Raw genomic sequence first — 60,948 nt, forward strand, 5'->3', positions numbered from 1 at the left:
TGACCCGTAATCGCTCGTTTTTCCTTGAACTCTGAACAGCCGGCACATCGTTATAATTGGTCGCCTTTCGAAATTTCGGTAAAACTTCGGGACGATGTGCGACCATTATCGAAGTAAAGTTCTTCGTCGTTACTTGGGTCTCGCGACATATTCGTTTAACACGAGTTTTATCGCAATTTAGAATTTCACCTTCTGTTCCCTTCTATGCTTTAGAATTCTATTTTGTACTGTTCTTTATTAGCTACACTTCGTTTTCAAGACGATTATTCCATGTGTATGACTTTGCTTATAAGGTGGTTTAAACATTGTTCGAAGTGGTTTCAAAGTATATTGCAATCGTATGCGCCTACTTTTATTAATTACAAGTGTAAGTAACGATGAGTCATAGATACTCTCGTTATCCATTGTTATCGAAATGTAAATTATAATACAACTGATTATTAATACACATATAATACATATTAATTGCAATTGCGTAAGGAAACTTTCATCCTCCCCACATGCAAGTAGAGCATTGACGCACAGATACATGATAGATTCCGTTCAATCGTTGAATTTCACGAACGCCCGAGGAAACCGAAAAAACAGCACGCATGTCACAATCGAATTACCGGCTAACGAACGTTAACACACGTGTTAACGAGCGTCCAACCGGGAGGAGTTACCGAGCGACGCGAGCCTATTTCCGTGAAACAGTGCGATGGGTAAACTATCGGGGCCAATCGATCTCAATACACCGAAATCCGTCAACGGGCAAATTCGTCCGCGCGAACAATGAGTCGCAGCTCGACGGAGTAGCAGCCATCGCCACAATATCAGAACGATCCGCCATTGTCGGTGCCTTCGGCCGCGTTTACCTGTTTCCTCACAATGCGATGTCTGCCCCCTTTTCAAACCCCGATCCGTCTATAGCCTCTTTGACAGCTACGAACACGGAGGCCCCGTTTTTATCGATGTATCGAAAGAGGTTAAACGGTGGATCACGAAAGCAATCGCGGTGCCCCATCTGCGGACGTCTGCGATGAAAGTGTCGGCGGAACCCGCGCCGAACGATCCGTCCCGAGACAGCTTAATTCGTTTCGACAACATCGTTTAACCCTCCATTTTGCGACTAGTCGACCCCGTCTAGTCTGCGCGACTCGGTAATAGAATCAGTGCGTTGCGCACTTCGGCAGATGCTAGATCGCATTGATAAGAAACAGTTGCGCGATTTTCTGTGTTGGTTTATTTGAAAATTAAGAGTCCCTGTTAACCGTTTGTGCCCCGAGCAGCATGATCGCGCTTCTCCGTTACACTGCCTAAAAGTGCCAGGTTCGTAGAATCAGATTAAGCTTATTTATTTGTTTTCCTTGTAACTATTCCTGTTTCTTTCTGTTATTCCCCTCTTAAAAATGAGAAAATGGAATGATCGCACTATTTAAAATTTGTTATGTACAGATAGAAAAGCGTAATTCAGTTTCTGAATTGAAATGAAAGAAGCGCGATCACGTTGCTTGGTATTTTTCTTCGCGTTTTAAGCTGGTAGATTCTTACGTGGAATAAATTGTGGGTATAGTTTGCGTTACGGTTAATATTGTTTTCAGTTTCGCAGCGAGTTTTAATTGTTTCGACAGTTGTGCGGCGTGCGATTTTGAGTGTTGGTTTATTTGAAAATTAAAGGTCTTTATTAAGCTAGTACCTTGTTACGTGGAATAAATTACGAGTTTGCGTTATGGTTAATATTGTTTCCAGTGTCTTTTGTGATCACGAATAAAGTTTGTTTTCAGAATCAGTTGCTGTGGTGTAAAAATCACACGATACAATATTTCAATTTTTTGTTCTCCTTTAAGTTTTTTAAGGAGCAAGTCGGTTCAAATACGTTCGAAGCGGCCAAACATCAGCCGAGCATCAGTTCCGTTCGCCACTTAACGTACTTGGAGGGTGTCGCTTCTTTTTACTTTGTTCGCGAGCATGTCGAGCGCAGATGGGACTCCTGAAAGACTCGTAGAAACTTTCAATCCTTCCGCAGCAAGTTTAACCTGCCAATTTCAAGGGCTTAACCAGCCGATGGTAGAAGATTACGCGGGAATACCACGAATTGAATGAAATTTTCAGGATTCTGTCGTCTAATTCTATTAACCCAATCGCGTTTTGGGAATTGCTCGGGTAAATGTATGATCGAGGACTTTAATTAGCTCGCAGCAGTGGATTTAACTTACGTCCCTTAAGCATTGAAGGTTCGATTAACTATGCGGCTCGCGAGGAGCAGAACCGAACTAGTCGAATCAATATTACGAAAACACGAAAGGTTTTCAGCAAGTTTAACAAAGTTCGAACGAGCAGTCTCTAAAATCTCGACAGAGATTTCTTTTATGCAAAGGAATTGGTACCAAAATGAATCGTTGTTAACTCTAAAAATAGATTTGATCAATGAAAAAGATGAAACGCAATAGATCCCACATCAGTAAATGATACTTAATAATCGTATTGCAATTAAACGAATCGATTATTGGAACGAGAAATCACGATTTGATTATATGTGAGTAACAATGAACAATGAGTTAAAAGTGCGAACCAGTGGCAACACCGTCGCTCGAAACGTGTAGCCGTTGTTCATGGGCCAAACGAGACACTTGATAGAGGGCCTTAATGGTCCATTAAGTGACCCGTAATAGAAAAACTTTCTATAGAATCCAGCTTTATCTAGCGCCCCGTACACGAAGTTGCACCGGTTGTTGCGCCACGTCCAATATGGCGGTAACGCGACACCGGGCTGCATTACCTCTTTAATCATACGCTGTAACGTATGTAATCTCCACGCTGAAGAGGATATTAACTTCTAGCGATAAGATCACCCCGTACATTCTCCACTGCTCTGCTCGGAGACCATTCGATACTGATTATACCCTTGCGACTACAACTTTTCATGTGCAACCTTACTTGCGATTATTCAGTTTTGATCGCAGACAGGCGTGCTTTCACTGCTCCGACCCTACACGATCGATGTATTTTTACAGGCATAAGGCGAAGTTCGGTAAGTCGCGTAGTGTTTTAGCTTGAAATTCAATTATTTGAGATTCTGATCATTCATAATTGACAGTCGATTCTTGTAGGAACATTTATTTTAGAAAAAATAGATTCCTTTCAAACTAGAGCGTATTAACTATGAAACTGTTACGCGACAATGTGTCTTTGGTCTTGTAAGTATTACGATGTTGCTGTATTATTTAACTATTTATAATACTCTATTTTGATTTAGGTGAGTCAACTTATAAATCTCCTTTATGATAAAATCTGCATTACTTGTGAAACATAGGTAAAATTATGTACGTAATTTCATCTATATTGCTCCGATAAGTATCAGGGTAAACTATTCTAACGAAGTTCAGTATATCATGGTTCTATACTAGCCGATATATTATGTTTGGTAGAATGAGGAGTAATTTCCGTACTGAAGTACCGAAATTTCCCTATCCCGTAATTTACACTTAAACCGTCCTGCTCGCAGTTCGCTCCCAACTTTCGCGGTTCAAATCTCTTGCCTTTCTATAAGATCGCCGTGTGACGTCTGCAATCTAAAACTTGTTCGACCCTGTAATTGCCTGTAACGCGTCCCGTGCATCGCATAAATGTTCATGGACCAGCCTGAAACTCCTTGATTGTTGGAGATCCACGGTAGTTTCGACGACGTTCTGATAGATATTAACGTTGACGTTGACGCATCCATTTTTTCAATATCGATTTTTAAAAATGAAATGAAAATGTACTGCTACTAGGAAGCATTCAATATGATTTTTGCTAGTTCGTTTAAGAAAACAGTATAACGGTTATAGTCCTCATATTTCAATATATAAACAAAAATTCGGGTCGAAATTCAATATTATTTTGAGTATCCATTGTTTATCATTTCTTTAATTGTTTTCTGTCATTTAAATCTCTCCATGCTTAGTTTTCTTACAAAATTGATAAGAGAATTTGAAATATAAATAATAATAGATAATAAATAGATAAATACATAATATTTACTAAAGTTAGCTAATGATATAATAATTATCTATATTAATTATACATTAATTATTTAATGACTTTTTTCTACGTGATTTCATCTTTTTACTCGTCAACTTTTCCATTTCCCTGTTGTGATGAAACGTACCGAACTAACATTTTTTAAAAGAACGTTCAGCAACTGGTAACTGGATGCCGTGATAACGGAAACTTTGTTTTGCGAGGTCGCCATTTGGCGACGCGTCAACGTTTGCGCTGCACGGTCTCGTACCGACGATGATCCGGGCGATTAAGCGTGCAAGCGATTCTGCGAGTGAATCGTTTACAACGGTGCTCGACTTTCCCTGACCTTGACCCGGTCAGAAATATCATCGAATAATAAATAAATTTCCATAATCTATTTCGCTGAGTTCACAGCATCCATAGGATATTATAAACCTCGCCGTTTCGTTCAATTAATCTGCGCCCCAACGCATCAACGGCTTTGTAAAAGCAATCGCGCTGATAATCGAGCAACAGAGAACCTAATGATCTTCACAAGAGACTCTATCAGCGAGGTTTCAATATTCGAATTTGAAGAAAATCTCACATGATTAACGCAGCTTTTAATTTTTCGATAGTTGATGCGTTTACTATATGAGAGAAAATATTCATTAGCAATCAGCTTGTCATCGACGAAATCATTTACCTTCGAGACAATGTCCAAGACTAAAGATGTTGATTTCGTACACCGTCTACAACAGAAGCTAAGTCGTATCTACTCTAATAGAAACTTGAAACATTTAATTGCTTGAAAATCGAAGTTAAATTGTACACCATTCGTTTCTCTCTAACTGCTGCGACGTAACCTTCACCCTTTGAGTGCCAGGGGAAATTTTCATACGTTTTCGAGAAATGTCAGACAATTTTAAACACATATTTGGTTTCTGTAAATTTTAAGGGAATAAATAATATTCTTTTCGGTAATTAAAAAATTTACTCGTTTCTTCGTTTCTTCTAGATCAGAAAGCTCTTCTTTTTATAGCTTCTAAATACGTTTAAAAATTATTGGAATCTGTATAATCATTTCAGAAGCCGTTACATTAATTTTCTCAATTCTTGTTTTCTGGACTTAACCGCATTGGCTTCTGAGCAACTCATATATGTATATGAATGTCTGCATACATTGATAGATGTTTCATTTAATTTATCGTTTTACAGTTTTATAATTGATATAATGATATCTATAAAACGTAATAATAATATTCGAAGAAAGCTTGTTTTCAGAAAAAAACTGAGGATTACGCGTCGCACGGTTAAGTGGCTGGAACACTCGCGTCTCTGAGGATTGGCACAACGATGTCCTATCTTGTCCGGTGATTTCCGTAACGGCCGGGCCGCAGGACGGCCGGCAATTACGCATCGAAATTACTTGGCATCGATTCGAGCTGATCCCCGCAATTTTAATTGATCGGCCGCAATAACGTACAGACGTACCGATTAAACGGTCGCCGCGCACAGGCACGCGTGGCTCACCTCGATCGACGACAATTAGCGCCGCCTCTTTTCAGGCATCCGGCCGGCCGTTTCTCCTTTGTGCCCGAGCTCCGTTTTTCTTTTTATCCCTTTCTCTATTTTTTTTTCTTCTTTATTTCCCCCGTCAGGTCATGTGTCACAGGACGAGAGTAGAATTGCCAGCGGCTCCAATGAAATCGTCGGCCTCGTCAAATGTCAACCCCAAAGCGCGGCGGCCACTCGAGTTACTCGAAAGGGAAATACGAGTCTCACACGGAGCGAACTAGCTGCCGTCGTAAACTTCCTTTGCCACTCGTTCCGTATCGCTCGCGACAGATAAAAATTCGTGTTCCCCAGAGCAACGCGAAACAGTAGCGAAATATATGGATAAACGATGGGGACTGTTAACAACGGCTTATCTACTTGTTTCGATCAATTTCGAAACTTTTCGATAACAGCGGAAGATCGACAAGTGATTTTTTACTTTCTGATCGTAATTATTTTTAAAATATGCATAAACATGTCGTATATTGGTACTGTGTAAAGAAATAAATAAGATTTGTAGGTTTCTATGCTACAGGAAATAGTGTTAAATTTCAAGAATTTTAATTGCAATTACTAGAATCTATGAGTCAAGCGGGGACAGCTAATTTTTCCAAGATCTTTTACTAGATATAAAAGTCTCCAATTAAGCTCACGGCGGAGTTCTCTCAGAGATATTTTAGATAAGCTTGATTGAAGTTGGTCGCAGGAATGTCACTTCCAATTTGCAAGAATGCATTTTCAAGAAAATGGGAAAGGCAAAGAAGAGCGGTTCCATTGAAATTGAAAATTAAATGTGAATTGAAATTTTCTAATTCAAACCCTAACATGGTTGAAGCTCGTGTATTTATCTATAAACCTTCCTTCCAATTCTCATGATTATTGTTTTAAAACATACTTTCACAGTCCATCAGAACAGAACTAAAAATTTGATTTTCCACGTTTCGTTACATAAACGGCACTCTATGTGTCACAGACCAGATTCAATTTCAAATACCGTTGAAACTTCCACGAAGTAATCAATATACAGATTTCTATCAAACAGGATTGTCTTCGAAGAGAAGTTTCCGATTCCAGAAGTCCGTCGGCGGTCGATGCCTGGACGCGATGGCGATTCGGCGCTGCTCCCTGGAGAAAAGAAGTTGGGAAACAGTGGTAGTTTCAGGGGTTTTCGCTACAAGCGGAAGGAATAAAAATTCAAATTACATAGAAGTAATAGGAGAATGTTCCCGGATAGACCGGAGAAGAAACGGGTAGGTGAAACGCGCGACGAGGGAGGAATACGTTTCGCGAGAATGCGCTGACCTTGAGATCCGAAGCCACGCTTGGCTCCATCGGGGTAGTTTTTCTTCGAATAATGGACCTACAATTCCGCGATAGTTTTAGAACGATGGAATAAAATTTATCTGGCAAATAGGGGATGAACCAGCGATTTAGGAAAATATGCGCACGCAGAGGTGTTTAAAAAGGTCCACGAATGAAAGCTTCAAGAGTTAAACTGATATAAAAATTAGCATTAAGAATCGAAAATCAATGTGAACTACGTTAATCTCGTAAACGTAGCACGTCGAAATTTTTCTGCTTCCACTTTTAGTTCTCGTTTTCTATTTTCAAGGTGTCCATTGATACAGGAATGAAAAGCCATAAAATGGACTTAACAAAAAATCATTTTGACAGGAAATTCATTTTTCTCGTTGTCCAAAAGGGTGTTACACGTTTGAACTTTCACGTTGAAAGTTTTACGAGTGCAGCGATAAGCGACAGGTTTTTAACCGTGATAACGATGCGTAGCTCGCAACCCGCTTTTGCGCGTATTTTCCGGCAACTATTGGCATCCGAGTTGGTAATCCGCTTACTCGACTCGGTAAAATACCGCGAAAGGAATTTAAGCGTCTTACGATGGGTTTGAAAGAATTCGCAAGTCGTCGGGGAGGAAGTTTCACGGAAGCATCGAAGCCTGTTCGACGCCCACGTGGAATTATTTTGCTTGCGGCGCACGGCACTCTGTCGAATTGTTTAGTGAGGCTGTGCAACAACAAAATATTCGACTGTTTATGAAGCACATTGCACAACTGAGTATCTGTTTATTTCTTTCTACCGTATGTTTTTTCTAGATACTGTAGTTAATGTTACTGTGCAGTTAGATACGTACGTCTAATGGTGTCACCTTGAACTGACCGTGAACTGAAACGTGAACCGACATTGAGCTCACCATGAGCTTTAAAATATCAAGATACACGTAGAACTAATTCTCATCAATTTAGAAGCACGAGTAAATACGTTTACTGGTGTTATAGTAAATTATAATAAATCAAATTTGTAAAAGAATTCTTAGTCCAATTTCTTTGCTCCTTGGAACGATTAAGATGATTATTTCACTTATTAAATTATCATTTTCGGGAAATAAAAAGATGAATAATTAGTTGGTAATTGATCTGAAAATATTGCTGAATGCACGTCTATCATATGAAGAGCCCTTTGAGCGATCAATTCATATTTTCATATTTTCATTCATTATTGGACTGCTTTCATACGATGAGATATTTTCGTTTACTTTGAATGACCATTTCTATACGAATCCGCTATTTTCTTCCGTTTATCATATTTTCGCGGCAACAATTCAGTGTTTCCCTCGATGGCTATGTTTCTATCGCCGGTTCGTTGAATATTTTTCAACAGTATCGCAGAAAGTTCACGAAAACGCGCGAGACGAAGGGCCCAACGAACTTTTCCTTCATCTCGGCTCGCTTCCTTCCGTTTTCTAGTTTTTTTTCCGCGTGAGTGCTTCCGGCAATATGTCCCAGCGCGTATTTACATTTAGATTGAATTCCGTATTTGCCAGGACAACTACGTAACAGCCCCTCGAATAACCTGATCCACGGTTCGACGGAAATCAGGTACTTTCTCCGTTTCGGCGGACTCTCTATCTTTCGGGGATGGACTCGGGGAGACTTATAAAATTTGAATGTGGATCGCGTGATTTGTGCTGCACCCGTTATCTCGTTTGCATAAGCCGAGGAAATAGGAAGAGATTTATTTTTATTTGAGACTCTGCGTTATTACACAATATATCTATCGTTGTAATTTCATGTAAGTGGGTGGAATAAGATTATCGCACCGGTTCTAAAGATATTTATTGATTATAAAATTGAATAGGCAGGAAAGCACTGTTCTTCCTGAAATATCGTGCAATTTTTGATAGTACCTTTGTAACATTTTTTATAGATGACTGTACGGTTAGGAATACTTTTTCTTTTATCCTTTGCATGGACAGTTGAAACGTTCGTGATTGTTGAAGTGTCAGCGTTGAAGTGATAGTAGTGGGCAAATTACTTGTCCAAATTTTAGTCTTTTGACCAGTGCGTCTGATTGCTCGTTCAAATCTACGGCGGCAAATCCGACAAATCAGCTTTTCCGTTTAATGGTGGCTCGGTTCATTAGGAGGATACGACGCTCCTCGAAAATTCAATGCGAATTCGACGAGACCGTGTGCCCGCCAAAGCGAACGTTCCCAGCTGCACCGTATTCCCAGTCGCAATTAAAAACCGTATCATTTACACACCGTTCCATGCTTCTATTTCTGTGTTTCATTCAATTTCGAGCTTCAAAGTAGAGAATTTTCCAGAAAAAAGGAAAACAGAAAAAAATACCTACCTTTGACGGTCTCCCAGTGCTTCAGTGGTATACAAGACGTTGTCCAAATAAGCGACGAGCACCAGAAATAGTCTTCGTATTCAAAGATTCCAATAAAAATGTTTCATTTGATTAAACAGTACCATGTTAGACTCAAGTACCATTTATATGGAAAACGAAATTATATCGAGATGTACAAAAAATCATTGTACGGAAAGGATTTATATATCTTAATTATTCAAAAACTTAAAGGGGCAACTTTAAAACTTGTTAAAATATTCAAATATGCAAGAAATAAATTCCACTGTTCCGACCCGTTACACGAGGCGGCGTTCTTAATTAAACCAACTAACATTCTCTACCGTTTACATTTATTACAAGCACTCATTTCCGTGTAAATCGGCTTAATCCGACGGCATTGGAATTTCAAAGTAATTTATTGCTGTTTTTAAATGGCTAGGTAAAAACAAGCAACGTTTTCTCAGATTACTCGTGCACGATAACCGTTACAATGTAAATTTAACCCCGTTAAAAAAATGCGCGCATCTTGATGAGGTGTTCCTGCCTCCGCGGGACTTTTCAACTTTCGAGTCTTTGAGTAATAACAGTCTGCTCATTAAATACTCGGAATTGCTCGTGCAACGGGTTGACCGCGGCGGGGTCGAAGAGCGGAAACCGGGAAATGGACGACGATTTGGCAAAGGGCGGGTTTCTCCTCTGCGAAAGCTGGTTGAGGTTTTGGGGATGAAAAAGTCGCACGCTCGACGTACACCATGTAGACACTTTTTATTTCCAGTACTCGGTGGTTACATTACAAATGGATTACAATATGAGTCCACCATGCCTGCTTACAATCGTTTCTCATCCGACTCTCGCACTCAACCGTAATGCGCACAATTCATAAATCTCTCGCGCTATAAATCGCTCGTTTAATTCTACAATTGTGTGGACGCCAGGCGCTCGCACGGGAAACGACCCGTAAACGATCCGACGAGCTCGTCAACGTTCAAAAGTATTTGAAGAAATGACTCTCTCGATACGGAAATCTGTTGGTCACTTGTAAACGTACAGAAAACGTAAACGTTGGAACAATTGACGAGGATGTCATCATTCATGCTGCAACATGCTTAATGGAACGCTTTTATTTTAACTTAATCAACCTTTTAGATTAACGATCTGTATTAACCTGTGAAATAAAATTCAAATTTGAAATATATATTTAAATTTAAAAATTAAATATCAAATTAAAGTTAAAATTTTAGTTTCAGTTTAAATTTAAGAATGATTTTTAACTGATTAAACGAGAACGATGAATCAGTGTACGCAATCATATGATTTTATCAATTATCGGCATATTCCATAAGTTACGGAGAAATAATATTTATGAAATTTAAAATTCGTCAAATCGAAATGTAAACGGTGTTAATAAGAAGAGTAGAAAGTGATCGTATAAGGTAGTGGTTTGTTCGAGTATGTTAAAGAAGTTAATTATTAGAGTCTATTGACTGTACTCAATGCGAGAATTACTCCGAGACATCTAGTGCCTTTATAGGACACATACTGAAGCTTCAAGCATTGTTCCATCTGTATTCGGAACGCACAGACAACAGACAATTATGGATTGTCAAGCACAGTCGACAAGCACGATTGATCCTCTATGGGTCTCTTAACGATGCGTGCATCGGCGCTGCTCGATTAGTTCCACGTATCTTTTTCGTCGGTGCCCGTACGAGATACAAAACATGCCCCGACATTCTTCTCGATTCTCTCCCGCTTCTCCTCGTCTCCTTTTCTCGCTTCTGTTCACATTTAATGGATGGCCGTGTGCATACGAATGTCGCGTCTCGCGTGTGATGCTTCTCAATGAATCGCGTTGTTGCTCGATTCAACGATCGCGCTGAAATGACGTATCGTTTTATAATTATTGTACACGTCGTTACCGAAATTTCAATTATTCTACCATTATTTCGAACTATTGAATTATTTATCAAAACTTGAAATTTGAGAAACACGTTACTAAAATTACCAATGTTTAAAGATACCAATAATTAACTAACAATTTTTCACTGTGAACTGGTAAGAACAGTAAAACGTGAAGCAGCAGTTCGAAGCTTTTAGACGATAGTGTACTACTTCTGAGGTGAACAGGAACTAAATTGGCCGTACAAATGAAATCATATTTGATCCATTAATGTTGCCGCTTCTAGGACACTCGATCAGCTCTGGTAACTACACGATTAATTGAGAGACATTATGAATGGAATGCGCCCAAAGGATCCTATCGCGTTCCCCTTTGATTAGCAGCCAGAATAGACGGCGGCGCTATATAGGTCCCGTTAGTGAGGTATACAGAATAGTTCGAAGGCAATTGAATTGAACAAAACATGTCGCGCGATAAACTCCCGCTGTTGCCGTTGTACCTGGCGACTTGCCGAGCCCCGCTGCCTGTTACGTGCAGATAATACGCTGGGATTCACCGGTGAATTTATTCCAAACGACGAGCAATCGCGGCACTTCCGACTACTTTGAAACAGTCACCGGTTGTGACCAATGCTCGACTTCCGTTCCAACTAGGTAAACTTGTTCGGTTGATACCGTGACATTGACATTGATAATTACAATATATGCCGGTAAAGCTGCATTACCACACGCAATTGAAATCCAAATTTATCAAAGTGTAAGATATTTCGAAATATAAAAAACAGAATTAATGGAGAATAAAATTTGCAAGCAGTATATACTTGTTCATTACATCGAAAATGTTCGTACTTTAAAATAGTGAAATTTCTATGGTGACCTGAATTTTCTTCTAGAAGGCTAAACAATCTAATAAACCAAATACTATAAATATTTCCTAGTAAAAAAGGTGTCGAAAAATAACCAAAGAGTAAACTGCTAACAGTAGATAAAACAAAATAAGAAATCTCTCGAATTATGTCACAACGTTGTTCCACGAAGAATGAACGCTGAAGAAAATTCGCCGTAGATCTCGGTCACAGAAACGGGCTAACATCCAGTGTCAATTATCTGGTAGGAGTTCCCCTTATCAACCCCGTGGAATCAATCAGGTTCCCAGGTGCTCCCCTTTTCATCACGCGACGTTCTTAATAATGTCATCAAAATAAACCGCTAGAAAGTTTGCAGCGTGGTGCTGTTTTTATGAGAAACCGAGAGAAAAAGGAAGAAAAACCGGCCTCGTTCCTGGCACGAAAGCCAGGTTCGCGGGGTCGAACTCGATCGGGACTGACGTAATCGGTGGTCAAGGGGTGCACGATCCTGTGTCACGTATGTAATGGTAGAACGGAACAATGGGTCGCGACCGGTCCGTCAATTCCCGATGGGACGCGAGAGGATATTGCGCGCATCCCTTGCACGTGTCACGTGGCTTCGGCGGAACTTCCGGAACACGCGAGAGAGCCGTTTCGAGAAAATTTCCTCACGTTCGGCCAGTCGCGTTCTTTTCGCTGCCGTCGCGACGCAGCACGCGCGGAAACTGCGATCGATACACATTTACCGTCAAAGTTCGGTGTAGGTGGCTGGAAAAGTTGCGAGCGTATTTCCCGAGAATTCTCGCGCTTTCACCGCATACGCCGGCTATCACGTGACACGACTTCCCCATCTGGGGTCGGGGTTCGTCCTGCATCGGAACGAATTCGCACTCGTCGATGCTTCACGGGGTTTATAGAAAATAAAACACGTATTTTCTCTGGTTCGATGATGCACGTCGAACCCACCATAAGTCGGTAGTCGGCGTGTGCAACGGCGCGACTGTTCGATCGTGCATAGTGTTCGATTTGTAGTAAGTGTTTCAAGGAGTGATTCTGCGAATCGAGATAAGACGAAAATGAATTTGAGACAAGGTAGAATATTGTTTTAGATTCAGATCGAATAAGATTAAAACAAGAGTCCCAGCAGTGTGATAGTCGAGTTGTTATCTGTCTATTACTCGGTACACTTGACGCGTGAATTTACATCATACGCGGTATATTGGTGAACGGAATTTGAAGAAATTTTGAATAATTTGAAAAGAAATTAATATAATGTAGTCATTTGTTATCTTCGTCCTACTTCGGTTCATCGAATCAACCGATCTCGAAATATTTACTATGGGTACACCTTGTATAACGACCGAGCTTATCGTCACTCCGAACGCGAGATTCCAAAGTACAATTTCTAATCAGCTATTTTACGGTGACGCCTTCTCGCCCGACACGGCACCGAGTCTTTATTAAATTACGTAACACGTTCTTTCGTTTATTATTAAAACTTTATCGCCTGCAGGATTACAATATAGTTGCTACACGTATAAATTTCCTTTTAGCCGCGCACATGCGTTAGTAGTTCCCTTAAATGTTATTTTAACGTTTGTACAGTGTCCTGCGACGCGTGTCGGGCTCAAAGGTTTGATCACGCGCGGAGAAGTTCCTACGTGCTATGAGGACAACGCTTTGTGGCTTCTAGAAAAATAATTCGCGGTGTGAATGTCCTGGACGTTTTACCAGTCGTTGCAACGTTACGAAATCTCGCGTGTCTCGAGCGAGGATGACGCGCGGCCGACGCTCGTTGATTAAAGCTGCGGTTACGCTGGATGCTTATTCAGGTGAATCGTCGTTCTAACGAACTTAATATGTTTACTACTAACATTTATTTCAGTAGCAATTCTCACAGTTGCAATATTCCATGAAATGAAACGCATCGTCTTTGTGAAAATATAAATATATATATATATGTATATAAAAGAACTTGAAATTAATCATTTCTCGAAATAAATTACAATTTTGAATAAAAATATGAACGAATGTATTTTACATTTCCTCAAGCAAAATGCAGAATGTTGGACTTTATAAATACGTGACGTTGTTATATAGCAAACGTGTCAATGCGTCAAAGCGTTCAAACATGCATACAAATGCCTGAGAGTATGTACACTGCCATTTTCACATGTTCATTCTTCAGAATGTCAGTTCGAACGAATACGCATCCGGTGCAAGAGCAGCCAAATTCAGTCCGTGCGGGACCGATGCGATGCGATGATTTCGAAGATGCGCGATCATGTTCTGAGCTGTACGTCACGGGGAAGCGGTGTGTTGTGTTCCGAACGCGAGAAGAAGAATGTGCGGCCGGTGATGCGATCGATGCGCCAATAGTGAATCGTAAGCTATGATTGGACCCTCGGAAATGTCGTCATAGACCAGTGCTGGGTAAAATGTTATTTCAAATGGTAAATAGCTTATTTCATGTTAATATTCATGTATAACCTTTAAAATGAAGTATCTTATTCGCTGGAATCGGTTTTTAAAGTATTACAGTGTTCCCACCGTAACATCGCGCTGCATTGAACCCGTTAGCGTCACATTTGTAACTTGATACTTCGAGAAAGAGGAATATCGACAAATGTCGGCCACTAACGACGAAGATGAAATAGTTTCTACTACTCTCTAGCGTCTCGCCGAACCTTTACCGCTTCGTGAAGTTACGGAGGGAATATTGTGTTGTTTGAAGGATAATGAGAACATTTTTGCTTTAATTTTAAGTATACTTGTTGTTTCGCTGGATTGATCCTTTGTTCACGAAGTGTTTGAATTAAAAATAAATTTGTTTCGTCGGGTATTATGATTTTACACGTCATAGTACCGTTTATAAACTCAGTGTACTTTTAATACAAGATTTTATCTGTCTTCACCGACGCGGGTGACGTCGAGATTAGTATTTGGCTCGATTCGTCGCGTGTATGGGTCGTCTCGGGCAGCTCGGAAAAATGGAAACTCACCGTTGGACATTATTATTTCTTTGTGAACGAATATCGTCGAATAGACGACAGGAAGTTACGCTGATTTGCAAAGGTAGAATGCTTTGGCAGAAAGTCTGCTTCCGGTAGATAGTTTTCAAATACAAGCAATCAACGAGGTTTTCATTGGATGAAACCGTTAATCGAAATAAAAATTGCCCAACACTGCCGCTAGGTTGATAGCTACAACGCGATGCAGCCCGCGATTCTATGTTTTCCGTCTGATAGGACTTATTTAATCACATTACCTCATTGCGCAGTGGTGTAGATCAATGGATTTAATAATACTTCCGTATAAACTTTCAACCATAAAACAAATTGGCATGAAGTTTCCATTGCAAACATTTAAAAACAATCAGTGTATTCCGAAGGGAAAAATGTTTGTTTTTTAGCGAAACATGTTATCTTCGGAAAGAACTATTTGCTAAATTGTATCAATTATATTAATCAATTCGGTAGACGTCGAATCGGGAAGTTAAATTTTGTAGCGAAATGTCACTGAACTCTTCGGTCCAGACCACCGTGCGTCTTTTGGAACGAGTTAATCCCAAGAGACGAGAAATCGTATTAGGGGACGTCAGTTTCTTCTACGAATTGAGTGGATCAGGAAATTTCGCTAATAAACGGGAACATATCGAACGGCGATATTAACGAGAAACTGAATGTATACACGTGTGACTTGATTCCACTTGAATGGTCTCACGAGCAATGCCGAGTCGAAGCTCATGCTCGAAAAGTTATCTGATTAACGCGTCGATAAACCGTAACAACAGAAAGTTTGGAAGCAGCACCCCGTATAAAACGTTTTCTTTGGATTTTGCCGTTTCTTGGGACGTTTATTCAATATCGAAAACGCTATTACGAGAGATTACTTAAAAGCATTTTCCATGTTTAATTTTAGATAGATTAATGTAACCGGTGATCGATTTTAGCTGAGGGATTTAAGCTAGTACCTAGACATGTTAGGCGAACGACCCAGTTATTGGATATATAAAATCGTGATCGCTTAGAAACCCATACTTTTGTCTATCACCTACAGCTACTTGTTAGATTCTATAATTTCTATTTTCTTCTTCTAGTTTAATGATTAAATGTGTCGGAAAATATGCAGCTTCACTTGTCACTTTCGGTGTAACAAAATAAACGCTGAAGTTCATACGAGTTCACGTTTTCACCGAAAAATTTCAAGAAACCGTCGTTTATTGAGTATAATTCAACATCCACTGTGATTAAATTCAATAAATTCACGATAAAGTAAAAGTTTTTTTACATAGTTCGATGGAAGCTTGCATTCCGTTCATTTCTCGATAATTTTCATGTTTCGAATTAATCAAATCCCGCAGTCGTAATAGACGCCAGCATCAGATAATATTTTCAAATTGTAGATGCGACGGAAATCAGAAAGTATTGTATTATAGTATCATGAAAGTAAGTATTCAAATTTAAGTGTCCTTTGTTTCGTGAAACTTGCTGCCACTTTTAAATTTAGAGATTATATTCAGCCATGATAACATATCATTAGATTCTACATTCGATAGAAACGAAAATTACGGTAAGGTACGGCATTGCACGATGCAATTGCATTCACCGTAAGGGGATAACGTTCCAAATTTATAGAAGATCTGTGCCATAATACCCGCCGCCTCTTCCGAGCAATCCATCGATAGCGCACTCGAGTCAATCGCGTATTGAAATCGAGTCCCGAATTCGTATTATCCCATATGATCCCCCGCGTCAATCGATGCCATTCGCGTCGCGCGTAGTTGAGTATTGTTTTCTGTTTTTTTATTCGAAAAACTGCACAGTGAACTGAAAAGAAGAGGGCAAACCGTTTCCTCGTTGTCCTACATTGACAGAGGAAAATTAATAGGCGCCCACCGTTGTCTAGGAATCGTGGACACGTTTCCTACGTTTACAAACGTTTTTTTCGTTTTCGCGCTCGCGGCAATCGTAGGAATTAACGTTTCAACGACCGGCACTCCTATCATTGCGAGTAACTGAACAGCGAAACCTACCTAATCGCTATTCATTTGTTAAAATAACGAGTTATCCTATGTCCCCTAGAAGTCTACGTTTCATGAGTTAATTAAGAGGTACTTGATTCCGAATTACTAAAAATTCATGATCCTTCATTCCGTTCAATTCCATGTGAAATATTCAGAATTATGATTCTATATATTTCCAAATTATTATCGTTAGATCGAGGATCTTTATATATAGTACTCTAATAAATAGCTTTGGAAGATAAAGGGTAAATCCTTCTGGGTAAGCAAAACGTTCACGGTTTGTCGAAGCTTTAGTGTTTAAGATTTCCTTTAGAAATGCTTAGCAGATGCCAAGAAGTGTTTCTGTAGTTCTGTTCTGTTCTGTAATTCCGTAAACGAATTGAAATGACTTGTTACTATGCAGCTACGAAGGAAACAAGATGTTCTAGATCGCCGATTGGTGTTCACGGTCGATGAAGTGTTAGCGGTCGCCTTCGAACGATATCACACAAAAGTACGCGCAGTGTTCCGTGAACGGAGGCCGCCGTGTCCCAAGAGGTACCCTTTTTTTTGTCGACGCCGATTTCGCGCACAGTGTGTCAGTCATTCACGTTCTGAGCGCGGTCGATCGCGAGGTATACACCGGAACGACGCGATTCGTGCTAGTTCGCGGCGGAACGGTGCAAACCGCGTGTAGAAAAATGTAATCAATGTATGCAATGGGTTTTATCGTCGCTGTGAACAGCGTTGGGAGCCACCACTGTCTAATCGTCGAGGGTTGTACGCGGTGTCAGTGGAATGTCAGGTATAGAATTATGCCAAGTAACATGATGACCGCTTTTATGAAACGCTGAATCATTTAATCGAGCGGTTAAGGCTTTCCTTGACATTTTTCAGAAACAATCAACCGAATTGTTACGCGTTTGCACTATGATCGTTTCTATGAATATAAATTGATGTGAATCAATTAATATAGACGCTATATAAGTAATAAAGTAATAGGATTTAAAATAAATTTTGCAAATATAAATTGTTATGAGCCAATTATTGCAAAATGTAGATAAGAAAAGTAATGACTAAAGGATCTTGCTCGAAAGCTGATTTACTGTATCTGGTTTATTCAAGTGAAAATCGAATAGAAATTCGAATAGAAATTCCGATGAATACGCAAATATTGCGGAAGAAATTGATTTTCGTTTGTCTGACTCCCATGGCTATTTTCGGTGGCGAAACAGGGAAACGCTCGATCGTGTTAGGAGGGTGAATGCTACATTAAAGCCTGTACCACAATTTGTGACGTAGTGCGTGAAAATAATCCTATCATCTACTAATTACGACGCGATATCTCTAAACGCACTTCACGCATCTCGGAAATGTCTTAATTATATGATACTTTATAATATTACGTATGGGACATGCATACGTGTACAGACATTCGAACGTACGGTCATTTACACACACGCACACGTGTATATGAGTTATAGATTTACTATGATGCATATGTACAGGTACGCGAATTTAATTAGCCATAGAACAGTCAGTTAATCACCGGTAAACTCAATAACTGATCGTTAGAGTAAGTACCGCACCTTTTAGTCGCTAGACGGTGGATTTTGTGCATTCACAATACACACGACTGCTTAAGACCTGTCGTCGGTTTCGTAGAAAGCTAAATAAAATTGAATTTCAACACTCATGAAAATTCTATAAAATGGGAATAATTTGTTTGACGAAATCGAAAGTGAAAAATCAACGTTTAAAACGATTGTTTTTCTTTTACCTGGCCGTTCTAATTGACTTGAGTTTATATAAAATTATAAAAATAATTTCCAAATATTAACCCTTTGCATTCCGCTGTCCCCTCTCAGGGGACATCGTAATTCTAGCATACCACTCGGATGTTCCCTCTCAAGGGACATTAAAGTTTATTAGTGATTACGGGGAATTAAGTTATTTCAGCGCAACTTTTTGAGACATGCACGTGTCCCTGAAGTTTTCTCTTGAAATGGCACAAGAAATCAAATCAAAATATAGTAAAATTACTGAGATATATAAAAAAAATGTCAGCGGGTTTTGTGTCAGAAGAGAACGTGAGAAGCGTGTTCACGACGGTCCGAGCACTTCTCGGCGCCACTTGAAAAGGGCGATAAGGAGAGTTTGTAGAATATTTATATTTATAAATATAAATAAACAAATTTAAAACTGGAGGAAAAGATTTTCAAAGATAGCGATAGCGATGAAAGTGATACGGAAGAACGGTTTATCACACTGTACAAAATTATAAATAATAAAATATTGATTTTTTTGCAAATATACATTCCTTGATGTCAACCGATTCATATAAGTCCAATATCATTATAATACGTTACTTGGTTCCAAAACAACACTAAATAATATGCGGGTCCGTAAATGCACGTTTCTGACGCGAAGGCGCGCTGAGTAGCTGGTAGCCAACGTCCAGAATGGTTCGGAGTGCAAAGGGTTAATAAAACTTTCATGAGATAAATGTACAAAAATTAAGTTCCAGATGTCAATGAAACTTTTATACAATAAAAGTATAAAAATTAATTTCCAAATATTACATTCAAGTAGTATAATTTGTTAATGCAGTGAGTTCGTATTCTATTGTAAAAGGTTCAGATCCAAATTTATACAAATTAGACCGTATGATCGTGTGTGCGCAGAAACCTCCACGATCCAGCGATCGCAAAGTAAATGAAGAAGTTCCGCGGGCCAATAATGAGCAGCCACTACCCGTCGTCGCGTGTTATTCAATTAAGTAGATCGAACGCTATCAAACGATTCATAGTATAAAAATAAATAAGCTCTCTATTCTATATAAATCCAACGAGACGTTAACATTCGATATATCAACAGAATTGTTAATTCTTACGACTAACCGAGGGATGACCGCGATCCGTTGAAAGGAAACGACGAGATTCGACGCCGTTATCCGACCACAAGACACGATTTCCCTTTCTCGACTATCGGGAGATATTTTTGTATGTGTGTATACGCTAACATCCGGTTCATCGGCCACTGGGACTCGTGGAAACGTCGCTTAATTCAATTTTCCGTGTTTCGCGTCTTGCCCCGACCAAAAATTTCGAGGCCGTGATCTGTTCGACGCGCAAAAATATTTTTCCCCGAATATTGTCATTCCGATAGGATATCGGAATTTCGTAGGTTCACTCGACTGTCGATTCCATGCGACTAGTCGAACGCCAGGCTACAAAACCCGATTAAATTGTCTCCCCATTTATCCGAATCTGTGCTCCCATCGCAAAATTAGATACCAATTATTTTCTGGTTCAAAGAATTGTGATCGAAATAAATGGAAAATGGGGAAAAAATGGAAGTTATAAGAAGAAAATGAAAGTGGAAAAATCTAATGAAATTCGTAGAATTCCGATGGTCCTTTTGAAAATACCTTCGAAGGCTTAATTTTCTTTCGCAGAACATTTCTGACGTTTTCCATTTTCGTGTATTTTCCCCAATTATCTCTCGATCGACAGAAAATAAACTACAAACGGATGGAGGGTATAAAAGGAACGGTGCATTCAACCGAAATGCCCGATTGAATGACAATCGAGAAACTGATGAGCGATTAATTTTAGAGGAAACAACGTTTCCACGGATTTAGAGAAAACAACGTTTCCGTTAGTATTTTCCGGGAAATGGCCGAACTGGATCGCCGGCTCCGATCCGAAATTCAGCAGATGCTGCGATGCACACGTGTATCATTCACGCGCCCATGCACACCCTCGCGCACGCGCTCACGCACGGCCATGAACGGCGATAATGATAACACAAATAGCTAATTGGTTCAGGAATAGCCCGAACGCTACTAAACGTAAGTAAGTGCATGCATCTAATGAAATGTAGCTTCGCCGCTACTGGAATCATCAGTTTCGTTGATCGTTCAACGCGATTTTCTGCTGCGAAAGGTTCGATGGTTGTGTTCGTGCTGGATGGTGCGCGTCCCGCCGCGGCGGTAATGGCGCAACGAAATCAATGAAACGAAGAAACAAGTTTTCTACGTGGGCCGTTCAATAAACGCTGGGAATTCCTTTGTTAAATTTCGATCCATCTCGACGACATTGTATTTCTCTAATCGCGATTAGTTCAAAACATTAGGCTCCCGAGTAACTTCCTACTTAATTCTCTGCTGAATTTCTACACTCATTTTACTCATATAAAAAACACGTAATAAAGTCATGTTAATATCATTCTAATTCAACGTACGTCACGTATTTGATAGATTCGTTCTCTTTTCGCCAGTTAACCCTTTGCGCTCGGAAGTTTTCCACTAGAAATATCCAACGTTTTCTAATGACATGTAAACGATATTCTCGGAAACTTACTAATGAGAAAGCATATAGTTAAGGAACAAACTTATTTCATTTCAGAACTCCACGTATCGATGCATTATACAAAGTTTGATATGTAGACGATAATCTTTTCCAGACAAATGACGAGAGTCGCCTTAGGAGTGCAAAGAGTTAATCCACAAAAACCCGAATTGCTGTCTGAATAATATTCATAGACAGTTGTCAGGCAGCAGTAGAAATCTTGAAAGTTTTACGTAAATTCTCTCGATATAAAGTGTGCGCCATGAAAATGTTGGAAAACGTAGAAAAATATAGGATCGTCGATAATGAATACAAATTTTCTCGGTGCATTCGCGCAGTACTCAAGTCTAGACCAGTGAGACAGTGTCCCGTTGCTTCGCCCGCTAGTGACACGAACAGATCAACCCCTCGAACGGCACATTAACCATTCGAGATTCATCGATGGAAATCGAAATTCGCACATTCACCAATCCAGACTTTGCTGTACACATTGAACAACCCACGTATATCGAGTAGGTTGATTCCCGTGATTGCAGTTTGAGCGTTCGGTGACGAAATATGCGGTGATCCTGCTGTGGACAGACAGTGTACCCGATGTCCTTTCTACGGGAGATTCGCTTTCGGACCGTATCCATACACCGATCGCCGTTTTCCCATAACGATTTCGCGATTTTGAACCCGGGAGAAGTTCGAACGTGTTCTTCTTCGAATCCTGAACCACCGAACATCACGTGCGAAATCATACGTTGCCCACCCTTACCCTAGGAAGTCGCTCTCAAAGATTACACGAGACACACCTGAAAAGTCACCGCGAAAAGTCCTACAAAGTTCCCCAATGAAAATGGCAATCTCCGCAGTCAGGTCCCTTTTATCGTGTTTGTAAGTATTCGTCGCGAACAAATCTCTGGTTGTTACTCTCCTTTGTCCGTAGCGTACAACAGTCCTCGCTTAACAGACGCGTAGTTTCCTCTGGTAATTGGTTTATTTGTTCCGGATCCTTCCCTCTGTTTTATTTATCTTCGCTGTTTCTTATTTCAGCGATACAAACGAGGGAAACAATAACTGGTGATTCCCAAAAATTTCTATAATTTATTGTGTAAAATATCAATTGCGACCAATCATTTTTGGAATATTCTAGAAGAGAATATCGATTAAATTGCATAGATATTGATTAAATGATAATGGGCACGAACCTCTTATTATTTTTTCACGATTTTGAGCATTTTCCTTTAACCACGTGTCTCTTAATATGTTTTCAAGTGCTACAGACAATTCATTATCGTTCTTTGAACCAATATTAAGCAAGGACCACTGTACTTACTAACACACCTACGACTTATCTATCACGCGAAACGGTTGTCACGAAACGTTCGACTTTATCCTCTTGTGTCTCGTTACCCCCTTGATTTACTGTCATTATATTTGTACTTCGTTTCGTAAGCGGTTCGCACACGTGACTGATGTTTCACGAGTTTATTCTCGTGGATACGTTTTATCACGGTGCACCGGACATCGCTGACCAGCCGCTCGGCTTCACAACAGTTTCGCACACGAACTTCGATTATACAAGAAAAATTCACGTTCCTCGTCGCGAGACCGAGCCGATTCGATGTTGACGTCGATGTCTCGCGATTGAAGCGTGTTCCATCTTGGGGAGGAAACAGTTGGGGCTCGAGATCCTGCCGATCTCTTTTGACTAACACTAAACGAACGCAATCGCCGCGGACAAGTTCGTCCAGACGAAGACGGTTCACACACATTTTACATTGATAAAATGGACACACGATACGGACTGGTTACACCTACTGGAATGGACGATATAATATGGACCCGTGTTCGAATCACCGCGCAATCGTGGACGTCGGACGCGCAATTGGCCGGAGAAGCTAACCGACAATGTTATACAATTATGAACGGATCGGTACATATGAAATTGCCGATTGTGCAGATCCAGTTTCAGCGTTTGAAACAAAGATACGACAATAATGATTGTTAAAGTTGGTTCGTAAAAAAAAACGGAAGAAATATTTGTACAATGAGAAGTGGCAATTTCATATGCATTAAGTTAATGATAATCTTGTAACGTTCTTCACGGTTTCATACATTTGATACTACGAGAGTTATTCAATCAAAGACGAATTCGTATTCGAGAACCTGCAAGGAAATTGTTACTAACGTATCTGTATCTTCCGTAGCTTTTTCAATATATAGATGAATTGATGATATAACAAGGTAGTCTATATGTGTAATCTACGAGTTATTTCCAAGATATATTATCAGAGAGTAAAAGACAAATTCAATTTTAAAGGCGCGGTCGTTTAAAGTCTACACAAACATTTAAAAATCGATGTTACCATATCTACACATCAAAGATAAAGTGATTGCAGAAAGTACTTCAATTCCTAGTCGAAAGTGACTTTGCCGTACTAGGATTAAAACCGTGACACGCGATGCGATATTCAGAAAACCAATGTATCTTCGTTATGTTCTCTTCCCTTAGCTATCCTATGAAATGTATACATCGAATTTCAATGAAAGTGCCAGAACTTCGAGTAACAGTTCGCGAAAAGAAACGGCGGTATCGATCCAAAAGAAAATCGGAATTATTTATATCGAAGAAATTTAATAAAGCGGAGTGGTTCTACTGCGGCCAAGTTGCGCAGCCCGACGAACTTTCCACGCGAACGTAAACTCAACCCGATGACCTGCGGCAAGTGAGAGACTTCCAGTTCCCTGAACGCGTTCCGTGCTTCGTGTGCTCCCAGAAAATGCCTGCCGATTCCGTTCTCTCATTGGTCGATTCACCCCCGTTAACGATTAATTTAACATACAAGTGTACACGTATTTATATATTTACATATAGAATATATGTTTCAGTTAAAGTTGCCGCGAAATACAGTTTGTGACAAACTGATTTAATTGACAAAGGTCATTCCCTCCCCTGGCCAGTGTGGCCGCTGACGATCCGTTGCGCCGTAATAGCGCGCGTTCACCTAAACCGAGCGAATAATCGAGAACTGCCATTTTGTGTATCCTCCCGCGCGACATGATTCCACCTTCCCCTCGTCCTATCCGGAACGAAGAACGATACGCTTGCCTTGCTCTTAAAATAGTTTACAGACAAACACATCCAGAATTAAGCTTGAAAATTGGATCAGATTGATTATCATAGTTACAATCTCCACGGACAATAAACGACTTGACATCAGACATAAACGCAGAACATCGTCTTGATTTGACACCGATAACAACGAGGCGCGCGTTCTGTCACCTCGATCTTTAAGAGGGACATGCACAACAAACATCAAGGTTTCACACTGATCGAAAATAACTCGGTCTTTCAAATGAATCGAGTGATCGGACTGCAGAGCTATGTAAGACATCTATGGAAATCAAGGTCAATGGGGAATAACGCCACCTAGAAGTTGTTCTTTTTCTAGAGCTCTTGCGTTATTTAGCTCGAGCAACGTTCTTGTTTAAAAGTATTTGGACTGTAAGAAACGCGATATGTCAGACAAAATTCGTACGTGCCGTGCGACTTTTGTCCGACTTCGTGTCGACGTGAATTTAGATTTCTTCAGTTTTAATCGGCCAGCTGTCTAGTATTCTCGCCGCGGATGTGAGTTAGTTTTTATAGTTTTCTTAAGAGGTTACGCAATCTAGGATCGAAAAAGAAGGAATGAAGAATATATGGTTGCGTTTGGAATGTTTTTGAAAAATGGCAGTTGTATGATACGTAAAAATACGAGTTTCATCAGAGACGATTGTTAAGTGTAGGATTGCTGGGAATAAAGTAGATGGGTGTTAAATGAACGCTTTGAAAACGATTACACGAAATTTTAGTCGACCCGTTCGTCTTCCACAGATCTTTAGTGCCGATTTTGGAAACAATGCGTCGGTAATTACATTTTTTTTGTCGGAAAATAGGTTTTCTTATCTGCCTAGATGTACGTTACCCCTTAAATTTCTGGATCCTCATCCGCGAAGTCTCTTTCTCATCGGATTTTCGGTGCCCGTGATCACATTATCATGATGCGGAATCCAACTGGTCATCAGTATGTCCTCGTATGTGACCGTCTTACGACTGTGTCCTTCATTGCAACTGTTTTCCCTTGTTTGCATTAATTCGTCACCGGATATCACTGTTGTTTCTTGGATGAGTCTTCGTGGTTACCTGTGTTCACAGAAGAACTCTATAAAGCCATGATTGATCTCGAACATTCGTGTAGAACGAGTGAATTGTGAATCGTCGGATTTATATGGACGGTCGTGGTAAATACTATCCCATGAACACCGTGTATCCCTGCTGGCGAACGTGAGAAAAACAATGGAACATCTCTGCTACACTGATAGCCATAAAAAGCAACAAATACCTTACATAAGAACGCTAATAAAGTCATCGCAGCCGACGACTAATATCAAACTTTATTACTCTCTCATTTTCTTCCATAAACCATGAACAATAAAAATGATCCCAGCTTTCTACATTGTTTTTGAGGTGTATCAGAAATCTAGAGGAATCGTTTCACGTTGCTCTCGCGTGAATGTTGTGTCCATCATTCAACGTGGACACCCGAACGTAGCTGATGTCGGGTCGTTAAGCGTCAAGGGCAGACGTTTCCCGGGTGGAGATGAAATAAAAGGTTGCCCTTTCACCTGGTGGTCGGCTTTCCCTCGTGATCACGAATGTTCAGATGAAATGTGACCCGCCGTTGCACGCGGCCCGATAACAATCGGCGCGAACGGAAACCGGTCGATGCTGGAAACGGGCCGGTTCGCGGACGCTTGGCGTGCGTGTCCCGTGATTCTTTCTGCCGGTCCCGAGGCGATCACGCGACCCGGTTCGCCGGGAGATAGGAGGAAACGAGAGGAACGGAAAAACCTGACGGTTCCCTCCCACACGGTGGCACGCGAGACCCGGACACGGGTGAACGCGTTTCGTTCATCGGCGCAGCGATACGCGGCGCACCGTATTTATGATTGTTCCGCGGCGGCACGCGACCAAATTCGTTGACCTACTATTTTACACGTAAATACGTGCACGTACGAACTCCGACCGACCACACCGCTGCTCCCGAGTCACGTGTCTATATGGAATGGGAGTGCAAACTGTTACGGGAATACGAATGTTTATGAAACAATCTTACTGCAGCGTGTTCGATGATTCCAATATGCTCCCGCTGGCGAATGCACGCGATGACCACTTCCATACTATTTATACGTGGTATTTTCATCCATCGATTATTCGAGGACAGTGCGTTAACGTATTGAATGTTGAAGGAAACTGAATGTATGACAACGGATAAATTTGGAATAACTGTTGATACATTTTTATTGGCTGAATTTATATTTGCAATTATTTTGAATTTATATATATACATTTCTATTGGCTAAATTTATATTTGCAATTATTTGGATTCATCCGGTGGACTTTAGATTCTTTTACTCCTATGTAGGTCCCGATATAAAAGAAGCTTGTTATAAACGTTGAAAATTTCAAGGAATTTTGCTATCGCAAAAGGGTTCAATTTGTCTACAGCACATAGTAATCTGTATATTCCCTTTCGTAACGTAATGAGCTTATTAAGTTTCCGTGTCACTTTAATTTCACGAGATTAATTCCTTCTTATTCCAAGCGCACTGATGACAAGTTCTCGATGACTTACGAAAGCTGGTGTGCGCGCACGATCCGCCGGCTAATTGCTTTTCACGCGTCACAGTGTTCGTAGTAGACGGTGTGTGCGGAATGTTCGCGGCAGCGCCCGGTGACCCATTACCCTCGCGAAATTCAACCCGTCCCGCACCGCTCCCGAGGGTGGCTGAGTGTTCTGGGCTTGACAGACGTTTCGAGAGTCAAGCTCGGTCTAGGGAAAAGGAGTTCGTTGACGTCTCGATTATAGGTCGGTTCGGCGTGGCTTGTAGAGAGTAACTGGCATATGAAGAATTTTCACGACCCCGAACGTTTCTATGTAGAAGTTTGCTCGTGCAGCGTACGAACTACTTCTTGAGTAACGGCGCTTTGACGCTTTGCTCCGCGGATCAGAGCTTTATAGACTGAATCTAGCCTCTTGTTATGTAATTTATGTTAACAGACGGATGGGGCTTCTCTGTTGAAAATCGACCACCGATTATTTTTCACATAGAATTTTGAAAGTATGTACTTTCCAACGCAAAGAATTAAAAAACGAAACGGACTCGTAGGAAATGAGAAAGATTAAAAACTCGTAGGATGCAAAGTAGAAACATTTATAGTGAAGGTATTTGGCTAATTTCATTTTAAATGGCTATTGCACCTACGTTCCTTATATTTTGCCTTTGTCGCTTTAGTTAATGATCTGTTTGTTTGATAAGTATTCGACCTAAATAGTTGCTTGTTGGAATTGGTTAAACACGATCAAACATTTCCATCGGAAATTCCGTTCGGCCATATTTCATTATCTCAATGGCGCCAACTGTTTTATCCCTGTGTTGATGACATTCGAATCGCAACAACCGAAATTAACCTGTCAAGCCGATGCCGTGCACGCACGAACTCACGGAGGCGAACGTGGGACGTCGCGGTTTATCGCATCGTTAACCACGAATCGCGTCGGCCGAATTCCGTAGTTCCGAGATCCCGGTGATTCCGAGCTACGCTTACATACATAGGTGAATAAGTACGTCCCGGACGTGTTCGGATCGCGACTCGTCGGCCGGTGAAACGCGGGTAATCAACGTGATCTTACGTCGATTCGACGGCAGTGATTTACAGGTCCGAATCGCGGAATTCATCCGCGTCACGAGTAACGACGTGGCTTCGCCCTGAACTTTCCTAAGCTCGTAAATCTCAGATTCGATCGTGATTGTGAACGGGTAACGTGATCAAATTAGTACTTGCCCGGGTAACGAATCTCGCGCGATTATTTCACTCGGTGAAGCGAATTCCTAAGTTGTGCGGTGTGGAATGGATTTATACGACCATTCGGAAGAGAAGTTCATCATATAAGCCACTCATTCGAATCGGTTAACTCGGCAGAACGAAAATGGAAAATAGTGATGTAGCAGTGCATGTTGATTTTCAAAGTTTAATGGTAAGTTGATGTATACGTACATTGTAGGATGTATGTTATATATTATCACAGGTGTAGCCTTAATCCAATGAACATGTGAAATACATAAGATAGTACAATTTTGAAGTAATCTGTATTATTATTCCATTTTTTACAGAGTATTTTTATTTCGTGGTATTAATATAAATATAAAATGTTAAGAGTCGATCCAGTACTTGACGACAAAACTGTTAAAAATTCTGTAACTGGATGCGATCCATTTGGCTAATGAGTGCCTTGTATGATTATTCGAAATTTGCTGCTGAACAAAAAGTTTGTCGCGACGAGTGGGAACGCGACTGATTTTTTGAACGAGATTCAGATGCGACTGGTTTGACGAATAATTGGCGATTCATCTGTGATTGTTTCGCGACTGTTGACCTACTCGAGTATAACTTTTAATTAGGACCATCGCGAAAGTAAAGACATGCATCGTTTTCCCTTGTTCACGGTGGTGGTGGAAAATCTCTCTTCCAGGATGAAACATACAAGGAGAGTTTAATTAAATTTTCGTTGAGAACACGATTGACTCCGTTGAGTCTGCAAGTGGCTTCCATTGATATGGGATTAAAGCGGATATTATTTCGTCGTAGAAACTGTCATGCGTGGGTATCGCATTTATTTCGCGTACAAACTGCTGACTTATTGTCGAACAGATCTATTGTCGAGTAGATCCATTGTCGACTAGATATATTGTGGAACGTTAACAAATGTCGAAAAATACTTAATGAAAATCGATAGAAATTTTTTCGTGAACAGTTAGTCGAGACTTTAGCAGTGACATAGAGAAATAGCTTACCTTTCCGGCAACCACCAGCCGAGGATTCTGAATGAGGCCAGGATCACCATTGTAAATATTATGATCGCGAAAGTCAGATAGATTACTCCGAGATGTACCATAGAGAAAACATACAACGTCTTGTCGCAGTACTCATTCGGTTTGTAACGTCCTGCCCTGTGCGGAGGCCACATTATATGGAGTATCCAATAGTTTCCTGCCACAAACGATCGAGGAAGACATATTAAAGAGATACCGCGAGATATTCGGTTCGAGGCTGTGTCGTTTGTCAATCGGAAGAAGCACTTCTATTTAAAGTGCCCTTAAAAGTGTATGTAACGATTCGAGACACAAATTCTAGCAGAAACTTCCATTTATGAATGGCCTGCAGAATCAGAGAAAAGAAATTCGAGCAAGCGAATGCTATATCGTTATCGTTACATACAGTTTACACATAGAATATATTGTCGTTTAATCGTGAAAGCATTTTACTCTGTCGGACTGTTTTTTACACTTAATGCTCGATGTCTTGAAAATACGCTCTTAAAGGATTCTGCAAAAACTCGAGGGCTTAACGAAGCTATAACCATTCGAGAAAAAACGAGGCCGTTTAGCTAAATTGGAAACTTTAAAACCGTTTTTCTGAAAATTGCATTTCTTTAAGTGTTGAGCAATATCACACTTTTCGAGTTCATATATGCATATTTACGTCGGCCATCTCTTCTTAATTAAATTCCCTTCTCGTGGGAAGAAGAATGTCTACTTGAATGAAATTCGTTACTATTGAAGTACACATCGTTGGAGGATTTCTCGAAGAGCGCTTCGATTTTTTATTCGGAATGCTGTCTCTGGTTCGCGAACAATAGCCCGACCACGGTAGGTAATGAACCGCATAACTAGATCGCTGAAAAAACGACTGGGTCTTCGTTCAACCAGAAACTACGGTAACGCTGAAAAAATCACGGCAATTGACCGTAGTAGTTGCGTTTTAAATACGAGGCACACAAAATAAGATCACCATGACCGCAAAACTAGAAATTAGCGGCTCGTTAGCTCGATACCCGACGCAATTACTCCCGTGAATGCGCGCGGCCGAGTGGCTTGTAACTAGCCGCGATCACGAACAAGAATTAGGATGCATTGAAACAACTTACTACTCATGTCGGCCAATTAATCGTTCATGGAACGATCGATCGGTCCCATACGTACGAATTGAATGCAGAAGAGTGCCGCATATTGGGTCGCATGTATCGGGTCTGTGCATATGAAACTGCCGTTTTGAATCAGGATATTCAAATGAGCGAACGAGCGTTCATTAACCCAGTACCATCGTAATCATTATTTATACGTTCAGAGTGGCCCGACTGTTCGAAATTCGACGAATTCAGGGTTCTGGCGAAACGATGGTTCTACACGAGCAGGTAAGTAAAAAGTGCAGAATAAAATATTCCATTTGGAAGGTTGAATTTCAACCGAATACGCGACGCGTCTGACCACTTAACGTCGTTTCTACTTATAGCAAGCAAGAGAAAGAATAGCAAGCATGGGAGAAGTGTTCGAACGATGCACATATTTCTAATTACGATCTCTTACTTTCAGACTGTTGAATTTTTATATAAAATTCCTTTTCAAACTAATTTTGTAATAACCGGGAGGTTCGACTTTGACTTTAGAACATGATTTGAGTGCACGTCTTTCAGCAGAAGGAATATATCTTCCCCTTGAAACGGGATGAATCGAAGCTCGTCTCGTTTCATCTAGGAAATTAAAAAAAACATTTCCGATTTACGGTTCGACTTGCAAATACAAACGGATGGAGGGTAATGTATAATCGACAGCTTTGTGTACATCAACCCAGTTATCGATCGTTCGTGCGCGCGTCTCGATATTTCCTTTTCTCAGGGGACGAGGCCATGGATCGAGCTCCCGGGACTTTATTCGAGACGTGAATCGGTTTGAACGCCATCTTGGTCGCCGCGGGTGCTTGCGGGTCGACGTTGCATCGAGTCCTCGCTGCACGTGAGCCGCGATAAAAGCATTAAAACATGTGGAGAGCTGAACGAAGCACCCTCTCGGAGCCAGTGGACTCGTGATCGATCTGTTTCCCGTGAGAAGGGAGTCCTCGCGCGCGAGATAAGCCCGGATCGGAGGGATATAAAAGACCGTCGTACTTATCCGTATCGCGCCTCGAATTTCCGCCTTTACTCACCCATTGCAAACCATACCACCAGGAAGCATGACAGCAAGAAGATGATAAGTTTTACAAATGATATCTGAGATCCTGCCGGCTGCACTGACAGTATCTCAGGCCTCCTTGACCGTATCTGCGAGTATGTTATAAGGAACATAAACATGCTCCCGAAAATCCCGCCTATAATCATGTAGATCGGAATCCGTTCTTCTACGGGACAATTTCTAGAATACTTCCAGCCTGGAACAGAAACGAGGTTTCGTTCGCATTATTTACGAGGATTTCTTTTCGTCTGTTGCATCTCTATTAGTTTTTATCAAGAATTGGGCAATATTTAGTTATTTATTCGTGATATTTACTCGCAGGGAATGAACAGAAGCTAGCAAGTATAGAGATCAGGAAGAACTGGAACGAAATGCATACGTGTAATATGAATTTTGTGATGAAAGAGTAGAAATTGAACAGAAATTCAGCGACGATGTTAATAAAAATAGTGTGGTATTAGTAGAAATAATTATGTTTTATTTTTAAAAAACGTAAGAATGGTTAATAGAATAATGTATAGGTCTTCTCTCTTCTAAAGCCAACGCGACTCTGTCCCAAACTCTCTCGTCATTCGCACTTAAAGATCATTCTCTCCCCCACAAGCATTCTTCTTTATCGCACTTCCAACAAACTCTCAACCACGCCCTATTCTCATCATTACGCACTCATCATCCTCGCTTAGGCATCGCTCGAGAAACTCGTCAACCCTTGGGCCTGGTCTTCATCAGTCCCTTTCTCTTTTATGGTCCTCTTTCTGTCTTTCAAAATACTCACTGTTCCACTGCCTTAAAACTACGATACTATAATAGTGATGGTTTATTTAATGACAGCCTCTCATTTGAAAAATGAAGAAGCTGTGAAATGTAATATTTAAAAGAAACTTCATTCAGATAAGATATCACGATGAAAATTAATTTGGAAGTTTGGTCGACGGATTTTGTTGCTGGCGTATACTAATGAGGAATTTAACGCGACAGCATGTACCTAACATGCAATATGCACGTCGGATTTGATTGCGAGCGTCATTAAAGAGGAGTGGCTGTTTTATGCAACGTGACGAAGTTTCGAATTGAAACTTGTTAGCTGTCATTAGTAATTGATTACCAGCCCCAGTACTCCCGTTCCCATCGTAGTTAAGCTTAGATGATCAACCGCGAACCTTTGCCCGCAAAAACTACAGGGATAATGGATCGTGTTTCGGATTAATTACATGCAGTTTTTTTCTTCTCCGGGGCTTAGTTATCACCGAATCAAAGGACTATGTATTTCGTAGCAGTTTGACATCGATAAGTTTAAGTGCGGTCTCCCTTGAATAATGTAACGCTAATGACGGTTGCCTGACTACCACTCTCTGTGTCACGTCCTATTTCGATACTTAACTAAAGGCGATGCGGCATGCGAGCCCTTCCGTGGTCAGCCCACCCCTCTAGCCTCACCGACACACAATGACTAAAGACTAAAGTCGCTTACACAACAAATATGAACTCATACATTAGCGAATAACAACACGAATTTGTTAGCATTCGTTGTTCTTAGTATACAAAGTTCAATACTTATAACGATGCATGGCAAATTCAAGGGTATTTTTATAAATAGCATTTCCAAAGTCAATTATAGAGTACTTTCTCAGTCGTTGTTATTTTAGGTTGACGATAAAGGCTTATTGCTCGTCAACTGCCTTTACACAGTTTACATAACTTCACCAAACTTTACACAGCACAAATGTCTTTTGTATTATGATCAGTTCAGGATTCAAACTTTTTTAAAGAATACGAAATGAATTTCTTTTGCTAGTAGTGAGTTTAATAATGTTGGTATTTTAAAGGTCGATTTTAAAAACTAAAACAGGATGAAAATGAAGAATGATAAACTTGCGATAAAAACTTTGTTTTCGAGTTATCAAAGATTAAAAATCTCCGAACTGTGACATTCGACAATAGTGGAGCGCTTGAGGTAGGTCAGTACCAGTGCGGACGTTGACGCAGTGACGCGCGAGAGACGGAGACAGAGGCTCGATTCATGCGCCGGTATTGGCGGATTTCAATCGTGAATAACTTGAAAACCAAGCTCCTACCACAATGACATTGTTCCTTATTTTTATTTTATTGGCATTTATATTTAGTAAGCTTTTACGGTCGAAAATTATTACATTGGTGACCTCGAGCATGAATATCTAAAATCGAAAGCTGCAAATGAATAATTTAATTGTTCGAATAACGGGAGGCTGGTATGTGGTTTTTTTTCTTTCAATATTCAAAACTTTGATGCATAATTCAGCTTTTTATGGAGAGAGCTTTTAGAAGTATAAAACATGTCCTGACCATAAAGCTTAATATATTTTCGTTCATCCCTTAGAACGTCTACTACACGCAGTCGCAGGAATTGTATGACAGCACTTGTATGCAGGCCACGTATGAATGTATCATTTGTCTTTTGCCTGCTCAGTGAAAGTCGAATGAATATATCATCGTTGAATACGAATTTGTTGAGACGATCAAAAGCGTCGAGCTCCAGTTACTAGGTTGGCTAAAAAATCTTGTTTTACTTTTCCATGTGACATTTATATTACAATGCGTGAATACAAATTCCAAGCGAGCATACTAAAAGACATTAGAAAGCTGAATAAAGTGCACGTCGCATATGTTTCGAATAAATCTCTTATCACTCAATTCTCTACTGATGCACATGAGTACTGTTTCCTCATAATCTTGTAGTCCTACGATATATGAAGAATTTCGTGAAAAAGTGAAACGATATTGTTCGTTTTCTGAAAAGAAAAAAATTTTCTTTTAAACTTCATTAAAACATGCAAACAGACTTTTCAGACATTTTGATGCATCGACTGATCGACTCTCTCTAAAAAAAACTCGCGCGAACGTTCGCTGACGGCGATTCCCGGTTTTCTACGAACCGTATCGATCTAGAGAAGGTTCTACGCGCGGCAGCAGCTCAAAGAAGAGGTGAATGCGCCGCGCAACTCCATGTCCCGTCGATTCGGCCCGAGAATCTATGCCTCGCGGCGCAAAGCTGCGCCAAACGGGGAAAAACTAAGCGGGCTTGCATGTCGTAAGTAGCGCAGGCTGCCGGCTCGCGTGTCTTAAACCCGTCAATTAATTCGGAAACGATGCCCGCGTTTCGTACAGCGTCGAGCGAAATTCTATTCGGATAATGGATAAGATAAGAGTTTCGTTCGAAAATTTCACGAGGTTACAGTGAAATTTCTACAATTATTTGCAATTTCATTTTTGCAGGAAAATTCGTTGCATTTCGTGCACGGATCTGAATTCGGTGAATTTTCTGGGAAAAGGAACAATTTCGGGAAACGAAAGTAGGGGACTGAATGTTGTGATATTTAAACAATGTAAAATTTCAATACTATTTGCCTATGATGCAATGGTGCTTCATTTTTTTTGTTGCCGGCCTGCAATACTACGGGGTATATTGAGCGAGATAAAGCCGAGATAAATCGAATGAGGTCAAAAACTAACTGGAACTGGAACTCTGAACCTGTGAAACTCGACCAGTTTGTATCTGCACCGGCAAATGAAACAAAGTACGTATATCGTTCCTATGTTGCTCTAAAAATAGAACTACAAACAGACTGATGCTTCCGTACCACAAACCAATAACCGTTTTATTCCCACCATGCCGAACGTTGACATTGATAATCGATGGAGAGCAATAATGATAACAACGAATTTATTACACGGAAAGGGAATAATGAAAAGAAAAGCGGAATTTAACCTCTTGCCTCGTAATATTGAGCCAGTCTCGCGGCCAAGACTTCAACCTAAATTTAATGAATGCGAATATTATTCATTCCTTTGAAGTTGGAATGAAGTACAGCGTTTCCTTCCAGATAAATGCGGACCTTTGTGTATTAATTATCGATGATAAAGTGGCTCACGTAAGCTCGGTTGCGACAGAAAGCAAGTAAGGCGAGTTGGATAAACTGAATCGAAAATGCATGCGAAACAACGGAAATAATCCATAAATTTTTCTACAGAATATAATATTCTACAAAATATAATTTATCTTCTCTGTACTTTCATTATTCACGAATGAAATAAAACGAAGTAAATAAGTTCTGGATAGTTTCTTCCTTCCATTTTCACTTTTCGTCGTTTTATAGACTGCAGTTTGTAATTTTCTGATTGCAACAATGGCGAATTACATGAAGATATAATGTTACATTGAAGTTACATTGAAGATATTCTAAAGGGATTTAATAATGTCGATCATATTAAATTAACTCCATGGACCAAGTGGTTTAATGATTAGGTACCCGCCACAAGACCATTCACCAGAATCAACGTCGCAGGCCAATTCGGGCCAAAATTTTGGCTAGCCTTCGCAGTTTGAATTATTCATCCACGGATTCGCGATTAACTGGTGGGAGTGACGTGCACGTATATATCAGGAAATGGGTGGTACATGGATCGACCTAATTCGGAGGATATCCGCAGTTAATTTAGGAGTAATTAAAAAAGGAGATCGAGCTAGCCCCACAATGAAATACGCAATTGAGAACTGCACACGTCAGACGAGCTAAAATAACAACGCTAATTTGTTGCGATCGGTTTTAGTAAAATACATCGCGTATCCCTCTTATTGGGGCGAGTTGGAGTAGTTATTGGTTCAATTAATGGGGATCGCGAGGTCTGTGTAATTTGCAGTATACGCGCGTTAAAAAATATCGTTAGCTCGTGATCGACTTCGTGCTCGTTCAGCAATTGTTTACCAAAGACGAGCAGAATTCTAGTGGAGTCATTGTTCCATCGATCGAAGCAGAGTACATAAACATTGCGGCATGAATTATTCGATTAGATTCAAATCGCCGAGTAAAATATTAATTCGCTTCGCCGATAGGGCTCTCATTTTTACTCGATGGAAAACGGCCGAAGTGTTTTCATCGTTCACTCGTTTACTCGTTGCTCGAAACTTTTCATTTAGATCCCGCGATTTTATTCGTTTCCGATCGCTGGATACGACGAGTGGTTATTTTTTACAGCGACCACTGACAGTGAGCGAGACACGGTTGTTTCATAAAAAGACTAAGGGAGAACGATTCATCAACGCCGGATATATAGATAATAAATAAAGGTACTCGAAAACCGTTTCTTTTTTATTATCGAAACCCGACAACGGCTCGCGATGTATACTATTTCCCGTATCATATAGTGCTCTGGTATGCAACATTTCACGGGTAGAATGCAATTCGTCGACTCATAAATTTGAAAGCGAATTCTCTTTTTTCTTGGAACAGCAATCATTTAAAGCTTCGGAAGCCGAACGTATCACTTCTTTCAGATAGTTCCACGGTGACAGATAAGGTTTATAGGAAGGATCGTGAAATCGAATGAAATCAACCACTAGACGTGGATTCTTATGCATTTATGGGAAATTCGGAAATCAATAATTCTGGAGAATCTTCACGACGCAGAGAAGTATATAATATATTCAAAGTATAATGTTTTCCGCAATATTTGCTAATGAAGAATCATTTTCCATCGTAATTCTACTTTCCTAATTACGTTCTTAAAAATTTCAATTTGCACAGAGATCCACGTTCAATTAATCACAAGTCAATCAATTCAATGGATGCCATCGCGAAAAATCTTTATTTAATGTTTCCAGACAAGGATGTTCGGAAGTTCCCAGCGAAAATTTCGCCGGACCTACAATGCTCTCCATTTTGAAACGTCGCTACTCGAAATGTCGGTGTCGCGAAACCGCGGGAACACGTCGCTTGGACAGCAGAGATACGTTTCGCCGGAGATAAACTGTCCTAAACTGGGTTGGTAAACGAGCGAGCGACGCGCAGACGAACAGCGACCGACCTACGGGTGAAATTTATGCGACTGGGGTTAATAAGCAGCTTTAACATCACCGCGGCACTTTGATCGCATTAACGTTGGGAGCATATGCAAATTGCATCCACGCGTGTTTCATTCGCCGCCATGGATATGCATCCGGCAATGCGACCCGATCGCGAAAAACGTTTCGTGCATGCCGCGAAATTGCGTTCACCCGTTTCTGACGTGGAAATCGACGATTGTTCCTGAATTCATGTCACGAGCTCGCTTGTACGGTGGAATTTTATCTTTCGCGTTAATTCCAGATATTCATGCTGCCAGCCGAATATGCTTATCCATTTAGATTACGTCTTTTCTCGTTATGAAGCTAATGGCACTAGAAAAACAGGCTGGAGTCGCTTGCAGTTCCCTTTTACACGCATTTGACTATCCGACGAGTGTTTTGCAATGTGAACTCGTTAATGAATTCGTTAATGAATATGAATATACAGACGTTAATAGCGAAGTATGATAACATGGAAACTGTGATATAGATAATTGATTGTATAATTGTATGTCAGTTTTCATTCTATGAGAGATTTAATGGGGACCTATTTTATTAAAACTTTTAGGTACTTGCAATGATTCTTCAATTCATTTAATTTTGTTGAAATTTAATTTTTAATCTTACATACATTCAACTCTTGATTGAATCTCGATTGAATGTCAGGTCTCGTCGATCATGTTTTATTGCATAATCAATAATACATTATAGCTCAGTATTCATTATTTTGATCTATTGCTCTCGTTTCGTGAACGATCGTTGATCGATTCGTCGATGAACTCTATTGGAAAAATAATTTTTAATGAAGTTTTTTAGACCCACCGAAGTATTTCTTGGATCTTTTTAACACTATGATATTCAATTTCATCGATCACGAGCTCATTTTGTTAACCACGAAAGTTGCTCTAGATAGAAAGTTCTACGTCGTGGGCCCAGTCTCTCCAGGCTCAAATGTTATTAACGTCATGTTAGTTCCCTCCTCCGAGAGTAATACGGATGTCAAGGCGAATGATAATGTCTCGACGACGACAGTTGACGACATCGTGCTAATTATTTGGAACTGGTTCGACATGAGATATCGATTTGGGGTATCTTCGGAAACGAACTGAAATATTTAAGTTCAACTGTCTAAGGTTGTCTGACTAATTGTATGTGTTGGTTATACACAAGATGAATCATGAGAAATAGGAATATAATATACACTGCAGACACATGTCTCGTAATTAAAGATGTTTAACAATGATAAAAATGTTCGAAATAAAAGTTTTAATGTTCAAAGTGACAAATGCTGCGATTGACATCAACTACTTTTCCTGAGATTTCTCATATCATCTGAAGATTATTGATCTCATTTGAAACAGCAGCATGTATTTCGAATGTTATAACTGTCGTTGCTGATTCGAAAACATGATTAATGATCATTGTCGCGTCACAGCGTCGCTCACCGAGTATCAGCATCAAAACTGGCAGCAAAGACAGCAACACCAAGTAGTCGGTCACGATTCGGGTTTTGCAGACAACTTTCAAAGCGCGAAAGACGAAGTCGCAGCTGCCATTCGCTTCGAGGTTCGCGTCCTTCAGTTGAAAGACAACGGAGCCGTACGTGATTCCATTAAAATTGCCGTTCTCCGACTTGTGCTCCGGCGCCTTGACGCCGTTGTTGAATAATCGGCGCGATTCGTCACCTGAAAACTGGAAATCAACGTACACATATAAATAAAACTATCTCCACAAGTGAATAATAAAACAACTTTAATAACTCCAGTTGCTAAAGAAATCACAAGGCAAGAGATCAAACAAGTTAAACTTCACTCGGTTGCAATCCTGCCAATGTATTACATTCTGAAACATTGTCGTCGTCATAATAATTCGATTCAAATGCGTTTTTCAATCCCTCATCCACTGTTCATTGCACGAGACCCGACACTCGCGACGGTACAGAGACAAGAAGGGTCACTTGCAATGTGCCTTGCTTTTATAGTTTTCATTGGTTGCGTGTAATCGTATTGGCGAACAGGAAATTAGTATTGAAAATGAACCGAGAAAAGATGAAAACTGATCAATGAAATCAAAGTGCCACAGGGAGAGTAATTTACGACTGAGCCGAAACAGTTCTCCATCGAGCCAGTTATTGAATTTTCGTTCGCGGAATCGGCGCGTGTATTGCTTGGTCTCGAGTCGCGGGTGAGTAACGATGCGTGCGACAATTTTGCGGCGGGACACGCGTGCGAATCCCTCATCCTGTCGCGAATTCCGCGATCCTTCCATCCCCTATCCCACGGCGAAATTTACGAACGGCGTAACGAGCCGGCCGCGATACGCCGGAAATAAACGCGACCGATCCCCAAGAGAACTGAAGAAATTGCGAGCTCGTAAAAAATTTATGGTGCAACGATGCCGCGCGGTTTTACCCGGAACGCCGCTTTATTCCGCACGAACGCGCGAGCAATTACAGAAACACTGTATATCAAGCGGAAACATGCGGGGAAATTATTCCTATGCAATACAAATTATTGCATATGGGTATTTGCAGACATTGTAGGAAAGTCGAATGGGATTATTTCCTGTTCGACAGTGAGGAAATCGAAATATTTAGTCGTTAATAATAACAGTGACAGAGAATTCTTGATAGATTTCGGAACAATCTGAAATATCTAATTCAATGGGACTATCAAAGCGTGTAATAATGTCGATGGCGAGTTTGCCACGAAAATATCACGACCCGCGTAGTAAGTCTTCCCATCGCAAGATGCTAGTACTTGATTCTCTTGAAATTTACTTTTTTATAGGATGTTTAAGAAACGTCCTTCTGAAAGTCGTGATTTTTGTGAGATGGGTATTTGCTATGGTGAAACGCTCTTGAATTTATCCTGAGAAACGCATTTGGTAAATTGCCTCACCTTCCCTTTGACCGAGGAGTATTCTTCAGCGAATATAAGAGGTTCGCAGTTTTTCTTTTCTTTGTTCAAAGTAAATGTTACTTCTTACGGGATAAGGGTGCTTGCAGTAGACCACTATCACAGACTGAAGGGAGGGTGATAAGCATTTCAAACGCTCTGTGCGACTGTTTTGACAAATGTTTTTACTAAATCTGTTAATATTCTACTATTAAGCGCTACTAAAAACTTTAATCGACATAGAAGCCTTACCATGGATTTACATCGTTTTACAAATTTCGTGGACATCTTACTTGAAAATAAAAGGCTTTGTACCTGTGACACGGAGCTGCTGGCTCGTCGGGAGTCCGTGAAGCCACTCAATCCATATCCCAAATTCATTTGGACCATATTTCCGCCTGATTTCTCCCTGTATGGTGACGAATTTCGATTGGCGTTCACACCTACGCATTTATCAAAGATAAAATCATATGAAACTTGTGTTATTATTTATAAACACGTATTATCTTGATTTGATTTAGATTAAAGATTTTTCTCTTTACAGAGATATCGAACTCTCTGATTCCATTTTTGTGATTAATTTCGATCAACTATCCGTATCATTTTACAATTCAAACTTAAAAAATGTTGAAAGAACTAATTATTATTATTCCCGTGAAATCAAAAGAAATGATTTTAGTTAGTTTACAATTCAAACTTAAAAAATGTTGAAAGAACTAATTATTATTATTCCCGTGAAATTAAAAGAAATGATTTTAGTTCGGAAGAATATTATTTTAGAAACAGTGAACGACATCGTTGGAAGATCGATTTTTTAATTAATTTCTAGAATTCCTTCCAAAAAAATGAGCGCACGATGAAAAACCATAGAGGATTCTCTCGTTGACGAGTCGTTTTCTTGCAGAACGAATTGAAGGATGCGTTGATATCGTACGATAAAATCCAGTTATTAATTTCTCTCGTGAACCCGTTTTCCAGCGTCCTATTACATACTCCCTCGCGGATAAATTTACATTTACGATTTACGAGTCCCAGATCCAATGTGCTAGAGACGTCGGTTTCCCTGAGAAACGGAGTAGGTGCAAGATACACGTAATTCCCGACGCACCTATAATTTATTGACTTCGAGCTGCGCGGTCGCGTCACAAAATTCCGTCTCGTATTAACCGGGTAATCCTCCCATTTATCGGGTCACTCTATAAATACTGCTTGCAGAACGAGAATAAATAATTGTCGGGAGTTCTTTTATGCGTCATCTCCCTTTAAACGATTGATATGCGTCTATCGTGCGTGAAAATAGCGTGTTCTCGTATAAATACCGTTTAAAATTACGTTTGATACAGTTCGATTCGACTACCCGGCGAATGGTAATTGAATGGAACCAAAATACACGGTAAACTCTCTCGACTGTGACGCACGTGTAAAAGAGAGTTTAATTAGTCAAACGTAATTGTCGACTAATTTAAACTATTTCAATTTTCGTCGTGTCCTGCACAGTGATTCCATCGTAATAAAAAATGGGAAGATTCTGTATGAAAAAAAGGAAGGAAACTGTTAATAGGTAGAATGCTTTGTTTTTGAAGGTAATCGAGTTTAAACATTCCTGTGCATGCGTAATTGCAATGAGCAAACAAGGCAACCGAATTCTGTTCAATTAATGGAAATGATCGGTGATTACAACTGAATACAAATGATCAAAGAGTATTTAAATTGAATTTCCTCTAAAACGAAGATTCGTGTGTAAAAATTTTATATTACAATGTAATGTAGTGATCCGAATTCGCTCTAGATGCGTACAATCCGTAGTGCAGTTACAATGCAGCGTTATTCGGTCAAAGGAATTCTACGTCGCACCATTGACATGAGAATTGGGTCTAGCAGTTTCTACCAGCGTATTGTGTCAGACATACAGCACGCATCTACAATGATACGAATTGGAAGGTGTGGACGGACATGTGACGAATGTATTCGCAAGATTGGTTCAGTTGGCTCGGTACAGTGGCTTTGTTATGCTAACCCAGATCTACCGTTATCAGGGATATGTTCGGCGATAATAGCTTTGATGATCAGTGCGTTCAGTAGATTGTTGAGCGATTAACCCTTTGGACAGTGCACAGTAGCTTCCTTTACTGAGAAAATGTATCCCTTCTATTCATATAAATTTTATATCTTCTACATGATTTTATTAACTTATTGTATAATTTGGAAAAAATCCGTTGATAATAGTAAACGAAGAGAATGATCACATCGATGTTTTCGAAAAGCATTTAATACACGATCACCAGAAGATTCATTTCGCGTTGATAATAAAAATAGTAATCAATCACTGAGAATGCTGCTAAACTTAATCCATTATAATACGAAAATATCAATATCCTAAAACTGAACATTTCAACATTAACGATCACAGAAGTCGAATTCTCATTTTCTTTTGTCATTCCTTTCTACAATTACATAATCACGTGAGCTTATCTCAAATGTCAGACGCTCCGAAACCCGTTGAACAAAATCAACGAACGAGTCAACGTTACTCAGGAAAATCTGATATCTGATCCGTTGGACGGTGAATTATTAGCATTTAATCCCTTCAGTCGAGTCGCGAGCGAAACTGTCAGGGCTACTATGCCTACAGTTCGTCGGAAAGAAACAGGCGACGTTCATGGCCCTCTTGAGACCTCGCGTCAAGTTATGCCGGTAACGAGCATCGGATTGCCATTAGGATTTCGATACGAGACCAGATTAAATTCCGTTTCGTCCCGCGTGAACGATACACGGTGCCCTCAGAATTAATATAATTAATTATCCCGGTAAACGCGGTTCCGCGTCGGTCAAGCCGGCTCATCGAAATACGAGTTAACGCGCGCGCGAATGCTTTTAATTTTTGTGTTGCGCGCACCGGTCCCGACGCGACATCACCGTCCCGGGAACGAGCGCACCCCTGCGGTTGTGTTATATGTAAAAACATAATTGCGTCATTAACGACGTTCAACCGTTCCAAACATCCCGGAATTTCGTCATTTCCTAAATGCGTCCCGGCTCGAATGTGGGATTCAAATTGATCTCATTCCGCATGCAAACTAAATGCCTCGAAATCATTCTTCATTTATGATTTTCTACATGCACCATGAATTTTCTTTTTATTTCTGTTACACGAAACACGTCACTGCTCGCTTTCCCTCGAAGAACATTCTAAAACATTCTATTTCGCTTCATAATCCATTCTTTTATCATTAATCCTCTCGAAGCCACAGCTAGCCAAAGTTGTATACAAAACGCTTTGCTCTACACATTTCTCGTTTAAAAACATTTTATTCAACTCGTATCAAATTATCTCGTATCAATAATACACAAGTCCCAACACAACAGCATCAGGTTGACAAAAATAAATTAACATTCTCGCAACGTGCAATGCTCACCTTGATCAGCAGAAGCCCTCCGCGGATCCTGAGCCATAATGTTTGCCTTGGTGAGTCGTCTCTCAGGCAGGCCGCCCAGACTGCCCCTCGGTGTTCTGTCGATGATGTCGGGATCGATGTTACGTCGCGGGGGCCTCACCTCGTCTCCGTTGACCACCACCATTCCTCGTGGCGCGTCGTTCACGCTGATGCTTCCGCGCGGTGTTCTGCTGGCAACTGGTTCGTACGGCGTCAACGAGTTCCTTGGACCTTGGTTCAGATATTCCGACGCTATCGACTCGCGAGGACTTCTCTGCGGGCTGCGGTCCACTAGTTCCATATGAGTGATGCTGCCGCGAGGGCAGCGCGACGAGTTCGGCACAATGGAATGCCTGGGGCTCCTAGGCACCGGGTTCCCGTTCTCAGACATCAAAGACGTCCGAGAGCCGGCCATGCTGTTTCTGGGGCTGCGATTATAAGCCACGTCCGGCACCAGCGAGTTCCTAGGGCTTAGCCCGGCGTCGTGGACCGAATGCCGCGAACCGTACACCATATCCGATGTCAATCCAGTTCCTGGCACCAAGCTGTTCCGCGGACTACGACCGCCATTTCCCGGGTTCCTGTAATAATCCTCTGCAACCAGCGAGTTCCTCGAGCTTCTGTTCATGTTTAGGACGTATCTCGATCCGTCCCTCTCCGCCGGCATCCTTTGGTTCACGGTCTGAAAGGTCGAACGACGCGTCTCTGTGAATGATCGTGGCGGTTGGTGAAATCGTTCTGCCGGGGAAAAGTTTTGGTAATCACGCGGGTAGAAGTTCCCGGGGATTTGCCGCGGGAACTCGTTCCCCCGCGCCGGATGGTTGGGATGCATGCACGGAGGATTTCGCCGGCGCAAGTTGTATTGTATAAGGAATTCTTTTCCGTGGGATTAGGGGTCTTGTTTGGAGTTGGAAGGTCGAAAGGCGAGGTTTTGCGGTACCGTTGTGTTGCTTGGAACGATATGTTGGTGCGTTTGGAAGCTTGTTGGTGGAGATTATTTGGTAATAAGACGTGTGGTATGTGTTGTGAGATGATTTGGTATGAATTTGAAAAGGAAAGTAGAGGGCATGCGATCAACGCAGATGTTAAAAGGGATTATTTTGTTGATAAATATGTGAATTGAATAATTGAAAATATTATTTGGATTGGGTAGTGCGCATTAGTAGCGAACAAAATGTGATATGATAGTTGTGATTCGAGGATAATGTGATAGGAATTAACCTGATCGAATTCCGTTTCGTTGTTCAAAACAATATCCGTTATGAAGGTCTCCCGGGGAGATCTTTGCCGCTCCATTGTCCCTCGAGGACTTGTTTGCGGTAAATCGACAGGCCTGTCGGTAGCGACACTGGCCCGTCGTCCCCGTGGTCCCGTGATCGCCGCGGGTGTTCTACTGCGTCTGGACGATGTGCTGCGATGCAGAGGGGCATACTCTCATCCCTGAAACGAAATAAAAGGAACTCATTGTACAGTGCAGCCGTAGAACCTACTAATATTACAAAATATAGTCTTAACTCCTTGCTCTCGAGTGTCGACTCAAAATCGCCATTTACTCTGACATAATAAAATTGTCATTCGATATTGTAATTCAATATAAATTCCATATGCAACATCACTTCTTATGCACTCGAATTAGACGTAAGATATTAAACTACAATAACTCTGTCCACTGATTCGTGCGTTACATCCATTTAATGCAATCAGTACTGTAATCAATGTTTCATTAGACAATAATGAATATTCGTAACTTTTGTATGTAAAGCATTAAAACCTTCGTATTGCCTACAACTTAGGAAGCTCTTCTGATTTAGAGAGCTTTTCTATTTTCGTAATATTAACAGTGTACGAATCTACCAACAAGATTAGTCCTTCCATTAAGCGTTTATTAGAATCTTAACTATTAGAACCAAAACGACCTCATTGAATTCTACGAAATTTTACTTTCAGCTGAACTTCACATTGTCATAGTTATAACATCTGTATAAATTCCGCAATCTGCTAATTAAGGAATGAAGTTTCAAACAGTTACGATCGCGTCGTCCCACTCGAACGACAGGCACTAAGGGAAACGATAAACGATTAACGAGACGTCGCAGGGTTAGTTTCAAGCTAATCAGAGTCGTCTGATTTCGTTGTCGAACATTCTTCCATGACGGACATGCAAAGTGTCCATGGACACGAAATCCGATCCTCGGTGTACATCTGACCTAAGTGAGATAATTAACCGCACGGCACAGCTTTCTGTGAGACACAGAACATGTCAGATAGGTAATCATCATTTGTGCCTAGATTGACGCGCACCCGTTTCCATCAGTCATCCATTCGCCTTCCTTGTTAATAGTGGAATATGTGCTCCGTAGGATCTGCAGAATCAAGAAAGTGACCGAATTTGGTATTCGGACCGAGTTGGCATATTGCAGGGTTTCTGCTATCCAAACCTCTATTACTCGAATACCCTAGTATTCAGACTGTTATCCGAGAAGTCTTGGCAATAGATGCCTCTAATTGCAGATGTACATATATACGAGACAGCTCGATGTAGGATTAAAAGCTATTTTCTATAATACAAGTATTCAGATATAAGTATCGTTTCAATACGTTTAGCATTTTGTAAAATATAATGTAGTTTCTAACGTAGTTTCAGAGGCACGACACGCAAAGCCACTTAAGGAAAAGTGGGGATTCTTGAAAAGTAAACATCATGGATTAATAAATCGAGGAGAGGGTCAAGAGAACGGCTGTCGTAGTCGGAAGGCAAATCGATTATCAGTAAGTCACGTGTTGTTACTCGTTTTCGAGTAAGTATAGTTTTCGCTGTAACTGTTTAGTTATAATCACGATTAGTTTCTAAAACCTTCTACGTATTCAACCTACTTTATATTTTTATACTCAATCGTATCTCTACGTATTAAATAAAAAATGATTCGTTCGGAATATCCTGCGAATGTTAGAGTGTTCAACGACCCAACAGCGCCAATGCCTCCGACAAGATTCTGCAATGCACGAGAGTTATCGTGGCAATAAAAGATTCCAGACACGATGGAAATGCAAGCGAATTTACTGGATTCCGTGTAAATTCCTTTACAAGAACGTTAAATTTCTCGCAAATTTCCGGCGTTGACGAATGCCTCCGGCGAGACGCGAGCAGCAGCAGCTGAGCGGCAGCTACGTTTCCGGTTGTTCCGTTCCATTCAGAAGCAGCGCGGAGCGCGGCCTCGCCAGGTGATCATTCACCGGGTCACGGAAGAAGCGCGCGCGAGCGTGCGACCAGTGCTCGCGCCGTTTTGTCGAGAAATTGCATTCCGCCGTGACCATCGGGTCTTTATTAACTCGGCGCGACCGGCATTAAGATGCATAAAGCATCCGTGGACGGTCGTGATTAATGCCCGCTAACGATTCTGAAAAAGAACCGTCATATTACGTGAACGAAACGGAAATTGCGTGTCGCCGGTCGCTCAACCGGTCGTACCCTCTGCGCCGTGGCATAGACATCGATGACGTAAAAGGAGCAGAAAGTATATAGAACCTTGGCTCGCCTCGGTCGTGCACACGGCATTGGCGGACTATTGACAAAAGGAAATCAATTTGCTGCTCGGGAAATCTAGAACCGTACGCGGTCTACAAGAAACTTAGCGTAATCGGTAACACAGTAATTCCTAGTAGACATATCATGTTAAAGATGTCACATAACGGATAGGATGTTTCAAGGATAGGCTCTTGTATTAGAATAAAATTAGAAATTCGAGGAACGATATTGTCCAAATAATTGTATGATGGCAATTTATTCAAATTAATCGATAAGTAGTTTAGAATAAAGACAAAGGTAACTGAATTTGTAAAATATGCGAATTACGATCGAGAATGATCACCATGTGTTATTGTTTGAATGTACACATATAATTGTACTTATTAAAAGGAGCAAGTATTTAGCAGTTTAAGAGCCACTCTGCGAATGGTGTGTCGGCGATGAAAGTTTTCGTGCAGTTTCCGAGTCGTTCCTAGCCCGTCAACCGTAAAATTAAACGATATTCTCGAGTGATTCGAACGGCGCTAATTAAGCTAACGATTCACGGAAACGCGCATCGTAAAATAGTTTTCCGCCGCGAGGAACGAAGGTCCAACGGTTTTGCAGAGGTGTGCCGGCATGCACCTTGAGCGAAAGTTTCCCGGGATCTTAAATCAAAAGTTCCGGGTAGCCAAGCTGTTGCCCGAAGGGCGATATATAATATAACGTCACCTTGGCTGAACGTTGTTCACCGAAGAATTGTATTAATAAATAAATAGTTCGTGAAACGCTGGCGGGTGTCGTCAGGTTCCACGGTTCAGCCGGAGGCAGGAAAATGAGCAGCGTCGATGGAATTTCGAACCTCGGAACTTCACGGAAATTGCCCAATTGTGTTTAATAATATAATTCGACGCAAGAAAAATGAAATGCCGTGGGGAACTAGCTAACTGTGTTTAATAATTCAACTGGCAGGAAAAAGCTCGAAGACCAACGAAACTACATCGTTTCCCGATCGAATGTTATGAATTTTCATTCCTTAACTCTTTAACACCTTCAGGCTTCCTTTCTTTACATACGTTTCAACGGTAAATCAACGAAGGCAGCAAAAGAATACTTTTAGTTGCTTTTCATATAATATTGTTAATAACGTTGCCGACTACGAAAGTGATCGAATTATTGTTTAACAACTCCCTCTGCAAAGACATTTCACTGAAAATCCTATTTTCCGACTGACAATGACATTCTTGGTAATAAAATATTTCGCGGCCATTATAAATGGCGCTATCCGCAGCTTGACTCGATTATAATAAACGCATTACAGTCACACCGTTAAATTAACACTCACATAGGAAATGCATTCTTCAATTTATAATGTCATCATCCACCGAGAAATGAATTAGTTCAGCAACTATGTCCGTATGGAACGCGGAGTCGGGAATAATGGAAATTTAATCTAACGAAGATAATGACTGTACAACGATCGATACGGGGAATGTCGGTGGTACGTTCAGTTCAACGCGAAATGGAAGCAATCTAGTCGAAGACGATCGTCGGGAACGACGTTTTTTTCTTTACCAAAAGCACCTTCAACCCTTGCCATTTTTTTGGGATAGGAATTCAGTCCAAGGATAATCATTTTGTATCTGTGAAACTAGGGTGGTGGTCCATTTCGAGCATCAAACAGCTACCCTAATCAATCGAGCGGATCGAAACGTCCAGCTCGACGTCGAATTCTTCTCTCGCAGTTTGGTTACTATCCTAAACCAACTGCCGCCTACGCGTGCAGCGCTTTTTCCCTCGATTTTGATAGTAGACCGAACTGTTGACCTACATTTCCCGAATCCTCTGTTACTGTTTTCGCCGGAAGGATTCGATTACCCGTCGGAAGGGCGCAGGCTTTTTCCCTCGCGCTTCGAACCGACCTGCGGACGGTACAACGATGGCTTCTACCATCATTTTGTCCGAAATCCATTTGTTTCCATCCGTGGCGATTTGACGAGGACGTGGCAAGCTTAACGGGCAAGAATTGCGGCCAATTTCGGGAAATAGAGTGGTACACGGTACAACGCACCTACCCTGCGCAACGATTCTTCTCAATCTCTATTGCGTCGGGATTACACGCGAAGATGGATACCTTCTGGTCGGTTCCAGCCACTGCGGGCATACTACACGCACACTGTGTTTTCGTGAGAAGGGTCGCGTAATGTACAGTGATGAACGGGCAGTTGGGCAAGCCATTTTTATCTGCTGTTCATGGAACGATTTATTTTTATGGCTGTGGTAGTTATTTATCAACCATTATATATTATTATTATGTTTGTTACATGTAAACTTTGATACAGCTACTCCACGCAGGAATGTATCATATAACTTGGTCAAAGTTTGAATGTCCAAATAAATTCTATCACTGAATAACAAAGGAAAACATTTCCTCATTTGCTTGTGGCCTTTCAATCTCATGTAACAATGTGGTATTGTAATTTTCGTTTATGCAAACTTTGTTTTTACACTGAAGTATAAGTATTGAACATGTAACGATCTGTAGTTCTATATTTATAATAGATGGAAATGAAAGAATATTCGTGTCGCGGCAAGCTTTTTTTAACAAATCAGAAACGATGAGCGAGTAACGAATAGTAGGATTCTCAAAAGTGATCTACGAGGATTGTTGGAAAAATCGACAGGTCCTGTTATCGCGATTGTTGTCAACTCGACGGAAAATTTGCCATTCCAGGGAGCTCCAACGTTTGCCACGTGAAACGTCGGTTTCTCTTTTTCGGTCAGGACATTTGTGCTCAGTATACGTTGACAATGATGCGAGCCGTGATACAATCATTAGAACAGCATTAGCTATTTCAATGTATCAAGGATAAGCCTCGTAGTGCGGACCGAGGAAATTGCTCGTGGAACAGAACTCGAGAGACCTGAACGTATGTCCTGGAATCAGGATACGATGCCTACTTCTATCGGAAATTTATTCGGATCGCCTAGTGGAAATGAGGATTTTCTGATGGAATTCCAACTCCACTTCGGAAACTGCCGCTCACCGCCGATCGGATTTCGTTGTGTCGAGTAATTTGTTTCAAGGTCTGATCAGATATTTACCCCATAATAGCGATAGCGAATTTGCTGATCGCGGAATTTACAAATCCGTTTAGCAGGACCAAACAATGGAAATCGATATTCGATTCATTAAGATTTTATATGGATTACTGCTACAAAATATTCGATAATCTATATTTACACTTTGCCAAAAAATACAAGAGAATTAAAAAATTTGTGGCATTATTGACATTTCTTTAGGAATATATTTTTAAGACTTTAATAAGAAACTATAAGAGCAATTCAAATTTTTTGACAGAGTGGAATATCTTCAAAACAAATTGCCCATGTTATCCGAATGTCAATTCCAGATAGACATATCGGAACCTGCGTGATTCCACTCGAGGCGGACCTTTTGGTAAAAAAAAAAAATGATCGAAGTCTGTGACATTTTTATTCGCCCGTATTGTACGGCATGGTTCCAACGAGATAAGCGTGAAAACAAAAAACGAGCTGGAAGAATTGAAGCCAGAAAACGAAACGAGATTTCAGCGTTCGCATTCGAAAGGCTCTCTCATCGTTTAACGCTTATCTCTGTTTCCTTGTCGGCAGCGCCATTACTTTGTCGTTTCTTTTCGAACGTCAGTTCTTCGATGGATGTTTCATATGAAACGTCTGCCACCTTCCTCCCGAGCACGTTCCGTGAATCTGTTATCGTTAGAAGTATCCTTGAAGCATGAAAAGAGAACAGGATTCCTTTTTACATGAAAGTTCAACGTTTGTACGGTTACAGTCAGTTACATGGTTTCCAATGGTTAAATGATACAAGTAGAAAATCTCTATAAACGTTAGGTTAAATCTCTAAAAAGAAGAGAAAAATATTTCGCGCAAAAATGTAATACGTCTCCGAATAGTATAAAAATCGAGTCCTTCAAACACCGTGTACAGATCAATGATTATTCACAGTTCAATTTATCTCATTAACATAAATTCTTTTAATTTGATTTCTATTTCCGGTAAAAAAGCAACACCTCATAAAATAACGTTGATGATCTTCGAATCTCATAGAAAAAAGAAGCTTGAAAAGGAGTACTTTTTTCTTATTTCAACCGTTTCTCATAGGATTCTCGTTACTTATAAACATCGATGTTACGGGACAGAGTATACAGTTATAAATCCCCAAATGTCAAATCAATCTAATGTATTTAAATACAACGAACAAGATGGCGTGCAGTTGTTATCGGATATTTATACGGGAAAAAAGAGGATATTCGCAGATATCGTGGCAGGCGGCACGATCCAAGGGCATAGGCGATCGACCGATGCTTCAAGCGTTTCATCTCTTAAACGTCCGAATACCGTTCTCTCTGTTAAATGGCAGTTCGACCATGCCGAAAGCCGGGGTTCCATAGTGGAGTCACCGAAACGAATTCATTTGATTTTACGCCATCAGTTTTAATCTTCTGAGAGCTCCAGAGATGGTTATCGCGACGCAAATTCCGTTTATTTGACACAGTCGACGCTAGAATGCTGGATATAGTTTCGAATATAAACTGATCCGCATGAATCGGACAGAATCTTAATTTCCAGGATCATTCGTAACATTTTCAAAGCAATTCTTCAACCATCTTACGTAATTGTGCAGTTGTTAATCAGTTATTACGATCAGACGTTGCCATTACTCATTTAACCATACGAAACTCACAAATGACATTTGTACATATTTTTCTGAGTAACTTCGTGCACAAAGAAAATATTTATTAACACTAGAACTACTAGGCGGGTGAAAATGACCAATTCCTAATTCGTTCTTTTACAATTACTGTAAAGATACAGACACTTCTTTAAAAAATGATTAAAGTAGCTGATTTAGTAATACTTAAACTGAAATACAAGCCAATTGAAATCTTAATAAATTCACGCATATAGCTTTTATAAAGAAATTTTAAAAAGACAGTTGAAGTGCTCGGTAGTTCTAGTGGTAACGTGCATTATTAAAAGTATAATAATTCCGATAACTAATAATGCCATATAAAGACACTAGGAACTGTGTATTAAAGGCAACAAACATCCTCGCCATCCTACGAGAAAAATACGAATCGACCTTGAGCTCCCTTCCTCTCGAAAAGGAACGGTCTCCATCGAACCGAGTGTTTCTTACGGGCGCGGCACCCCTACGAGCGCCCTACAGACATAATCGAAATCTTGGCTTTATTAGAATCACCTTAGCCGACCTTGCTGAAATAAACTGCGACTTCTGAAGAAAATATCCGTGTACACCGTTCGTTCGGGCAAAAGAAAATTGGTTCGAATGAAGTGCAAACAGGGGGAATAGAAATTCTGTATCAGCTTTCTATTCTGGTTTTCATTACTGAGTTCCCGTTTAAGTAGACGAAATGCAGAAACTATCAGTAAAGTCGGACTGTGTCATTTATTCGTTCGAGTTTATTTTAAAGTGGTCACATTAACGGTAAAGTCATTAGTGAGCAATAGTTGAATACGTAATTGAATGTTGTAATATAACAGTTATACAAATAGTTAGTACATAGCATACAAAGTAGGCAAGTAGTATTTACTTAGCCGGAATGTTGTTCTCATAGAAAACAAACATTCACAGATTGCAATGCTCTGAGAAAAAAAATAGTGAATACAGCCCAGAGGATTTATGCTTGCGAGATGCACTGCGATAATCCGAGAAACATTGTTCTTGTACCGGTTCGCTAGACCGAGCTCGAAACGGTTTACAAATAATTCCGCGTTTCTCGCCCATTTCTGTCGCTGGACTGGCCGGAGAACATCATATAATCCATGCGGAATATTCATATGGAAATCGTTGTTGCGCGACGCTCACCGGTCAATGGAATAACTTCCAGCGTGAAATTCCGTGTTAAATTGTTGCCCGTTGTAAACTTAATCCGAGAGGTTTTAAAATTGACGAACGATAACACGCGGTATCCTGGAGTAAGCTTCCACGGAAATCTGCGAATCGTAAAGGTTCCATTTGAGGATTAGCCCGCAACTTGAAATGTCAGATGTTCCAATCGATACTTATAATTGGTTGATAATATTCACTGAGTCATATTGCACTTAAATTTTATATTGCTGATTTTACTAATAATACTCTGACTCTTCTCGAAATTCTGCTTTTATATGGATGGCTCGCAAATGTGCGGTTTACTCGAATTGAATCCTCACTTCGTATAAATATTGATGAGATCCGAAACTTCCGTCGAAATTTATCGAAGGTAACGTGTACGTTTTACTGTGACATTAAGGACACGGGTATAGGCTATAAAATTTATTTAAAGCTCGACGAACGGTTCTTATCGCCTTCTACATGATATAATAAATTGGAGGCGTCCCTTCGGTAGAATTGGAATGAGTGTGGATGGAATTGGGAAAGATAGGAAGTTTGGTAAGGTGTTAACAAAATACGATTATGTTAATATCTTGCCGACTAAACAAACAATATAATCCTATCAGCCGAAAGTTGTCTCGATCTCTTTACGCTACGAAGTTTCCATAATAATGTATTCGGGGCTGGAATTTCGGGAACGTGTTGCTAAGGGTGGAAACGCGCATTCCTCGGCACTTGGCCGCGATAGATAACGCGGAGATGCAGGGCGAAGTGCCTTGAGAGGAACAACACAACAAAATTAATAATAATTCGACACATATTTAGTTCACTGAAGAGACTCGTGAAATTACAATAATTTTTCTAACAAGTCAAAAACTGAAAATATTCTTCGGAGCGATTACTCTACTAACATTTTTGCATCTCATAGATTTAAAAAATTCGGTTTGTTTGATACGTCATTAAGAAAATTCAGTTTTAATTAATGGAGACAATAACAGTAAGACAAGAATAAGTATAAGAAGTAAAATGTTGATTCGTAAGATTTAATATCTAGTGTCTTTATTAGCCAATTCCCTCATTTTCCAGTAACGACAATAATAAAAGCATTCTCTTCGACGTAACAAATGGTACTGTATTATATCTGAACTGTTGGAATGGAAGCTATCGTTTGCTCCTTATTCGAAAACAATTACGCGGCGGATTCCATGGTGCAACCATTACACCGGAATGAATATCACGTTCGCCTTCTCGCAATGAATACCGTAGATCTCTCTCGATTGCTCGAGATTAGAAGGTATGTCTTCAATTAGTGTTTCTGTTACGCCGGGTAGAAATTTGCGAACTTTCAGATAATAAAAAATATTTTTATACTTTTGAAAAGCTTTACCTTGCTTCTTTAGAATTATGTTTTAATATCGAAACCTTAAATAATTCAATTTCCTTCCTTGAAATTATATCACGATTGTCGGAAGCTGTTACGTATCTCTAGAACTGACATACGAAGAAATATTCATATCCCTAATAAAAAGATGGAACCTGTTTAGACCGTAAAAGTAGTGAGGGATGAGACAACAGCATGCGAGGGATGATTCTGTATATAATATTTTGGGCACCGTACCAAAAGGGTCGACTCCTCGTAGTGAAAAATAAATTCAGCAGTTTCTTTATAGAACTATCGTTTCGAATATTGCTAAAAGAATTTTTCAAGTTTTCTTCTTTGAGAACTGAAAAAAGTATTATCTACTCAAACATTTGAATTACTCCTATGTAACTATTGATTCAATCACAAGTTACTTTTAATAATTTTTAGTACTTGATTGTAATTGACTGTATTGGAATTGTAGATCAGAAAAGTGATATTTAATATTTAATTTCATTTTCACCAGTTTTAAATATGTACCAGGAGCGAATAGGAGAATTATTTCCTTTTTGAGCCATACATTTCTATATTACCTAATATATAGCCAATTATGTAGACGGAACCGAGGCGAGGGGTATGCTCACATTTCCTGTTCGCAGCCAGCACCTATTAAGTGCAAATTACCCAGAAAGCGGAGTGGACGTACGAGAGGTGCGCGAGGTTACGTTGCACGAGAAGAATCTTCTCTTTGACGCGGATAAACATTTATTCCGGTAAGTAATTCGATTTTCTCGTAGCGGCATGCTTGCAAATCGGATTGCGAATTCGTCGTAACTAATAAATATTATAATACAGGACGACGCGTTACGTTGGTTCTATTAAGGTAGAAAATATATTGTTTGTCAGGCAAAGAGGAGATACTCACTGCGCAATTCAAAGTACAGAATCGTGTAACGTATGGACCGAACGTGCAAGGTGTAGCATTATTCATGTTACCAGCGAAAATAGGATAATATTTCATGTGAATGTAAACTAAACATTTTTCTAAAAGAGCTTTACACGAGATTTCTTGTCTGAAAGGAAAAGAAATGTGTTGGCTCCGGTAATTCGGAATACCGTTTCAGTGTTTGACTAATGATTGTTCTAATTTCGATATCGTTTGAAATTCACGACGATTACATTTATCGACATAATCTTCGTTAATTCTATACATACTCTCTTTAAAGCAACTTCAATTAATTTAGTTTTAAATCGATAGCTGGTAATAGCTAATGATAGTCAAATACTCAATAATCAGATATTTCAAAGTCCATTACGAATATATACGATTCCACGAGCTTAGACACTGATAAGTAACAAGAATAAACTGTCAACGCGGATAAACTATTAACACTTGCAACAAATTATGTTACAAATACGAAAGATAAGGGTTAACACATCGAATAGAATAACTCCTGATTCCTCTTTGATGCAGATTACATCCTCAGTTGCGTATTTGGATCGGTGATCCGGCGCCTCTCGTAAAATGAACGTTCATAGGCGGCCATTCTGGGAAGTGCCAACAGTTACACGCGCCCAATGGAACCACCCTTCTCGAAGCTCCAGCTGATGTTCCCATGAAAATGAGGCAATTCCTAAAACGCGGGCGCCATCGTTTCGCGATCGCGTTCGCCGCCTGTAAACGCGATACGTGACTGACACCGTACAACTACGTGTCCTACGATCGATATGGTGCAAACAGAAATAGACCTCGGTGCACTTATTTTATCCAGCCAGGTGGATGTGGAGGCAGATGCAATAAAACCGTTTCACCCGAAACGGTGTCGCCGCAGTAGTTAAACCGTTTCACGTGCCCGACGACGTGCTCGCCAGCCGCGAGCCAAAGCAAGCCGGCTATCATTTGGATTTAGATGAGTTCCTCAATGGAATCGACTTATGCTCGACTCTCCCTTGATTGTGCGGCACACTTCGTATTTAAAGTGTTCTTCGCGCCTTTCAACCTTTTACCGTCCTTTAACCACTTGCGTTAGCGACGAATTCAAATACAATAATTTTGTACAAAGTAAAAGATTTCAAAGCAACCTAGAATTTGTAATCTAATAAGCCTACCGACGTGTATAATATGTCGTTGGCAATTTTGAGACAAAAACAATCACGTGCGTAGCACCTCTTTCTAGCGCAAGTGGCTAATAGGCAGCCCTTAGCAAAGGTGGTTTCACGTTTTCCTGCTCATTTTATGTTTTCTTGCTATGTGAAATTTTAAAGTTAGCGTTGTAAAGGCATTCCTGCAAGACGGAAGAATCGAAACGACGCTAATCGGAAAATACGCGAATAAACTGAGACTAAGGTACTGCGAAACACGGTCGGGAAAGCAAATAAATGACACAGGTGATTTAGAAGAACGGGAGACGGTCGTGGGGCGTTCGCAGCAGAAATGGCCCTTAATGAGAAAGAAGCGAAGATTTCGTGACATTTAGATGGGAATTGTCTGGTTACTGGAGGAATCTCGATCGATAAAATGGAAAGCAATGTCAAGGAGTGGAAACTTGTACCTCCATTGACGGCACTATCAATGATAAAAAGATTGTATCAAGAAATTTGGTAAATGTAGAAAATATTTAGACAAAATAACATTTTTATCTATAATGACAATAATCATTATAGATCATCTCCCAAGGCTTCAGAAATAAATAATGAATAGGGGCGGGCAATGCGGTTTTTAATCTTAAAAGCTGCCTAGTCTAAGCAACACGTCGCGTCTGCTTTAGAATTGAAATACTAGCATACCAGCTAATAAATCAGCGGTGTATTTAGTCGAACCTAATTAGCACGGTAAAGGCACGTGTATTTGATATAATAAATATGTTTTCCGAGCAAAGTTGCGCGTCAGCTACGCGTGTAGAGGGGTCGAAACTTTCCGAATTAATAGGCACCACCACGCGCGGAAAACTAAAACTTACTGGATCGAGCGGGAACGAGTAGCTCGGAATTGCGCAAACTTTGATAGAACTCATACGGCTGAATTTCTGTCGGCATAGCCTCGCGGCCATCGTTTGTTTAGGAACGCCGGAAAACGAATATTTCTGAAAGACGCTTCCGTGACACGCTCGAAGAAGCAAACCCGGCGCAAAATCACCGAAACCTTTTGAAGTGTTTCCTTGCGGTTCGGGGGGAAAACGTTCGCCGTTCACGCTGTGGATTCCGGGTAACCATGACCAAGGTTTTCCGTTTTTGAACGAAACGGAAAAATGTATGAATTGATCCCCTTAAATAAATACATGATAACGCGAACCGACGTAGGAGTAAAAAAAGGGATGTAGTTTTTGTCAAGAGCCTAATTAATTTACCTCGGATAAATTGCTTGGACTCGCCAGTCTGATTCCAAGGAGAATGTTGGTAAAGTCAAAGTAAGCGATCGATCGCTTCACACAATATGTCTCTTCCGTGAACGATTTCAACCTTTAAAAGCTGACACGGCTGAAATTCTACCTCGGGCAAATTTAGTTTTCGTTCGTTAATGAAATTCGTCACTCATTAATTAAAGAATTTTCGAATTTACGGAAGCATAGAGCTCGGAATTATACAGCTCAATTACAGTTCATTACAAACGAAAACCCTACGATCGGTGCCAACAAATTTCAAGAGCATACTCACGAGGAACAAAATACACGTGGCCGATGAAAAATGTTTCGTTGCCGGTACCAATCGCGAGCGGAATTTTATTTACACCATCTGGACGCGTGTTTTCCACATATCAGCCAATAAAATGTAATTATTCTTTCCATATCGAATATCCCGTCCTTTTAATCCCGAGCTCGAATGAAAAATGTTCCGCCTTTAATCACGAATCAATTACTTTGTGTGTAATGGACGTACCTGTGTACACGTGTTCCCGTCGGTCTCGTTCTCGAATTCCATTAATATTTGCCGGAAATTTTTCGCTCTTTCACCCCGCTAAATGAAATTTTTAATTATGGTCGGCAGCTGAATCGCAGAAATTACCCGGCCTGCGTTTAATACTGACCGCAGTTCGCGAAATTCTACGCGTGACTATAGATTGACCGCTTTAAACGTTCGCCGAATATTTACGGTCTTGACCCACTTGCGACCCGGGTAAGTCTTTCCCTCAACCATAGAAATTTGAACTACAGAGCGGCTCGGACAACGGAAATTAACACAATTGGGGCAAGGCTTTCGCGAGAGCGCGTGCTAAGAACAGGGTCAACGGCCAAGCAACCCCTTTGTTTACAAACATCTTTAAAAAAAGAAAGAAGAAAGGGACGAGCCGACGTGAGCATAATTACACGGCCGCGGGTTTATCCTTTTTACGCATCCTCTTCGCGGAACCGTCGAAAAGGGGCGTACGGATCGCAACGGAGAACTCTAGCGCCTCACCACCCTTCTGGGGCTGCTCGACGAGACCGCTTCAATTATTTAACTCTTTCTATTTCCGTTCCATGTCAATAACATCCTCGCGGAAAGTCAACAGTATCCACCGCGGTAACTGTCATCGATTTCGAGATGAACATTCAACTTCGAACACGTGAAAATGTTTCGTTTCCATTTGGAATCAACCCTTTGTGCTTAGTGTTCTCCTAAAATGTGAAAAAAATTGAACACCACAAATGCATACTGAAAGAATTTAAAATGATGTAGAACTACGTTACTGATCTCGAATGTGTTAAACAGATTAGTACTTTCTTGATTTTATTACAGTGGGGGACATTGATTGTGAAACACTGTTATATATTCACATAATAAGATTGAACATTTGTTATAACAATGTCCAAGTGTGTACACTTCTAAACACTGTACGAATTATGAACTTCAAAATATGGTTACTATTATATTCAATTAATGTCTGGTTTTTAAAAGTTTCTTGATTGAATTTATTATATAGAATCGATGCAATATTTCTTGGAGAAGGTTCTTCACTGAACATCTGATTTTTGGAGACGATTTATTCGACCTCGTATACGTAGAATTTGAATTTTCAAATAAGCTAACGCAGACACAGATGTCGTATAAAAACTTCTGCAAGCACCATCTGCTTGACCAACGATTTGTAGTATTAAAGTATTTCAATAAATGCAACGTGTACATTTTATACAACGATATGAATTTCAAATTTTGAAATATGTCACAGAAAAAAACGCATTGATTTCTTGAGGGTGTTATTGCTTTAAGTAACAACACGTACGAAATTCATTTAATCTTCTTTCAAAAAATCCGAATTCACGATCATCACCAATACGCTACGCTGCCAATGAATGTGCTAACGCTGACCACCACGTCAATCAAACACGAATGACACCATTCTTCAACCAGCCGTCAAAGTCCATTTTCCCGGTAAAATATTCAATGAACAAACTCAAAAAAATCTCAAAAATATAAGAACACCAATCTCCCTATAAAAAAACCAAAATTCGCAATTTCCGTGTCACCAAACGAATTCTTTTCATCCCACAAAACGTCTATCTTCGATTCCTCGGTTGAAATCATTCGACGTTACAAAAATCAACCCCCACAAACAATAACTCGTTTATCCTCCAACACTCGCGAAACAAACCATTCTCCATTCCAAAACACGGATCCATGTTCATAAGATTCGATCGACAATGTTCCCTGCTTTCTCCTGATTAGTACAGTAGCCATTTTAGATTCGCAGTTCCCCGGAAGTCGGCGGCCCGGGTGCATAAAGAAACGGGGAATAAGAAAGTGGATGATTTCGAGTCGACTTACCACCGCAGTGTCCACAATCGAATACGATCGCGAGGTTTCCCGCCTTTCCGTCGGTATCATGTGTGAAGAGGGTGGTCGCGTTTATGCGATCGACTGCGAACGATCCACGCGTCCTCCTGCTTGCTACCCTTATGCGTGTCTGGAACCGGAGCCGGTGGTCGAGATGCGACCAGGATGAAGTCGCGACACGATCTGCGGACGATTCGATTTCGATCAGCGATTATAAACGGTGGCTGGCTGTTGTGACCGTGACTAGATTTCCGAGTGCTCTGTCTCGCTCGTGGCGCGAGCGGTCGGAGCTGCGGCTCGAGGCTGACTGAACGCGCCCCCGCCGTTCGGGACTGAGGATGCCGTGTCGCGCAGACTGGAGACGCTCTCTCTCACTGATACGCCCGTGATTGTGGCCTTGATCGACATTAGGCGTGATTCGCCGACGATCACCGGGAAACCTTGTCAAGCGTACCAGCAACTGTCCCTGGAACCCCCCTTTCACATTTTCCAGGTTCGGGCCCCACTTCCAGTTAATATTCCTGCGAATTGCTGTCCAAGGTTCCCGAGTGGGGAACGTTTATCCTGCCGGGAAAATGTTTCACAGAAGCTCCCAATGAAATAAATAGAAAATCTCAATCCCGAGCTTGCAACTCCGAAGGTTGTGGGATGTTAGCGCTTTTTAGATTGAATTTGGTTTCGATTAATTCTCCGGCTAGGGATGTTGGATTGGATTTGTTTTCGGAGTTGTTTTATTATTTGCGAATACTCACTATGGAATAACTGTAATGTATTATAATATAATAGAATGAATGTTAAATAGAGAACTGGATTATTTGCTTTTTCGATAGGTACATTTTAGTAGAATAAATTGGTTTGGGTAG

The 60,948-nt window shown here is 40.5% G+C and overlaps 1 protein-coding gene across 1 annotated transcript; it reads right to left on the reverse strand.

Moving 5' to 3' along the window:
* Positions 1 to 9,920: 9,920 nt before the first annotated feature.
* Positions 9,921 to 60,379, reverse strand: LOC116427033 (uncharacterized). Its single transcript, XM_031976880.2, has 8 exons — positions 60,077 to 60,379; positions 44,792 to 45,010; positions 43,553 to 44,252; positions 40,452 to 40,579; positions 38,685 to 38,931; positions 31,354 to 31,575; positions 29,166 to 29,361; positions 9,921 to 25,452 (listed from the first exon to the last, which is right to left on the reverse strand). The coding sequence occupies exons 2-8, from the start codon at positions 44,864 to 44,866 to the stop codon at positions 25,449 to 25,451; spliced, it is 1,572 nt and encodes a 523-aa protein (XP_031832740.1). The 5' UTR covers positions 44,867 to 45,010; positions 60,077 to 60,379; the 3' UTR covers positions 9,921 to 25,448.
* Positions 60,380 to 60,948: the final 569 nt, after the last annotated feature.

This window comes from Nomia melanderi, chromosome 6 (genome assembly GCF_051020985.1).
Source record: "Nomia melanderi isolate GNS246 chromosome 6, iyNomMela1, whole genome shotgun sequence".
In the NCBI taxonomy this organism is placed as follows: domain Eukaryota; kingdom Metazoa; phylum Arthropoda; class Insecta; order Hymenoptera; family Halictidae; genus Nomia; species Nomia melanderi.

Coding starts and splice junctions, on each gene's coding strand:
- LOC116427033 (XM_031976880.2), bottom strand. CDS start 44,866: ATGGAGCGGCAAAGATCTCCCCGGGAGACCTTCATAACGGATATTGTT. Junction 38,932..40,451: donor CCAGCAGCTCCGTGTCACAG/GTACAAAGCCTT, acceptor GTTGATTTCCAG/TTTTCAGGTGACGAATCGCG. Junction 31,576..38,684: donor AGTTTTGATGCTGATACTCG/GTGAGCGACGCT, acceptor TTTCTGTTCCAG/GCTGGAAGTATTCTAGAAAT.